The sequence below is a fragment of the Bufo gargarizans genome, chromosome 7 (genome assembly GCF_014858855.1).
Source record: "Bufo gargarizans isolate SCDJY-AF-19 chromosome 7, ASM1485885v1, whole genome shotgun sequence".
In the NCBI taxonomy this organism is placed as follows: Eukaryota; Metazoa; Chordata; class Amphibia; order Anura; family Bufonidae; genus Bufo; species Bufo gargarizans.
This window is the reverse complement of record NC_058086.1, coordinates 113,292,861-113,364,949: the sequence shown is the minus strand read 5'-3', so window position 1 is coordinate 113,364,949 and position 72,089 is coordinate 113,292,861.

Here is a 72,089-nt window from a genome sequence, read left to right as displayed (position 1 = left end):
TGAGCATGTATTTTAGACTATGGTACCAAGGTGCTGAGACATTTCTTATTCACATATTGTGTAATGTAACCACTGGTTATACATTCCTTTGCTTTGTTTGATAGAGGAATGTTGAAATAATACTAATTATTCATCATAGTTTGTATATTATTCATCTTTTCACTATCACAACTATATAGATTGTTTTGCTTATTAAAATAAGTTACAATAATTTTACTTTGACTTCACCTCAACTTCTTTCTCAAGGAAGCATGACTCACTTCTTTGATTTATTGAATTTCTGTTATTCATATTTCTTATCTCATCTGTCTGGCAAGTGTTTTCATCAAGGTAGAAATGATGTCCCAATGCTGTATTACATGTTAGATGAGTTATTCCTTAGCTATGAAGACATTTTATGGTTATTTGAATCTATCCTCTAAAAGATATTCCCATCACATCTGTGGAGACCTCTTTTGCTTTCTACTTCTTGACATTGGCACTCTTGATCACCCACTGTACAAATTAGTGTATTCAGACCCTGCAGACTCTGTGGATTCTCTCTGTGTATACCAAAACATATTAGAAGCAGAACCAGTTAGTTTGTGTGCTTCTTTAGCCTTTGTTTATCACTTTTTAGTTTATTATAGTAAAGTAAACTGCAAACATTTGTTACAATGTAATGAAATTAGTAATCTGTAGAATTAGTTACTGCTGTTCTGCACTGGGAACAATAAATGTAGTGGGAGATGAAAACACATTGGCCCAGATTCAGGTAGATTTGCCCATTACTTACACCTGAGCCGCTCAGCTGAATTCCTCTGCGCTGGAGCAATTTTGCCAAATTGCCACCTGATTCAGGAATCGTTTGTTCATTTAATTTGCTCCTGTTTAAGGCAAAGCTGAGGGCGCAAGGCCGTGCAAGTCAAAGTGGGTGTGCCCCTATGTAAATGAGGAATTTTCGGCTCAGCAGAGGTTTGCTAGCATAATTTCAGGGCAAATCCTGCTCAGCTGCTTGCACTGAGCAAATAAATAGGAGCAGACTTGCGCAGGTTCTTTGCTGAATTTCATCCTGCTTTTTCCTACCCCCCCCCCCCCCTGAGCAAGGAAATTCAGCCCTTTTGCAAGACATGGCACCTCCCAAAGGGACCAAAATAAGGAAGGCCAACTTTGTGGCTGCAGAGATGGACATCCTGATTGCTGCACTCCAGCAGCATAAGGAAGTCCTATATGGTGCCCAGCGGGCAAACACCACCATTGCCCAAAGGAGGGCTATATATGAAGCCATTGCCCTGGACATCAATGCCCTGGGTAATGAAGTGCGTACCTGGGATGACATTTGGCCATCTTTTGCTAACTTGCCCCTGCTTTTAACAGGAGCAAGTTTGCCCAGGGAAAAAAGCTTGCACGCTTCCAGCGCAAGATGCGCATCACACGCGCATGTTTCTGAATCATCGGCAGTACCTAATTTGCATATTCGCTGAGGGAATTCCATGAAGGCGCAACTTACACCCCGCGCAAAATTGCACGAAAATTGCGCAGGAACAGCTAGGCTGCGTGCGCGGGAAAATGGCCGCATTTCTGGCTTAACTGGTTTACAGAATCAGCCGCAAATTTGCATAGGAGCAAATCAGTACTTGCGCGGCGCAAATCACACTTGTTCCCGCGCAAGTGCTTCTTGAATCTGGGCCATTGATTAGAGATTAGCACATTTCTTGAAAAAAAAATTCAGGACCAATTCTAAGAAATTTGTTAAAAGATTGGATTCAGGGAAAAATAAATTCGACCTGAATGAAAGTATTCAGACTGCCCTGAAAAATTTATATTCTGGGGTTTCCTAGGAATGTGACTACTTTCAAGATCTTTAACACCAAAACATCAATAGTGATCTTAAGGTGACAAAGACATATATGGCTGTGGGTAAATGCCTGACTGGTTGTAGCAAACAGTCTGTATAATAACACATCCACTGTTGGATTTGTAAAGCCTTTGAAAATTAGAAAAAAAAAAAGGTCCAAATATTATCCCGCTGGGGGATGATGCCTACTCATGTTTATACACACATGATACTATTGGAAAAAGCAATGGTTTGTTCTGATTAAGCAGTCCAAAATTCCCTATTAAGGGGGCAGATGTCTGCTTGTGTTTATACACACGGTACTATTGGAAAAAGCAATGACTTGTTCTGAACAATTGGTCCAAAAATGATCCCTTTTTTCGACAGCAGTATGGAATCTAATGGGCAAAGCAGGAGGGGTGCAGCTGTTTAGGGGTAGAAGCAATAGTAACCAAGCAGCATTACGTTATAGGGTCGTACGGATAAGGCAGGATATAAGTGGCTGTGTAGACTAAGTAGCAGCTGTGGCAGCAGTAACAGCAATAGAATATGGAACATTATGGAAACTCAGATAGCAGATGTGGCATGTTTTGTCTGGTTATAGCCACTGTCAACATATCAGATCTATTTATTGGCATCAGCCAGCGGTGTGTAAAAATCCTCACTGATCCATGTCTGTGTAATAGTATTCCCACAAATTCTTACCTGATATATGGAGTTTGGAATGAGAGTTAGGAATTGAGTGGTTGGCACCAGGGCCTTGACGAGGTATTTCACTGCACTATGCTGAGCAGGCAAATTGACCCCCTTCCCCGCCCAAATCAATTAAAAGTTATATTACTTACCAATAAAGAGATTAAAACACATTTAACCCTTTCTACCCTGGGCAAGTTTTCACCTTCCTGCCCAGACCATTTTTTGCAAATCCAACATGTGTCACTTTATGTGGTAATAACTTTGGAACGCTTTTACTTTTCCAAGCCATTCTGAGACTGTTTTCTCGTGACACATTGTACGTCATGACAGTGCGAAATTTGAGTCAATATATTTTTCCTGTATTTATAAAAAAAATCCCAAATTTACCAAAGATTTTAAAAAATACACCATTTTCGAGATTAGAATTTCTGTACTTTTAAAACAGACAGTAATGCCTCATAAAATTGTTATCAGTCATCATTCCCCATATGTCTGCTTTATGTTGGCATCATTTTGTAAACTATACCCCTCAAATTATTCAAAACTGATGTTACAAACTTTGTTAACCCTTTAGGTGTTCCACAATAATTAAAGGAAAATGGAGGCGAAATTTCAAAATTTTATTTTTTATGCAGATTTTTTATGTTAATACATTTTTTATTGCAACACAGCAGAGGTCAACAGCAAACTAAACCTCAATATGCATTACTCTGATTCTGTAGTTTGCATAAATACCCCATATGTGGTGGTAAACTGCTCTATGGGCATGTGGCAGTGGTCAGAAGGAAAGGAGTGCCATATGGATTTTGGAGGCAGATTTTGCTAGAATGGTTTTAGGGCACCATTTTGTATTTGAAGAAACCTGACATAGCCTTACAGTAGAAACCCTCAAAATGTGACCCCATTTTGGATACTACACCCTTCAAAGAATATATTAAGGCGGGTACTGAGCACTTTAATTTTTTTCTACGTAATTTGAAAGCATTTGGCAGTGAAAATGAAAAGTTTCATTTCTTCCAATAAAATGTTGCTTTAGCACAGTGATAACAGGAGAAAAAGCACCCAAAATGTCTTACCCAACTGAATACGGCAACACCCCATATGTAGTGGTAAACTGCTGTGGGGGCACATGGGAGGACTCAGAACGCAAGGAGCACCATATTGCTTTTTCAGGGCAGATTTGGATGGATTGGTTTATTGGTTATTATTTTTTGAGTGATTGTCTTTTGTGGGGGCTTTTTGATCGCTTGATATTACACTTTTTGTGAAGCAAGGTGAAAAAAGGCTGTTTTGGTGTAGTTTTTAAAAATTATTTTTTTACTAAATTCACCTCAGGTGGGAATCTCATGTGATATTTTTATATAGCAGGTTGTTACATTTATTTTTGTTAAGCTTTACACAGTAAATGCATTTTTGAACAGAATTAAATCTTGTTTTTGTGTTGCCATTTTCTGAGAGCCATATATTATTATTTTTTAGGACGATTGTCTTAGGATCTTATTTGATGAGATGGCGGATTTTTGTTTTTTGCCTAAATATTCCTTTATGATCGCTTGGTATTACACTTACACTATTTGTGAAGGGTGATAAAAATGGCTGCTTTGTCTTTTTTTTTTTTTTTTACTGCATTCACCTGACTTTTTTTCCCCCACAACTTTTGGGGGTCTGATCCCCTGTGCAATGCATTACATTACTTCTGTATTGTAATACATTGGCTGTAAGTGTATTACACACTGTAATACACTTACAGTCTTCCTGTCTGTTAGATCCAGGGGGCTGGATCTCACAGGCTTACATGGAAGGCAGCTCCCATGCCTGTAGAAGGCATCGGGCTGCCATCGGGTGCCCGTCACAGCAGCGCAGGGACCCGATGGGGAAGGGGAGGGAGCTCCCTCCCTCCACATACCCCGCACATGCCACGATCAGCGTTGACCGCGGCATAGTGAGGGTTAATGCGTCGGCATCTGTGTTTTCAATGATGCCAGAGCATACAGCAGAGGTCCAGCTAACGGAAACAGCCAGTCCCCTGTAGCTGATCTGGCAGGTGCAGTTCTTGCACCAGCCTGATCAGTGCGCTGTAGTACTACAGTGCTGGTCGGGAAGGGGTTAAAGAAGCATTCAAGGGCAGATCCAGTGACTTACAGATAACGCCTCCATAGATTTGCATTGTTCATTTTTCTTTTCTTCTCAATTTGGTCCAGACCATAACAAGCAGATGTCTTTGGTCAGGGGTGTGCAGCCTCCTCTGCCACATAAGAAGACACCATTATTACTATATGGCACATGGAGATGGTGGTTGTTACAGATTTTCAAGTGCCCCCAAGAGTGATAATACTCCCCAAGAGTGCCCCAATTAGTAGCAATCTCCTCCATATTCTGTTCAATATTAATAATGCCCCCACAGTCCTCTCAGTAGTAATAATCCTACCATAGTGCACCAAATATGTATAATGCCCCTCCTGCAGTGCCCCTTGTAGCTCTAATGCCCCCCTCCCCACAGTTACATCTCCCCTGTAGTGCCAATATACATAGATATTATACAGTATATGTCACGGCTGAGGATGGGGAAAACCCTCAGCCGTGCGATGCCCGGAAGATGTTAGGCTGCTCAGCCAGGACGACAGGATTAGGGAGCAGGTCACCTCCTATCGCGTCCCTAAACTGACCCTGACTCCTATCCATATGAGTCAACCCTGAAGGTGGGAGGACTCATACACCGGATGCCTTGGGGTCCCTACTAGCCCTCAGGATTGCCCTGGAACAAGGAGCAGGGTAAGACGACCTGTTCCTTCTGGACACGAAGGAACAGGAGTCTCACTGGCCAAGCTGCAGGGAAAGGAACATAAACAGCCTATGGATATGGCAGGAGGCTGAAAAGCACTTCCACACCTACCTGCCACAGACACTCAGACTGGATCCTGTGCAAGACAGCAAGTGTCCACACCCAAACACAGAGGGACACAGCACACAAATAAACACACAGGAAGCCAGATCCATAGGTGCATAACATAACAAAGGAAAACATCAAATGGACATCAACATAAACTAAAGAGTCACAGATAGTTTGTTTTACATTTATGACCACAAGGGTGGCCCCCACTGGCAGATGGAATGCACATGAGGCTGCTCCAGCTAAGCATTGCTGAAGCAACCCACTGAGACATGCCAAACACAGAGGTTTTATAGGCCTAAGTGGCCACACCCACACAGACACACCCAGTGTCTCACACACACAGAAAGGGAGTTAACCCTTCCACCACCAGGGAAGGGGAAACACCACTAAAAGGGGAAGTGCACACAATAACATAATACCAAGTGCACACATACACACATATCACACGAAACCGCATGCCCAACATAGCAAGCTGCTACGACACAGCTCAGACTGCTATGCTGCCACATACACACTGTTGCCAGCGGCAACCACAGGTGAGGCAAATACCACAGCCCTCACCTGTGATTGACAACCAAACCAAAGACCGCTGACAACCGCATGCGGTTCAGGAGTCACGACCATAACCATGGCCGTGACAGTATATTACTACCCCCCCATAGTCCCAGTATATAATACTCTTCCATATATATCGCCCTGGTCCTGGCTGTGAAAATTCATATAACTGGCACTTCCTGAAGCAAGACGTAGTCAAATAATAATTGTTGCGTGAGGCAGAAGCATGGTCTAGTAACTGACCAAGTTTGGAATACAGATAAGTGCAACAGTTTGTAGGAAGCTCAGTGGAAGCTGCTAGACTTAGAGGCTGGAAGCACAACATCTGGCATGGAGTTAGTGCCAAGTCCTAGTTTAAACAGGAAGTCCAAGGGTGGAGCTAATTAGGCAAATAAGGAGAAAGAAACTATCAGATTCAGGAAAGGAGCTGTCCAGAATCACCAGTATCTGAGTGAGAAGAGCTACTGCCTAATAATATGGGAGTGTTGGGGTTCAAATACTAACAGTGCTCCCCTACTTCCAGGATGATCTCTTGGCATCCTAGAGGCTGGCTTATCAGGATATTACTTGGTAAGTCTAGGCACATGTGTGTGATGGGGAAATTACTTTCCTGGTCTGAACACTGGTTGTGTAGATTAAATTAAATGTTCTGTACTGACATTCTGCTGTTTGGCCACAAGATACCGCTGTTTACTAAACACAGCTACAGACTGCACATATACCTCCATATTCATGAGAGAGGTGGGGTTTACACAGAGTCTGGAGAGAAGAGAAGGAGAGATCAGCCATCATTGAGGGAGGTGAAATGAAGGAACTGTGTGAGCAGAGAATCTGACGGCATCCAGGTGTGAGAGCCTCCAAGACCCTGATTCTGTCCAGAGGAAGGAAGATTTCTGCCAGGACCGCTGATGAGAGCAGAGGAACAAAGCAACATATACTGCGGTATTGCATGCTTGTTGGAGAGACATTTGTTCTGTTCAGTCACCAGCGGATGCAAAGCAGACCCGGGTCAGTAAGATCATGCGTGCACCTCATCACAGTGTTGCGCCTAGACACGGAGACCAAGCCTGTAGTAAGTTAGTTAGGGTTTCTGTTTGTGTCAGGCCATAATTGTTACTACTGTTCATTTCAAGGACTCCATAACTTAAAGTGACATTTCACATTGGAGAGCTGATAAAATTCTCACAAACTCAAGCCAGGTTGGCATTTTTTTTTTGCTCAGGAGGAATACTGAGTCACATGCTACAGGACCAGTTATGGGAGGGGGAATACTGTAGAACTTGGTAAGATTGTAAGCTGTTGTGCTGCACCGCAGGATAGCCTGTAACACCCACCCATAGAGCCGTTCTTGTTTTTAGGGTAATAAGGTAAGGTGTAGCACCCTAAATATTTACTGTTGGTGGATGGGGAAAATTGCAGCCTAGAAAAATATTTGTATTATATTTTTTTCAAATAGAAAACAGGATGGACCTTCATAGACTTAAGAAGTTTCAAACGAAAGGTGACTTCATTAAGTGAAGGAAAATTTTGAAATGGCCCAAATATATATTCTGGACTAGTTTTGAAAAAATTACTTTTTATGTTAAATTCCTTGTAGAAAGCCACACTTTATCTGCTACATGAAAGCACCAAACAGATTCTCACCAATGTTTTCTTGGACCTTCTGTAATGCTGTGAAACATTCAATCACAGCTGGAAGTGTGGTTGAAATTGGTAAACATGGAATGAAGACTGGATGAAGGCCTGCATTAGCATAAAAAGGGTTTTGTAATGTTTAACTATGCTCAGATTTATTATACACAAATTCAGCTGTGGTTAGATGATTATCCAGTCTTCCTGAAGAAAACGTATGAAGCATCAAAGGTACTGTTGAGGAGTTTCATTAGTTAATAATAATAATATTTATTTATATAGCGCCACAATATTCTGCAGCGCTTTACAAATTCATAGGGTTTATGTACAAAACAAAAGTAACTGGCTAATATACAACTGAAACACTAGGAGTTAGGGCCCTGCTCGCAAGAGGTTACAATCTATAAGGTATTGGTGGTGACTAGAGTTGAGCGGACACCAGGATGTTCGGGTTCGAGAAGTTCGGCCGAACCCGATCCGAACTTCGTCCCGGACCCGAACCCCATTTAAGTCAATGGGGACCCAAACTTTTCGGCACTAAAAAGGCTGGAACAGCCCAGGAAAGGGCTAGAGGGCTGCAAAAGGCAGCAACATGTAGGTAAATCCCCTGCAAACAAATGTGGATAGGGAAATGAATTAAAATAATAATTAAATAAATAAAAATTAACCAAAATCAATTGGAGAGAAGTCCCATAGCAGAGAATCTGGCTTCACGTCACCCACCACTGCAACAGTCCATTCTCAGATATTTAGGCCCCGGCACCCAGGCAGAGGAGAGAGGTCCCGTAACAGAGAATCTGGCTTCATGTCAGCAGAGAATCAGTCTTCATGTCATAGCAGAGAATCAGGCTTCACGTCAGCCACCAATGCAACAGTCCATTGTCAGATATTTAGGCCCAGCACCCAGGCAGAGGAGAGAGGTCCCGTAACAGAGAATCTGGCTTCATATCAGCAGAGAATCAGTCTTCATGTCATAGCAGAGAATCAGGCTTCACGTCACCCACCACTGCAACAGTCCATTTTCATAAATTTAGGCCCAGCACCCAGGCAGAGGAGAGAGGTCCCGTAACAGACAATCTGGCTTCATGTCAGCAGAGAATCAGTCTTCATATCATAGCAGAGAATCAGGCTTCACGTCACCCACCACTGCAACAGTCCATTTTCATAAATTTAGGCCCAGCACCCAGGCAGAGGAGAGAGGTACCGTAACAGACAATTTGGCTTCATGTCAGCAGAGAATCAGTCTTCATGTCATAGCAGAGAATCAGGCTTCACGTCACCCACCACTGCAACAGTGCATTTTCATAAATTTAGGCCCAGCACCCAGGCAGAGGAGAGAGGTCCCGTAACAGACAATCTGGCTTCATGTCAGCAGAGAATCAGTCTGCATGTCATAGCAGAGAATCAGGCTTCACGTCAGCCACCAGTGCAACAGTCCATTGGCATATATTTAGGCCCAGCACCCAGGCAGAGGAGAGAGGTCCCGTAACAGAGAATCTGGCTTCATGTCAGCAGAGAATTAGTCTGCATGTCATAGCAGAGAATCAGGCTTCACGTCAGCTACCAGTGCAACAGTCCATTGGCATATATTTAGGCCCAGCACACAGGCAGAGGAGAGAGGTCCCGAACAGAGAATCTGGCTTCATGTCAGCACAGAATTGGTCTGCATGTCATAGCAGAGAATCAGGCTTCACGTCAGCCACCACTGCAACAGTCCATAAGGATATATTTAGGCCCAGCACCCAGGCAGAGGAGATCGGTCCCGTAACAGAGAATCTGTGTTCATGTCAGCAGAGAATTAGTCTGCATGTCATAGCAGAGAATCAGGCTTCACGTCAGCCACCACTGCAACAGTCCATTGGCATATATTTAGGCCCAGCACCCAGGCAGAGGAGAGAGGTCCCGTAACAGAGAATCTGGCTTCATGTCAGCAGAGAATTAGTCTGCATGTCATAGCAGAGAATCAGGCTTCACGTCAGCTACCAGTGCAACAGTCCATTGGCATATATTTAGGCCCAGCACACAGGCAGAGGAGAGAGGTCCCGTAACAGAGAATCTGGCTTCATGTCAGCACAGAATTGGTCTGCATGTCATAGCAGAGAATCAGGCTTCACGTCAGCCACCACTGCAACAGTCCATAAGGATATATTTAGGCCCAGCACCCAGGCAGAGGAGATCGGTCCCGTAACAGAGAATCTGTGTTCATGTCAGCACAGAATTGGTCTGCATGTCATAGCAGAGAATCAGGCTTCACGTCAGCCACCACTGCAACAGTCCATAAGGATATATTTAGGCCCAGCACCCAGGCAGAGGAGATCGGTCCCGTAACAGAGAATCTGTGTTCATGTCAGCAGAGAATTAGTCTGCATGTCATAGCAGAGAATCAGGCTTCACGTCAGCCACGACAGCAACAGTCCATTGGCATATATTTAGGCCCAGCACCCAGGCAGAGGAGAGAGGTCCCGTAACAGACAATCTGGCTTCATGTCAGCAGAGAATCAGTCTGCATGTCATAGCAGAGAATCAGGCTTCACGTCAGCCACCAGTGCAACAGTCCATTGGCATATATTTAGGCCCAGCACCCAGGCAGAGGAGAGAGGTCCCGTAACAGAGAATCTGGCTTCATGTCAGCAGAGAATTAGTCTGCATGTCATAGCAGAGAATCAGGCTTCACGTCAGCTACCAGTGCAACAGTCCATTGGCATATATTTAGGCCCAGCACACAGGCAGAGGAGAGAGGTCTCGTAACAGAGAATATGGCTTCATGTCAGCACAGAATTGGTCTGCATGTCATAGCAGAGAATCAGGCTTCACGTCAGCCACCACTGCAACAGTCCATAAGGATATATTTAGGCCCAGCACCCAGGCAGAGGAGATCGGTCCCGTAACAGAGAATCTGTGTTCATGTCAGCAGAGAATTAGTCTGCATGTCATAGCAGAGAATCAGGCTTCACGTCAGCCACCACTGCAACAGTCCATTGGCATATATTTAGGCCCAGCACCCAGGCAGAGGAGAGAGGTCCCGTAACAGAGAATCTGGCTTCATGTCAGCAGAGAATTAGTCTGCATGTCATAGCAGAGAATCAGGCTTCACGTCAGCCACCAGTGCAACAGTCTATTGGCATATATTTAGGCCCAGCACCCAGGCAGAGGAGAGAGGTCCCGTAACAGAGGATCTGGCTTCATGTCAGCAGAGAATCAGTCTGCATGTCATAGCAGAGAATCAGGCTTCACGTCAGCTACCAATGCAACAGTCCATTGTCAGATATTTAGGCCCAGCACACAGGCAGAGGAGAGAGGTCCCGTAACAGAGAATCTGGCTTCATGTCAGCAGAGAATTAGTCTGCATGTCATAGCAGAGAATCAGGCTTCACGTCAGCCACCAGTGCAACAGTCCATTGGCATATATTTGGGCCCAGCACACAGGCAGAGGAGAGAGGTCCCGTAACAGAGAATCTGGCTTCATGTCAGCAGAGAATTAGTCTGCATGTCATAGCAGAGAATCAGGCTTCACGTCAGCTACCAGTGCAACAGTCCATTGGCATATATTTAGGCCCAGCACACAGGCAGAGGAGAGAGGTCCCGTAACAGAGAATCTGGCTTCATGTCAGCAGAGAATTAGTCTGCATGTCATAGCAGAGAATCAGGCTTCACGTCAGCCACCACTGCAACAGTCCATTGCCATATATTTAGGCCCAGCACCCAGGCAGAGGAGATCGGTCCCGTAACAGAGAATCTGTCTTCATGTCAGCAGAGAATTAGTCTGCATGTCATAGCAGAGAATCAGGCTTCACGTCAGCCACCACTGCAACAGTCCATTGGCATATATTTAGGCCCAGCACACAGGCAGAGGAGAGAGGTCCCGTAACAGAGAATCTGGCTTCATGTCAGCAGAGAATTAGTCTGCATGTCATAGCAGAGAATCAGGCTTCACGTCAGCCACCAGTGCAACAGTCTATTGGCATATATTTAGGCCCAGCACCCAGGCAGAGGAGAGAGGTCCCGTAACAGAGAATCTGGCTTCATGTCAGCAGAGAATCAGACTTCATGTCATAGCAGAGAATCAGGCTTCACGTCAGCTACCAATGCAACAGTCCATTGTCAGATATTTAGGCCCAGCACCCAGGCAGAGGAGAGAGGTCCCGTAACAGAGAATCTGGCTTCATGTCAGCAGAGAATCAGTCTTCATGTCATAGCAGAGAATCAGGCTTCACGTCACCCACCACTGCAACAGTCCATTTTCATAAATTTAGGCCCAGCACCCAGGCAGAGGAGAGAGGTCCCGTAACAGACAATCTGGCTTCATGTCAGCAGAGAATCAGTCTTCATATCATAGCAGAGAATCAGGCTTCACGTCAGCCACCAATGCAACAGTCCATTTTCATAAATTTAGGCCCAGCACCCAGGCAGAGGAGAGAGGTCCCGTAACAGACAATCTGGCTTCATGTCAGCAGAGAATCAGTCTGAATGTCATAGCAGAGAATCAGGGTTCACGTCACCCACCACTGCAACAGTCCATTTTCATAATTTAGGCCCAGCACCCAGGCAGAGGAGAGAGGTCCCGTAACAGACAATCTGGCTTCATGTCAGCAGAGAATCAGTCTGCATGTCATAGCAGAGAATCAGGCTTCACGTCAGCCACCAGTGCAACAGTCCATTTGCATATATTTAGGCCCAGCACCCAGGCAGAGGAGAGAGGCCCCGTAACAGAGAATCTGGCTTCATGTCAGCAGAGAATCAGTCTTCATGTCATAGCAGAGAATCAGGCTTTACGTCACCCACCACTGCAACAGTCCATTTTCATAAATTTAGGCCCAGCACCCAGGCAGAGGAGAGAGGTCCCGTAACAGACAATCTGGCTTCATGTCAGCAGAGAATCAGTCTTCATGTCATAGCAGAGAATCAGGCTTCACGTCACCCACCACTGCAACAGTCCATTTTCATAATTTAGGCCCAGCACCCAGGCAGAGGACAGAGGTCCCTGTAACAGACAATCTGGCTTCATGTCAGCAGAGAATCAGTCTGTATGTCATAGCAGAGAATCAGGCTTCACGTCAGCCACCAGTGCAACAGTCCATTGCATATATTTAGGCCCAGCACCCAGGCAGAGGAGAGAGGCCCCGTAACAGAGAATCTGGCTTCATGTCAGCAGAGAATCAGTCTTCATGTCATAGCAGAGAATCAGGCTTTACGTCACCCACCACTGCAACAGTCCATTTTCATAATTTAGGCCCAGCACCCAGGCAGAGGAGAGAGGTCCCGTAACAGACAATCTGGCTTCATGTCAGCAGAGAATCAGTCTTCATGTCATAGCAGAGAATCAGGCTTCACGTCACCCACCACTGCAACAGTCCATTTTCATAATTTAGGCCCAGCACCCAGGCAGAGGACAGAGGTCCCTGTAACAGACAATCTGGCTTCATGTCAGCAGAGAATCAGTCTGTATGTCATAGCAGAGAATCAGGCTTCACGTCAGCCACCACTGCAACAGTCCATTGTCAGATATTTAGGCCCAGCACCCAGGCAGAGGAGAGAGGTCCCGTAACAGAGAATCTGTCTTCATATCAGCAGAGAATTAGACTGCATGTCATAGCAGAGAATCTGGCTTCACGTCAGCCACCACTGCAACAGTCCATTGGCATATATTTAGGCCCAGCACCCAGGCAGAGGAGAGAGGTCCCGTAACAGAGAATCTGGCTTCATGTCAGCAGAGAATTAGTCTGCATGTCATAGCAGAGAATCAGGCTTCACGTCAGCCTACCAGTGCAACAGTCCATTGGCATATATTTAGGCCCAGCACACAGGCAGAGGAGAGAGGTCCCGTAACAGACAATCTGGCTTCATGTCAGCAGAGAATTAGTCTGCATGTCATAGCAGAGAGTCAAGCTTCATGTCAGCCACCACTTCAACAGTCCATTGGCATATATTTAGGCCCAGCACACAGGCAGAGGAGAGAGGTCCCGTAACAGAGAATCTGTCTTCATGTCAGCAGAGAATTAGTCTGCATGTCATAGCAGACAATCAGGCTTCACGTCAGCCACCACTGCAACAGTCCATTGGCATATATTTAGGCCCAGCACACAGGCAGAGGAGAGAGGTCCCGTAACAGAGAATCTGGCTTCATGTCAGCAGAGAATTAGTCTGCATGTCATAGCAGAGAATCAGGTTTCACGTCAGCCACCAGTGCAACAGTCCATTGGCATATATTTAGGCCCAGCACCCAGGCAGAGGAGAGAGGTCCCGTAACAGAGAATCTGGCTTCATGTCAGCAGAGAATTAGTCTGCATGTCATAGCAGAGAATCAGGCTTCACGTCAGCTACCAGTGCAACAGTCCATTGGCATATATTTAGGCCCAGCACACAGGCAGAGGAGAGAGGTCTCGTAACAGAGAATATGGCTTCATGTCAGCACAGAATTGGTCTGCATGTCATAGCAGAGAATCAGGCTTCACGTCAGCCACCACTGCAACAGTCCATAAGGATATATTTAGGCCCAGCACCCAGGCAGAGGAGATCGGTCCCGTAACAGAGAATCTGTGTTCATGTCAGCAGAGAATTAGTCTGCATGTCATAGCAGAGAATCAGGCTTCACGTCAGCCACCACTGCAACAGTCCATTGGCATATATTTAGGCCCAGCACCCAGGCAGAGGAGAGAGGTCCCGTAACAGAGAATCTGGCTTCATGTCAGCAGAGAATTAGTCTGCATGTCATAGCAGAGAATCAGGCTTCACGTCAGCCACCAGTGCAACAGTCTATTGGCATATATTTAGGCCCAGCACCCAGGCAGAGGAGAGAGGTCCCGTAACAGAGGATCTGGCTTCATGTCAGCAGAGAATCAGTCTGCATGTCATAGCAGAGAATCAGGCTTCACGTCAGCTACCAATGCAACAGTCCATTGTCAGATATTTAGGCCCAGCACACAGGCAGAGGAGAGAGGTCCCGTAACAGAGAATCTGGCTTCATGTCAGCAGAGAATTAGTCTGCATGTCATAGCAGAGAATCAGGCTTCACGTCAGCCACCAGTGCAACAGTCCATTGGCATATATTTGGGCCCAGCACACAGGCAGAGGAGAGAGGTCCCGTAACAGAGAATCTGGCTTCATGTCAGCAGAGAATTAGTCTGCATGTCATAGCAGAGAATCAGGCTTCACGTCAGCTACCAGTGCAACAGTCCATTGGCATATATTTAGGCCCAGCACACAGGCAGAGGAGAGAGGTCCCGTAACAGAGAATCTGGCTTCATGTCAGCAGAGAATTAGTCTGCATGTCATAGCAGAGAATCAGGCTTCACGTCAGCTACCAGTGCAACAGTCCATTGGCATATATTTAGGCCCAGCACCCAGGCAGAGGAGAGAGGTCCCGTAACAGAGAATCTGGCTTCATGTCAGCAGAGAATTAGTCTTCATGTCATAGCAGAGAATCAGGCTTCACGTCACCCACCACTGCAACAGTCCATTTTCATAAATTTAGGCCCAGCACCCAGGCAGAGGAGAGAGGTCCCGTAACAGACAATCTGGCTTCATGTCAGCAGAGAATCAGTCTTCATGTCATAGCAGAGAATCAGGCTTCACGTCACCCACCACTGCAACAGTCCATTTTCATAAATTTAGGCCCAGCACCCAGGCAGAGGACAGAGGTCCTGTAACAGACAATCTGGCTTCATGTCAGCAGAGAATCAGTCTGTATGTCATAGCAGAGAATCAGGCTTCACGTCAGCCACCAGTGCAACAGTCCATTTGCATATATTTAGGCCCAGCACCCAGGCAGAGGAGAGAGGCCCCGTAACAGAGAATCTGGCTTCATGTCAGCAGAGAATCAGTCTTCATGTCATAGCAGAGAATCAGGCTTTACGTCACCCACCACTGCAACAGTCCATTTTCATAAATTTAGGCCCAGCACCCAGGCAGAGGAGAGAGGTCCCGTAACAGACAATCTGGCTTCATGTCAGCAGAGAATCAGTCTTCATGTCATAGCAGAGAATCAGGCTTCACGTCACCCACCACTGCAACAGTCCATTTTCATAAATTTAGGCCCAGCACCCAGGCAGAGGACAGAGGTCCTGTAACAGACAATCTGGCTTCATGTCAGCAGAGAATCAGTCTGTATGTCATAGCAGAGAATCAGGCTTCACGTCAGCCACCACTGCAACAGTCCATTGTCAGATATTTAGGCCCAGCACCCAGGCAGAGGAGAGAGGTCCCGTAACAGAGAATCTGTCTTCATATCAGCAGAGAATTAGACTGCATGTCATAGCAGAGAATCTGGCTTCACGTCAGCCACCACTGCAACAGTCCATTGGCATATATTTAGGCCCAGCACCCAGGCAGAGGAGAGAGGTCCCGTAACAGAGAATCTGGCTTCATGTCAGCAGAGAATTAGTCTGCATGTCATAGCAGAGAATCAGGCTTCACGTCAGCTACCAGTGCAACAGTCCATTGGCATATATTTAGGCCCAGCACACAGGCAGAGGAGAGAGGTCCCGTAACAGACAATCTGGCTTCATGTCAGCAGAGAATTAGTCTGCATGTCATAGCAGAGAATCAGGCTTCACTGTCAGCCACCACTGCAACAGTCCATTGGCATATATTTAGGCCCAGCACACAGGCAGAGGAGAGAGGTCCCGTAACAGAGAATCTGTCTTCATGTCAGCAGAGAATTAGTCTGCATGTCATAGCAGACAATCAGGCTTCACGTCAGCCACCACTGCAACAGTCCATTGGCATATATTTAGGCCCAGCACACAGGCAGAGGAGAGAGGTCCCGTAACAGAGAATCTGGCTTCATGTCAGCAGAGAATTAGTCTGCATGTCATAGCAGAGAATCAGGCTTCACGTCAGCCACCAGTGCAACAGTCCATTGGCATATATTTAGGCCCAGCACCCAGGCAGAGGAGAGAGGTCCCGTAACAGAGAATCTGGCTTCATGTCAGCAGAGAATTAGTCTGCATGTCATAGCAGAGAATCAGGCTTCACGTCAGCTACCAGTGCAACAGTCCATTGGCATATATTTAGGCCCAGCACACAGGCAGAGGAGAGAGGTCTCGTAACAGAGAATATGGCTTCATGTCAGCACAGAATTGGTCTGCATGTCATAGCAGAGAATCAGGCTTCACGTCAGCCACCACTGCAACAGTCCATTGGCATATATTTAGGCCCAGCACCCAGGCAGAGGAGATCGGTCCCGTAACAGAGAATCTGTGCTTCATGTCAGCAGAGAATTAGTCTGCATGTCATAGCAGAGAATCAGGCTTCACGTCAGCCACCACTGCAACAGTCCATTGGCATATATTTAGGCCCAGCACCCAGGCAGAGGAGAGAGGTCCCGTAACAGAGAATCTGGCTTCATGTCAGCAGAGAATTAGTCTGCATGTCATAGCAGAGAATCAGGCTTCACGTCAGCCACCAGTGCAACAGTCCTATTGGCATATATTTAGGCCCAGCACCCAGGCAGAGGAGAGAGGTCCCGTAACAGAGGATCTGGCTTCATGTCAGCAGAGAATCAGTCTGCATGTCATAGCAGAGAATCAGGCTTCACGTCAGCTACCACTGCAACAGTCCATTGTCATATATTTAGGCCCAGCACACAGGCAGAGGAGAGAGGTCCCGTAACAGAGAATCTGGCTTCATGTCAGCAGAGAATTAGTCTGCATGTCATAGCAGAGAATCAGGCTTCACGTCAGCCACCAGTGCAACAGTCCATTGGCATATATTTAGGCCCAGCACACAGGCAGAGGAGAGAGGTCCCGTAACAGAGAATCTGGCTTCATGTCAGCAGAGAATTAGTCTGCATGTCATAGCAGAGAATCAGGCTTCACGTCAGCCTACCAGTGCAACAGTCCATTGGCATATATTTAGGCCCAGCACACAGGCAGAGGAGAGAGGTCCCGTAACAGAGAATCTGGCTTCATGTCAGCAGAGAATTAGTCTGCATGTCATAGCAGAGAATCAGGCTTCACGTCAGCCACCACTGCAACAGTCCATTGGCATATATTTAGGCCCAGCACCCAGGCAGAGGAGAGAGGTCCCGTAACAGAGAATCTGTCTTCATGTCAGCAGAGAATTAGTCTGCATGTCATAGCAGAGAATCAGGCTTCACGTCAGCCACCACTGCAACAGTCCATTGGCATATATTTAGGCCCAGCACCCAGGCAGAGGAGAGAGGTCCCGTAACAGAGAATCTGGCTTCATGTCAGCAGAGAATCAGTCTTCATGTCATAGCAGAGAATCAGGCTTCACGTCAGCCACCACTGCAACAGTCCATTGTCATATATTTAGGCCCAGCACCCAGGCAGAGGAGAGAGGTCCCGTAACAGAGAATCTGGCTTCATGTCAGCAGAGAATCAGTCTTCATGTCATAGCAGAGAATCAGGCTTCACGTCAGCCACCACTGCAACAGTCCATTGTCATATATTTAGGCCCAGCACCCAGGCAGAGGAGAGAGGTCCCGTAACAGACAATCTGGCTTCATGTCAGCAGAGAATCAGTCTTCATATCATAGCAGAGAATCAGGCTTCACGTCAGCCACCACTGCAACAGTCCATTGTCATAAATTTAGGCCCAGCACCCAGGCAGAGGAGAGAGGTCCCGTAACAGACAATCTGGCTTCATGTCAGCAGAGAATCAGTCTGAATGTCATAGCAGAGAATCAGGGTTCACGTCACCCACCACTGCAACAGTCCATTTTCATAAATTTAGGCCCAGCACCCAGGCAGAGGAGAGAGGTCCCGTAACAGACAATCTGGCTTCATGTCAGCAGAGAATCAGTCTGCATGTCATAGCAGAGAATCAGGCTTCACGTCAGCCACCAGTGCAACAGTCCATTTGCATATATTTAGGCCCAGCACCCAGGCAGAGGAGAGAGGCCCCGTAACAGAGAATCTGGCTTCATGTCAGCAGAGAATCAGTCTTCATGTCATAGCAGAGAATCAGGCTTTACGTCACCCACCACTGCAACAGTCCATTTTCATAAATTTAGGCCCAGCACCCAGGCAGAGGAGAGAGGTCCCGTAACAGACAATCTGGCTTCATGTCAGCAGAGAATCAGTCTTCATGTCATAGCAGAGAATCAGGCTTCACGTCACCCACCACTGCAACAGTCCATTTTCATAAATTTAGGCCCAGCACCCAGGCAGAGGACAGAGGTCCTGTAACAGACAATCTGGCTTCATGTCAGCAGAGAATCAGTCTGTATGTCATAGCAGAGAATCAGGCTTCACGTCAGCCACCAGTGCAACAGTCCATTTGCATATATTTAGGCCCAGCACCCAGGCAGAGGAGAGAGGCCCCGTAACAGAGAATCTGGCTTCATGTCAGCAGAGAATCAGTCTTCATGTCATAGCAGAGAATCAGGCTTTACGTCACCCACCACTGCAACAGTCCATTTTCATAAATTTAGGCCCAGCACCCAGGCAGAGGAGAGAGGTCCCGTAACAGACAATCTGGCTTCATGTCAGCAGAGAATCAGTCTTCATGTCATAGCAGAGAATCAGGCTTCACGTCACCCACCACTGCAACAGTCCATTTTCATAAATTTAGGCCCAGCACCCAGGCAGAGGACAGAGGTCCTGTAACAGACAATCTGGCTTCATGTCAGCAGAGAATCAGTCTGTATGTCATAGCAGAGAATCAGGCTTCACGTCAGCCACCACTGCAACAGTCCATTGTCAGATATTTAGGCCCAGCACCCAGGCAGAGGAGAGAGGTCCCGTAACAGAGAATCTGTCTTCATATCAGCAGAGAATTAGACTGCATGTCATAGCAGAGAATCTGGCTTCACGTCAGCCACCACTGCAACAGTCCATTGGCATATATTTAGGCCCAGCACCCAGGCAGAGGAGAGAGGTCCCGTAACAGAGAATCTGGCTTCATGTCAGCAGAGAATTAGTCTGCATGTCATAGCAGAGAATCAGGCTTCACGTCAGCTACCAGTGCAACAGTCCATTGGCATATATTTAGGCCCAGCACACAGGCAGAGGAGAGAGGTCCCGTAACAGACAATCTGGCTTCATGTCAGCAGAGAATTAGTCTGCATGTCATAGCAGAGAGTCAAGCTTCATGTCAGCCACCACTTCAACAGTCCATTGGCATATATTTAGGCCCAGCACACAGGCAGAGGAGAGAGGTCCCGTAACAGAGAATCTGTCTTCATGTCAGCAGAGAATTAGTCTGCATGTCATAGCAGACAATCAGGCTTCACGTCAGCCACCACTGCAACAGTCCATTGGCATATATTTAGGCCCAGCACACAGGCAGAGGAGAGAGGTCCCGTAACAGAGAATCTGGCTTCATGTCAGCAGAGAATTAGTCTGCATGTCATAGCAGAGAATCAGGTTTCACGTCAGCCACCAGTGCAACAGTCCATTGGCATATATTTAGGCCCTGCACCCAGGCAGAGGAGAGAGGTCCCGTAACAGAGAATCTGGCTTCATGTCAGCAGAGAATTAGTCTGCATGTCATAGCAGAGAATCAGGCTTCACGTCAGCCACCACTGCAACAGTCCATTGTCAGATATTTAGGCCCAGCACACAGGCAGAGGAGAGAGGTCCCGTAACAGAGAATCTGTCTTCATGTCAGCAGAGAATTAGTCTGCATGTCATAGCAGAGAATCAGGCTTCACGTCAGCCACCACTGCAACAGTCCATTGTCAGATATTTAGGCCCAGCACCCAGGCAGAGGAGAGAGGTCCCGTAACAGAGGATCTGGCTTCATGTCAGCAGAGAATCAGTCTGCATGTCATAGCAGAAAATCAGGCTTCACGTCAGCCACCACTGCAACAGTCCATTGTCAGATATTTAGGCCCAGCAACCAGGCAGAGGAGAGAGGTCCCGTAACAGAGAATCTGTCTTCATGTCAGCAGAGAATCAGTCTGCATGTCATAGCAGAGAATCGGGCTTCACGTCACCCAACATTGGAACAGTCCATTGGCATATATTTAGGCCCCGGCACCCAGACAGAGGAGAGGTTCATTCAACTTTGGGTAGCCTCGCAATATAATGGTAAAATGAAAATAAAAATAGGATTGAAGGAGGAAGTGCCCTGGAGTACAATAATATATGGTTAAGGGGAGGTAGTTAATGTCTAATCTGGACAAGGGACGGACAGGTCCTGTGGGATCCATGCCTGGTTCATTTTTATGAACGTCAGCTTGTCCACATTGGCTGTAGACAGGCGGCTGCGTTTGTCTGTAATGACGCCCCCTGCCGTGCTGAATACACGTTCAGACAAAACGCTGGCCGCCGGGCAGGCCAGCACCTCCAAGGCATAAAAGGCTAGCTCTGGCCACGTGGACAATTTAGAGACCCAGAAGTTGAATGGGGCCGAACCATCAGTCAGTACGTGGAGGGGTGTGCACACGTACTGTTCCACCATGTTAGTGAAATGTTGCCTCCTGCTAACACGTTGCGTATCAGGTGGTGGTGCAGTTAGCTGTGGCGTGTTGACAAAAGTTTTCCACATCTCTGCCATGCTAACCCTGCCCTCAGAGGAGCTGGCCGTGACACAGCTGCCTTGGCGACCTCTTGCTCCTCCTCTGCCTTGGCCTTGGGCTTCCACTTGTTCCCCTGTGACATTTGGGAATGCTCTCAGTAGCGCGTCTACCAACGTGCGCTTGTACTCGCGCATCTTCCTATCACGCTCCAGTGCAAGGAAGTAAGGTGGGCACATTGTCTTTGTAGCGTGGATCCAGCAGGGTGGCAACCCAGTAGTCCGCACACATTAAAATGTGGGCAACTCTGCTTTCGTTGCGCAGGCACTGCAGCATGTAGTCGCTCATGTGTGCCAGGCTGCCCAGGGGTAAGGACAAGCTGTCCTCTGTGGGAGGCGTATCGTCATCGTCCTGCCTTTCCCCCCAGCCACGCACCAGTGATGGGCCCGAGCTGCGTTGGGTGCCACCCCGCTGTGACCATGCTTTATCCTCATCCTCCTCCACCTCCTCCTCATCCTCGTCCTCCTCGTCCTCCAGTAGGGGGCCATGGCTGGCCACATTTGTACCTGGCCTCTGCTGTTGCAAAAAACCTCCCTCTGAGTCACTTCGAAGAGACTGGCCTGAAAGTGCTAAAAATGACCTCTCTTCCTCCTCCTCCTCCTCCTCCTCTTCCTCCTGGGCCACCTCCAATTCCATCATCGCCCTAAGTGTTTTCTCAAGGAGACATAGAAGTGGTATTGTAACGCTGATAACGGCATCATCGCCACTGGCCATGTTGGTGGAGTACTCGAAACAGCGCAACAGGGCACACAGGTCTCGCATGGAGGCCCAGTCATTGGTGGTGAAGTGGTGCTGTTCCGCAGTGCGACTGACCCGTGCGTGCTGCAGCTGAAACTCCACTATGGCCTGCTGCTGCTCGCACAGTCTGTCCAGCATGTGCAAGGTGGAGTTCCACCTGGTGGGCACGTCGCATATGAGGCGGTGAGCGGGAAGGCCGAAGTTACGCTGTAGCGCAGACAGGCGAGCAGCGGCAGGATGTGAACGCCGGAGGCGCGAACAGACGGCCCGCACTTTATGCAGCAGCTCTGACATGTCGGGGTAGTTGTGAATGAACATCTGCACCACCAAATTCAGCACATGCGCCAGGCATGGGATGTGCGTCAAACTGGCTAGTCCCAGAGCTGCAACGAGATTTCGCCCATTATCGCACACCACCAGGCCGGGCTTGAGGCTCACCGGCAGCAACCACTCGTCGGTCTGTTGTTCTATACCCCGCCACAACTCCTGTGCGGTGTTGGGCCTGTCCCCCAAACATATGAGTTTCAGAATGGCCTGCTGACGTTTACCCCGGGCTGTGCTGAAGTTGGTGGTGAAGGTGTGTGGCTGACTGGATGAGCAGGTGGAAGAAGAGGAGGAGGAAGCCGAGAAGGACGAGGTGGCAACAGGAGGCAAAGAATGTTGCCCTGCGATCCTTGGCGGCGGAAGGGCATGCGCCAAACAGCTCTCCGCCTGGTGCCCAGCTGCCACTACATTTACCCAGTGTGCAGTTAGGGAGATATAGCGTCCCTGGCCGTGCTTACTGGTCCACGAATCTGTGGTTAGGTGGACCTTGCTACAGATGGCGTTGCGCAGTGCACACTTGATTTTATCGGATACTTGGTTGTGCAGGGAAGGCACGGCTCTCTTGGAGAAGTAGTGGCGGCTGGGAACAACATACTGTGGGACAGCAAGCGACATGAGCTGTTTGAAGCTGTCTGTGTCCACCAGCCTAAATGACAGCATTTCATAGGCCAGTAGTTTAGAAATGCTGGCATTCAGGGCCAGGGATCGAGGGTGGCTAGGTGGGAATTTACGCTTTCTCTCAAATGTTTGTGAGATGGAGAGCTGAACGCTGCCGTGTGACATGGTTGAGACACTTGGTGACGGAGGTGGTGGTGGTGTTGGTGGTACATCCCCTGTTTGCTGGGCGGCAGGTGCCAACGTTCCTCCAGAGGCGGAGGAAGAGACCGAGGCGGCAGCAGCAGAAGAGGCCGAGGTGGCAGCAGCAGAAGAGGTAGCAGGGGGAGCCTGAGCGACTTCCTTGTTTTTAAGGTGTTTACTCCACTGCAGTTCATGCTTTGCATGCAGGTGCCTGGTCATGCAGGTTGTGCTAAGGTTCAGAACGTTAATGCCTCGCTTCAGGCTCTGATGGCACAGTGTGCAAACCACTCGGGTCTTGTCGTCAGCACATTGTTTGAAGAAGTGCCATGCCAGGGAACTCCTTGAAGCTGCCTTTGGGGTGCTCGGTCCAAGATGGCGGCGGTCAGTAGCAGGCGGAGTCTCTTGGCGGCGGGTGTTCTGCTTTTGCCCACTGCTCCCTCTTTTGCTACGCTGCTGGCTCGGTCTCACCACTGCCTCTTCCTCCGAACTGTGAAAGTCAGTGGCACGACCTTCATTCCATGTGGGGTCTAGGACCTCATCGTCCCCTGCATCGTCTTCCACCCAGTCTTGATCCCTGACCTCCTGTTCAGTCTGCACACTGCAGAAAGACGCAGCAGTTGGCACCTGTGTTTCGTCATCATCACAGACATGCTGAGGTGGTATTCCCATGTCCTCATCATCAGGAAACATAAGTGGTTGTGCGTCAGTGCATTCTATGTCTTTCACCGCTGGGGAAGGGCTAGGTGGATGCCCTTGGGAAACCCTGCCAGCGGAGTCTTCAAACAGCATAAGAGACTGCTGCATAACTTGAGGCTGAGACAGTTTCCCTGGTATGCATGGGGGTGATGTGACAGACTGATGGGGTTGGTTTTCAGGCGCCATCTGTGCGCTTTCTGCAGAAGACTGGGTGGGAGATAATGTGAACGTGCTGGATCCACTGTCGGCCACCCAATTGACTAATGCCTGTACCTGCTCAGGCCTTACCATCCTTAGAACGGCATTGGGCCCCACCATATATCGCTGTAAATTCTGGCGGCTACTAGGACCTGAGGTAGTTGGTACACTAGGACGTGTGGATGTGGCAGAACGGCCACGTCCTCTCCCAGCACCAGAGGGTCCACTAACACCACCACGACCATGTCCACGTCCGCTTCCCTTACTAGATGTTTTCCTCATTGTTATCGTTCACCACAACAACAAAAATATTATTTGGCCCAATGTATTGTATTCAAATTCAGCTGAATATAATTTTGAGGCCTAGTATTTAGGCGCTGGGTGACAGGTATGGGTTTACTGACAGAATTAGACTTGGAAATGCACAGTAGTGGGTGTGTGAAGTTATTCTGAATGACCCTATGTGCACCTTCAATATGATATACCCTTTTAGGGATAGATTTCAAATAGCTCTGATACAGCAGAAACCACTAAATTATGAAATTGCTGAATTGGGAATTGTATTTCAACCCAGAACAAAAAATGTGCTTTGACGGACACTAAATAACTTGCCCAGCTAGAACAGTACAGCGGTAACGACAGATTTAGCGGGATATAAATTTGAGGCCTAGTATTTAGGCGCTGGGTGACCGGTATGGATTTACTGACAGAATTAGACTTGGAAATGCACAGTAGCGTGTGTGTGAAGTTATTATGAATGACCCTATGTGCACCTTGAAGATTATATACCCTTTTAGGGATAGATTTAAAATAGCTCTGCTACAGCAGAAACCACTAAATTAGGAAATTGCTAAATTGGGAATTGTATTTCAACCCAGAACAAAAAATGTGCTTTGACGGACACTAAATAACTTGCCCAGCCAGAACAGTACAGCGGTAACGACAGATTTAGCGGGATATAAATTTGAGGCCTAGTATTTAGGCGCTGGGTGACAGGTATGGATTTACTGACAGAATTAGACTTGGAAATGCACAGTAGCGTGTGTGTGAAGTTATTCTGAATGACCCTATGTGCACCTTGAATATTATATACCCTTTTAGGGATAGATTTCAAATAGCTCTGATACAGCAGAAACCACTAAATTATGAAATTGCTAAATTGGGAATTGTATTTCAACCCAGAACAAAAAATGTGCTTTGACGGACACTAAATAACTTGCCCAGCCAGAACAGTACAGCGGTAACGACAGATTTAGCGGGATATAAATTTGAGGCCTAGTATTTAGGCGCTGGGTGACCGGTATGGATTTACTGACAGAATTAGCCTGGGATATGGCCAAAAAATAACCACACTATTGCTGGTTAAATGCACTTGGTGTGACAGCTTGACCAACCACACTACTGAGGGTTAAATGCACTTGGTGACAGGCGCAGCTTGCCTCTGATGTAGTATATGGCCAAAAAATGAACAGACTATTGCTGGTTAAATGCACTTGGTGTGACAGCTTGACCAACCACACTACTGAGGGTTAAATGCACTTGGTGACGGGCGCAGCTTGCCCCTGATGTAGTATATGGCCAAAAAATGAACAGACTATTGCTGGTTAAATGCACTTGGCGTGACAGCATGACCAACCACACTACTGAGGGTTAAATGCACTTGGTGACAGGCGCAGCTTGCCCCTGATGTAGTATATGGCCAAAAAATGAACAGACTATTGCTGGTTAAATGCACTTGGTGTGACAGCTTGACCAACCACACTACTGAGGGTTAAATGCACTTGGTGACGGGCGCAGCTTGCCCCTGATGTAGTATATGGTAAAAAAATGAACAGACTATTGTTGGTTAAATGCACTTGGTGTGACAGCTTCACCCTGATGTAGGCTTTAGCCAAAAAACAACCACACCATTGAGGGTTAAATGCACTTGGTGACAGGCGCAGCTTGCCCCTGATGTAGTATATGGCCAAAAAATAAACAGACTATTGCTGGTTAAATGCACTTGGTGTGACAGCTTTACCCTGATGTAGGCTTTAGCCAAAAACAACCACACCATTGAGGGTTAAATGCACTTGGTGACAGGCGCAGCTTGCCCCTGATGTAGTATATGGCCACAAAATAAACAGACTATTGCTGGTTAAATGCACTTGGTGTGACAGCTTCACCCTGATGTAGGCTTTAGTCAAAAAACAACCACACCATTGAGGGTTAAATGCACTTGGTCGCAGCTTGTGCTGGCGCACCACAAGACACAAAATGGCCGCCGATCACCCCAGAAAAAAGTGACTGACAAACGGTCTGGGCAGCCTAAAAACAGTGAGCAATTGAATTTCAGCAGCTCAATGATGCACAGCTGCAGAACGATCGATTAATCAAGTCCTTTGGAGGAGTTAATCTGCCTAATCTCGCCCTACTGTCGCAGCCGCAACCTCTCCCTACACTAATCAGAGCAGAGTGACGGGCGGCGCTATGTGACTCCAGCTTAAATAGAGGCTGGGTCACATGGTGCTCTGGCCAATCACAGCCATGCCAATAGTAGGCATGGCTGTGACGGCCTCTTGGGGCAAGTAGTATGACGCTTGTTGATTGGCTGCTTTGCAGCCTTTCAAAAAGCGCCAAGAAAGCGTCACAAAAGCGTCACAAAAGCGACGAACACCGAACCCGAACCCGGACTTTTACGAAAATGTCCGGGTTCGGGTCCGTGTCACGGACACCCCAAAATTCGGTACGAACCCGAACTATACAGTTCGAGTTCGCTCATCCCTAGTGGTGACACATAGGGTAGTTGATTATGATAATTAGGATTCAAGCCATTATTGAACTGAAAGCCGTGGTGAAGTCCTGCTTCGGGTTTGGGACTGTTTGAGGGTCGGGTTCAGGCCAGAGGAGTTGGTGGGGAAGAGGTGCACTTGGGGAATAGTCATTTTATGTAGCTTGATAAGCCTGCCTGAAAATATGTGTTTTTAAGGCACGTTTGAAGGTGGAAAAGTTGTGAATTGACCTGATATTTCAGGGCAGAGTATTTCAGAGAGTAGGTGCAGCTCGAGAGAAGTCGGGAGTGAGAGGTACGAATTATGGAGGATGTTAATCTTAGGTCTCTAACAGAATGGAAAGCACGAGTAGGGTGGTAGATGGAAATGAGAGAGGAGATGTATGGAGGTGGAGCACTGTGGAGAACTTTGTGGGTGTGGGTGATCTGTATTCTGTGGTGGATGGGCAATCAGTGAAGTGACTAGCACAGACTAGTAGCATCAGTGTAGCGGTTGGATAGATGAGCCTGGCCGCAGCATTTAGGACAGACTGAAGGGGAGAGTTTAATGAGAGGGAGACTGATTAGTAATGCATTGCAGTAGTCAAGACGAGAATGAATCAAGGCAACAACAAGAGTTTTTGCCATTTCCACAGTAAGAGCGTGTGATTGAATATGTGGAACAAATGAACAAACTGAGTCAAATGTGGCCCAAAGACAGTGGGTATGTTGCACAGGAGTTATGATAGTGCTGCAGACTGAATTTGAAATATCAAATTTAGGTGGGTTAGTAGATGGGGAAAAGACAAGAAGTTCAGTTTTTTAGTAGGGATAAACATACCCATGGAGGTTCGGGTTTGCCGGGTTCGGCTGAACTTTGGGTCAAAGGTCGTATTCAAACTCTAACCCGAACCCTATTGAAGTCAATGGGGACCTGAACTTTGGTGCACTAAAATGGCTGTAAAATAGTCGTAGTAAGGGCTAGTGATGAGCGGCAGGTGCCATATTCGATTTCGACGAAATTCGCGAATATTCGATAGAATATTCGTTTTATATTCGTCGAAATCGAATATTCGGCATTATTCTTGTTATCGCGATTAATATGCGATTTAAATAATCGAATTTCGATTTTAACTTAAAGGCTACTCTCCTATTGAAATTGCAATTCGATTTTTTCAAGTTATAAAATTCGAATTTCGATTTTAACTTAGCACTGCTATATGCCATATTAGTTAGCCTAATATGGCATATAGCAGTGCTAAGTTAAAATCGAAATTCGATTATTATAACTTGAAAAAATCGAATTGCGATTTCAACGTAATTCTCAAATCCGACAGTACATTCTAGTATATGGAGTCGTTCCCATGGTGATGGGGACGCTCCATAAGCATGGAATATGGCTTCAAAGGCTTGGTAGAATTAGCGAATTGACGAATATATTCGTTATATTCCACAAAACGAATATAACGAATGTATTCGTCATATTCCACAAAACGAATATAACGAATGTATTCGTCATATATCACAAAACGAAGATAACGAAGTATTCTGCATCTTCATTTTAGCTACCTATTCATCAATTTCGCTAATTCTAGCAATGATATAGGAAAGTTAACTATAGAGACAGCTAAGTATAATTCGCTATGCGATTATATGACTGCTTTTTTTTATAAATAGTATAATTATAATAATTATCAGGTATTATAATTATTCTATTTATTTAAAAAAAAGCAGTAATATAATCGCATAGCGAATTAAACTTAGCTGTCCAGTCAGTGCCCGTTGCCGCTTCTGCCGACTTCCATGCTCATGGAGCGTCCCCATCACCATGGGAACATCTCCATATACTAGAATGTACTGTCGGATTTGAGAATTACGTTGAAATCGCAATTCGATTTTTTCAAGTTATAATAATCGAATTTCGATTTTAACTTAGCACTGCTATATGCCATATTAGTTAGCCTAATATGGCATATAACAGTGCTAAGCTAAAATCGAAATTCGATTATTATAACTTGACATAATCGAATTGCGATTCCAACTTGGACCTGGTTTACTATATGGTTGGCTTCAATGGCTTGGTAGAATTAGCGAATTGACGAATATATTCGTTATATTCCACAAAACGAATATATTCGTCATATTCCACAAAACGAAGATAACGAAGTATTCGTCATATTCCACAAAACGAAGATAACGAAGTATTCTGCATCTTCATTTTAGCTACCTATTCATCAATTTCGCTAATTCTAGCAATGATATAGGAAAGTTGACTATAGAGACAGCTAAGTATAATTCGCTATGCGATTATATTACTGCTTTTTTTTTTAATAAATAGAATAATTATAATACCTGATAATTATTATAATTATACTATTTATAAAAAAAAGCAGTCATATAATCGCATAGCGAATTATACTTAGCTGTCTCTATAGTTAACTTTCCTATATCATTGCTAGAATTAGCGAAATTGATGAATATGTAGCTAAAATGAAGATGCAGAATACTTCGTTATCTTCGTTTTGTGATATATGACGAATACATTCGTTATATTCGTTTTGTGGAATATGACGAATACATTCGTTATATTCGTTTTGTGGAATATAACGAATATATTCGTCAATTCGCTAATTCTACCAAGCCATTGAAGCCATATTCCATGCTTATGGAGCGTCCCCATCACCATGGGAACGACTCCATATACTAGAATGTACTGTCGGATTTGAGAATTACGTTGAAATCGCAATTCGATTTTTTCAAGTTATAATAATCGAATTTCGATTTTAACTTAGCACTGCTATATGCCATATTAGGCTAACTAATATGGCATATAGCAGTGCTAAGTTAAAATCGAAATTCGAATTTTATAACTTGAAAAAATCGAATTGCGATTTCAACGTAATTCTCAAATCCGACAGTACATTCTAGTATATGGAGATGTTCCCATGGTGATGGGGACGCTCCATGAGCATGGAAGTCGGCAGAAGCGGCAACGGGCACTGACTGGAGCAGCCAGGAAGCCAGGAATCCAAAGGACAGGTAAGAACAACTTTAGGGAAGTGGGAAAGAAAAAAATATAACAATAAAAAAAAAAAAAAAAAAAAAAAAAAAAAGAATATTCGAAATATCGAATTTATATCACTATATTCGAAATATTCGCGAATTAGCGAAGTGCCGATATTCGCGAAAAAATTCGATATTCGAATATTCGCGCTCAACACTAGTAAGGGCCAGAGGGCTGCAAAAAGAAGCAAATGGGGGTAAGAGCAATACAGTTGCATAGCAAACAAATGTGGATAGGGAAATGACTTAAGATAATATAGAAGTGGTCATTGTGCAGGCACTGCAGCATGTTGTCGCTCATGTGTGCCAGGCTGCCCAGAGGTAAGGACAAGCTGTCCTCTGTGGCAAGTGTATCATCTGTGTCCTCTGTATCCCCCCCAGCCACGAACCAGTGATGGCCATGAGCTGGTCTGGGTGCCACCATGCTGTGAACATGGTTCCTCATCCTCAAAAACCTCCTCCTCGTCATCCTCCTGAACTGTGCAGTGGCTGGACAGTTGTGTAACTTGCCTCTGTTGGTGACGGAATCCACCCTCCAAGCCACTTGTGAATAACTGGCCTGATAACCGTGGAAATGATCCCTCTTCCTCCTGTGCCACATCCTCTTCCATCATCGCCCGAAGAATTTTTTCAAGGAGACATAGAAGTGGGAAAGTAACACTGAGGACTGCATCATCAGCACTGGCCATATTGGTGGGATACTTGAAACAGCGCAACATGGCACACACCTCCCGCATGAAGGCCCACTTGTTGGTGGTGAAGAGGTGCTCCAGCTTAAACTCCACTATCGCTTGTTGTTGCTCAGACAGTCTCTCCAGCATGTGCAAGGTGGTGTTCCACCTTGTGGGTACGTCGCATATAAGGCGGTGAGCAGGAAGGCTGAAGTTACGCTGCAGTGCAGACAGGTGAGCAGCAGCAGGGTGAGAACTCTGAAAGCGTGCACAGACAGACCGCACTTTTTGCAGCAGTTCTGACATATCGGGGTAATTTTTCAGGAATCTCTGCACCACCAAATTCAGCACATGTGCCAGGCAAGGGATGTACATTTTACCAGCTAGCCCCAGAGCTGCTACGAGATTTCACCCGTTATTGCACATCACCAGGCCAGGCTTGAGACTCAGCGGCACCAACCACTCATCACTCTGTTGTTCCATGCCCGTCCACAGCTCCTGTGCGGTGTGAGGTTTTTCCCCCAAACAGATGAGTTTCAAAACAGCCTGCTTTTGTTTCCTCCTGGCTGTGCTGAAGTTTATGGTGAAGGTGTTTCTCTCCAGTGTTTGCGGGATGGACAGCTGAACGCTTCCATGGGACAGTGTTGACATGCTGGGTGACGGTGGTGGAGGTGGTGGTGTTGCTGCCACATCCTCTGTCTGGGGGTTGGCAGGTGCCATTGTCACTCCAGAGGGGGAGGAAAAGGCTGAGACCGCAGCAGAAGAGGGAGCAAGAGGAGCCTGAGATCTTTTGTGGTTTTTCAGGTGTGTACTCCACTGGAGCTTGTACTTTGCATTTAGATGCCTGGTCATGCAGGTGGTGCTCAGCTTTAGGACATTTATGCCTCGCTTCAGGCTCTGATTGCACAGCGTGCAAACCACTCACGTCTTGTCAGCACATTGTCTGAAGAACTGCCACGCCAGGGAACTCCTTGGAGCTGTCTTTGGTGTGCTCATTCCCTGGGTACTATGGGCAATAGCAGGCATGCTGTCTAGAGGACGGCCACTCTGCTTTTGCACCCTGTTCCCTCTTTTTCTGTGCATCTGGCGCTGTGTGACCACCACTTCTTCCTCCGAACTGCACACGTTGCTCACATGAGCTTGATTCTATGTGGGGTCTAGGACCTCATCATCCTCCACATCATCTTCCACCCACTCTTTACCCCTGCCCTTCTTGGCGGTCTTCACATGGCAGAAAGCCGCAGCAGTTGGCACCTGTGTTTCATCATCATCATCATCAGAGACGTGCTGTGGTGGACCTTCCATGTCCACATCCTGAAACATAAGTGTTTGGGCATCAGTGCACTCAATCTCTTCCACTTCTGGGGCAGGGTTAGGTGGATGGCCCGCAGAAACCCCACCAGCAGAGTCATCAAAAAGCATAAGCTGCATGACTTGGGGCTCAGACTGCTTGGCTAATTTGCAAGGGCGTGAGGTGAAAGACAGATGCCAATGGACTGCAGGTGTCAACTCTGTGGTTTCAGCAGGGGACTGAGTGGGAGACAATGTGAAAGAACTGGAGGCATTGTTAGTCATCCAATCTACTACTGCTTCTACTTGTTCAGGCCTTACCATTCGTACACCGGTATTCGGCCTACAAAATGACGCTGTGCATCCTGTTGTCTACATGCACCCGAGGAAGGTGTTTCATTTGGGCGTGTAGCTGGCACAGATCGACCACGTCCTGTCCCTGCAACAGGAGCTCCACCAGCAGCACCACGACCAGGGTCAAGTCCCTTATTTGATGATCTCCTCATTCTTTAAGGTCACCCACCGAACTAACAGACAGATTAACTATATTAATTTCCCTGTCACGTATGCAGCGCAGGTGTATCTCACACCAAAAATGGGTATATGTTACCAGCCAAACTAACAGTCAGATTAACTATATTAATTTCCCTGTCACTTATAAAGTGCACGTGTATCTCACACCAAAAATGGGTATATGTCACCGTCCGAACTAACAGTCAGCTTAACTTTATTAATTTCCCAGTCACATATGCAGTGCACGTGTGACTCACACCATAAATGGGTATATGTCATCCACCAAACTAACAGATGGATTAACTATATTAATTTCCATGTCACATATGCAGTGCAGGTGTACCTTGCACCAAAAATGGGAATATGTTACCCACCGAACTAACATACGGATTAACTATATTAATTTCCCTGTCATATATGCAGTGCAGGAGTACCTCACACCAAAAATGGGTATATGTCACCCACTGAACTAACAGACATATTGATTATTATATTTCTGTGTCAGGGGTGCAAAGCTAGTGTATTGCACCCACAAAATCGCTATAGGTCACCAACAGAATTAACAGCCAGATTTATTATTATTTTTCTGTGTCAGGGTGCAAAGCTGGTATATTGCACCCACAAAAAATCATTATAGGTCACCCACAAAACAAATAGCCAGATTCCTAACACTCTCCCTTCCTTCAGCTGCCTGCTTCCTGTCCCTACACTACTCAGAGCTGATGGGCAGTGCTACACGTGATCCAGCTTGTATAGAGGCTGGGTCACACGATGCACCGGCCAATCACAGGCATGCCATTATTAGGCATGGCTGTGATGGCTTCTAAGTGCCCACAGCTTAAAAGCTCATTGATTGGCTGCCCTGCAGCCTTTCAAAAGCTTTGGTAAATGCCCAAACACCAAACTCGAACCCAAACTTTTCCGGAAAAGTTCAGGTTCGGGTCCAGGTACCCGAACTCGCAAAGTTCTGTACGGACCCAAACTTTACAGTTTGGGTTTGCTCAACACTATTTTTGAGAGGTTCAGTTTTAGATACAGAGAGTACATGATGTTAGAGACAGCTGCCAGACAATTATTGGTATTTTGGAGTAAAGCAGGGGTGAAGTCAGTGAAAGAAGTGTATAGTTGGGTGTCGTCAGCATAGAGATGGTACCGAAAACCAAATTTACTGATGAGGGCTGTGTAGAGGGAGAAGAGTAGAGGACCTAGTACTGAGCCCTGAGGAATGCCAATATCAAGAGGAAGAGGAAAAGAAGAAGAGCCAGCGAATGATACACTAAAGATGTGGCCAGAGAGATAGGAAGAGAACAAAGAGAGAGCAGTGTCCTTAAGGACAATTGAGTGGAGCATGGTGAGGAGGAGTTTATTGTCTACAGTATCAAATGCTGCAGAGATATCCAGAAGAATCAGTAGAGAATAATCACCATTTCTTTTTGCTGTCAGGAGATCATTAGACACTTTCTGCAGAGTGAAAAAGGAGAATTTAAGGGATTTTAAGGGGTCAAAAAAAAAAAGCAGATTTTAAGGGGTCAAAAATAGAGTTTGCAGAGAGATAGCTTATTAAGCGGGAGTAGACAAGACATTCAAGTTTAGAGATGAAGGGGAGGTTATAAACAGGTCGGTAGTTAGCAGCATGGGTCAGGTTAAGAGATGTTTTTTTTAGTAGTGGGGTTATAACAGACTGTTTGAAAGAGAAGGGAAAGATACCAGAACAGTGAGAGAGGTTAAAAATTGTAGTTAGGTGAGTAATGACAGCCAGGGAGAGGGACTGGAGGAGGTGTGATGGAATAGGATAAGTGCTACAGGTCGTGGGTCGAGAAGAAGAGAGAAGCCTGGGGACTTCTTCATCTGTTATAGGATTAAAAGAGGAGAGAGTACATTTGGATTTTGGGACTTGGAGAATATTTCCTGCAGGATACTGCTAATCTTGTCTCTGAAGTAAGTGGCCATGCAATCAGCGCAGGGGTCAGGGACAGGTTTTGGAACTTTAGGGATTAGATAGGAATGAAAAGTATTAAAGAGTCGTTTTGGGTTCTTTGAGAGTAAGGAGATAAGAGAGGTGAAGTACTTTTGTTTGGCAATATTGAGGGCCGAATTGTATGTTTTAAGCATACATTTATAATGGAGGAAGTCTGCTGAAAGATATGGTTGTAATTATTGGCAACCAGGTCTGAACAGGAGAGGGAAGAGATTCGGGTAAGAGCTAATTGTAGGGTGTCAATAAGTTGCTGGCAGTTAATGGTGTGTAGGTTTTTATAAGTGTAAAAAGTAGGATTGTCATGATAAAAGTGAGAGGTCTTAATAGTAAATGAAAGAAAATTGTGGTCAGAAATGGGAAGGATGAGTTAATAAAGTTTGAGACTGAGCAGTGGCGGAAGAAGACTAGATCAAGTGTATTGCCCTGTTCATGAGGAAGTAAGATGTTATAGGCCAAGAGAGGAGGTTATAGAAAGAAATGTAGTACATTTTAACACAGATAGATGGTGCTATAACCTAACTAACAACTGCATAAATACAGCAGATGTGATCTGTGATGATACTGACATGAATCTCCCTGTGCTGGGACAGAACACTCCCCGTCTGGCGTCAACAGACGCCACCACTGGGTCTTTCTCTCTTAGCGATCCATTTAGGTCAATAGTGGGATCAAGCTTTTCCAAAGAGCTATCTTTAGAGACTGTTTGACTTTTGCTTAGGTAGTCTATTTCCTTAGTATAACATTCACATTGTATTGTACAAATTATTATGTTCTTAGACCTTTCCAGATTGGCAGTGTTTCCAACCTTTGCAGGGCTCCTGGCTCACAGGTAATGTCTGAGCTGTATGAAATACACAGGCAATAGCACAAAAGAGCAACATCCAGGTGGAGAACCTGTTGAAATGAATGGATTTGGTTTGTTGGTTCGAAGTCAATGTGCGTAGAGCAGATACTTCAGGTTGGATTTCTTCATCGGCATCTGGGTCTACCAATTTGAATGTTTCGGATCAGATGTTGCAATACGTTGAACAGTACAGGAATGCAGGACCCGTAAACCATGTTGTGTCCTTAAGGTGGCTTGGTGCGACGGATCTAGTTGTGTGGTCCACAAGATTATGCTGTGTGGGCACGTAGTGCCACTGTTTAGGATAAGTGGATCTCCTGATTCTTAGCACCCGATTGCAGACATAGACGTAAAAGGGTCTGGTTTCGTTATATCCTAGGACAACCTTTCCATGTAAAACTCAATTTTCCTTGATTTCCAGGTTCATTCTATAATTTCAGCCAACTCCACTGCAAGCACAGCAGTGCAGAGCTCTGGTCTGGGATCGTGTGTTTGCGAAGTGGCACCACTGGTCCGGCTCGTGACAAATTCTATATGGCATTGTTCAATGACGTCAATGGTCTGTAGGTATGCTACAGGAGCAATTGCTTTTACTGAAGCATCACAGAAGATGTATAGTTTTGGCATCTTGACTTCAGTAGATGGCACGGAAGCATAGTGTCGTGCCACGTGAATGCTGGTCAAAGCTTCGAGAGACTTCTTCCAACCTGTCCACAGGTCCATTTTCTCTGTGGAAAGCGGATCATCCCAATCAGACGTCTCTGTGGTGAAGTCTTATAACATCATTTTACCTTGGATGGTAACAGGCGCTACAAATCCCAGAGGATCATATAAGCTGTTTATGGTGGACAGAACTCATCTACGTGTGAAGGGCTTATCTTCCTTGCTGATTTGGAAGGTGAATGTGTATGCTTCTAAATCCCAGGGCAAACCAAGACTCCGCTGCATGGAAAGGGAGTCAGTGCTAATGGTCTTAGGGTTAGAAGTCTTCCTCACGGCTGTTGGAGGCGATTTTGTGCAACCTCAGATTTCATAGAGCAAACATTTATTGAGCCCTTTGTAGCAGACTGATTGCGGTCTCGAGCGTGGGTTTGGATTTCAAGCAGTCGTCCACGTAGAAATCTTTTTCCACAAAGGATCTGACATCTGACCCATATTTTGCTTAACCCTCTCGGGCTGAATGTCTGAGACCATAGATAGCGACTGCAGGGGAAGGACTGTTTTAGAAGATGTGCACTCTCATTCGGAACTCTTCAATGACCAGACAGCAAGACATAATTTAGCGAGACGCCTTCACACCTGGTGCTAGAGTCGTATACTACTCGTATCTGCCCTGTTTTTTTAGGATGCTACACACCAAATATGGGTAAGTACCAACACTCCTCGGAGTCTTGGAGTGCAGGTGCCATTTCTGCATGGCTGTTCTGGAATATTCTTTCCATGAAAGCAAAGAAATGTTCTTTCATCTCTGGTATCCTCTAAAGTTTGTTTTTGAGGGAGATAAATAGACTGTAGACTCTGTTCTCTGTTATTAGGTAAGTGTGGTCTCCGGGGTTTAAACGGTAAAGCCACTTTGTGTTCTGTGTTACCGCATTCTGTTCATGTCACACTGACTTTATAGTTCCTGGCGAAGCGCTATATTGTATTTAAGGAAATCTTTGCGGTCTTCTAAAGACTTCTCCCTTAAGGCACTGCCGTACAAGCCATAGAGGCAGACTACGCAGTTGCCATGGAGCCCTGTGAGTTGAAGGGGTCCAGCCAGGCTGAATGGCCCCTCCCCCTTTCTGACCTGAGTACACTGCTCCCTTCCTCCTTGCCCCTGCAGCTGCCTGCCAAATCGTTTAGTCTGATTTACTCTGCTACTTCTCCTGCACGATGTAACATAGTATATAAGGCCAAAAAAGTACATTTGTCCATCCAGTTCGGCCTGTTATCCTGCAAGTTGATCCAGAGGAAGGCAAAAAAAAAATTGTGAGGTGCAAGCCAATTCTCCTCACTTAAGGGGGAAAAAATTCCTTCCCGACTCCAATCAGGTAATTAGAACAACTCCCTGGATCAACAACCCCTCGCTAGTAGCTATAGCCTGTAATTAGGGTTGAGCGCTGCCACCGCCACCCACCTAACTAACATAATTATAAAAGTTATTACTTTTTTGGTCAATGGCCTCAGGGCAGGGTAAAACAATTGTGACCTGCACCCACACAACTATTTCTACTCAGCGGCGTTTTGGCAATTTACAACATCTGGATTAGTCAGATGTTGAGCGAACTTTAGTTTTTTTTTTACCCCAGACCCGAACCCTAACATTTCCATAAAAGTGCATAGCAGTCAATCAACAAGCGTCATACTTCTTGCTCCAAGAGGCCATCACAGCCATGCCTACTAATGGCATGGCTGTGATTGGCCAAAGCAGCATGCGACCCAGGCCCTATATAAGCTTGAGTCACGTAGCGCTGCACGTCACTCTGCTGTTACAAGTGTAGGGAGAGGATGCTGCTGGACTTCTGATTTCAGGGAGAGAATAGGAGAGAATCTAACTCCGCGATCTACCTAGAAATAGTTGTGTGGGTGCAGATCACAATTGTTTTACCCTGCCCTGAGGCCATTGACCAAAAAAGTAATAACTTTTATAATTATGTTAGTTAGGTGGGTGGCGGTGGCAGCAGCCATTTTATATAAGCTCAGTGCACCAGCACTGCATCTGATCTTTTGGGACATTGCAAATCACAATTTTTTGGGGCAAACTACAACATCTGGATTAGTCAGTGTGCAATTTAAGGTAGAAATACACCCATCATTTTCTGGGGTTTAAAAAAAAAACACTTTTTGTTTAAAAAAACTGTATTTTCCAGATCTGCAAGTGTTAAATTCAAGTTTAATATATACAGCTTTCATATTCTGTTACCAAAAATACTTTTTGGGCAATTTGCAACATCTGGATTAGCCAGTGTGCAATTTAAGCTAGAAATACACCCATCATTTTCTGTGGTTTGAAAAACACACTTTTTTCTTTAAAAAACCTGTATTTTCCAGATCTGCAAGTGTTAAATTCAAGTTTAATATATACAGCTTTCATATTCTGTTACCAAAAAATCCTTTTTTGGCAATTTACAACATCTGGATTAGTCAGTGTGCAATTTAGGCTAGAAATACACCCATCATTTTCTGTGGTTTGAAAAACACATATTTTTTTTTCAAAAATTTTCCCCAAAAAGTATTTTACAGATCTGCAAGTGTTAAATTCAAGTTTAACCGCCTCCGGACCGCCTAACGCAGATGTGCGGTCCGGAGGCGGCAGCCCTGCGCACGACGACGCATATACGCGTCATCTCGCGAGGGCCGGGATTTCCTGTGAACGCGCTCACACAGGCGCGCGCGCTCACAGGAACGGAAGGTAAGCGAGTGGATCTCCAGCCTGCCAGCGGCGATCGCTCGCTGGCAGGCTGGAGATCCAAATTTTTTAACCCCTAACAGGTATATTAGACGCTGTTTTGATAACAGCGTCTAATATACCTGCTACCTGGTCCTCTGGTGGTCCCTTTTGTTAGGATCGACCACCAGAGGACACAGGTAGGTCAGTATAGTCGCACCCAAACACTACACTACACTACACCCCCCGTCACTTATTAACCCTTTATGAACCCCTGATCACCCATGATCACCCCATATAAACTCCCTGATCCCCCCCCCTGTCATTGATCACCCCCCTGTCAGGCTCCATTCAGACGTCCGTATGATTTTTACGGATCCACGGATACATGGATCGGATCCGCAAAACACATGCGGACGTCTGAATGGAGCCTTACAGGGGGGTGATCAATGACAGGCGGGTGATCACCCATATACACTCCCTGATCACCCCCTGTCATTGATCACCCGCCTGTCATTGATCACCCCCCTGTAAGGCTCCATTCAGACGTCCGCATGTGTTTTGCGGATCCGATCCATGTATCCATGGATCCGTAAAAATCATGCGGACGTCTGAATGGAGCCTTACAGGAGGGGTGATCAGTGACAGGGGGGTGATCATCCTGATCACCCCCTGTCATTGATAACCCCCCTGTAAGGCTCCATTCAGACGTCCGCATGTGTTTTGCGGATCCGATCCATGTATCCATGGATCCGTAAAAATCATACGGACGTCTGAATGGAGCCTTACAGGGGGGGTGATCAGTGACAGGGGGGTGATCACCCTGATCACCCCCTGTCATTGATAACCCCCCTGTAAGGCTCCATTCAGACGTCCGCATGTGTTTTGCGGATCCGATCCATGTATCCATGTATCCGTAAAAATCATACGTGTAGTGTCCCACTAGATATGGGTGGGCACTACACAAGGGTCAATTGGTGTGCGCGTTACTCCTACTCACAAGGAACAGAAATGTCATATTTAATTCTGCATTTAATGTATGTTTTAATGTGTTGTTATATGCATTGTACCCCTGTCTAATGCAGCAGCAGGCCTAGTTGGGTGTAGTTAGACATCCCAGACACTAGAGGGAGATAGGGAGCCCCTAGTATAAATGTCCAGGCCCAGATAGGGAGAGTTAGTGCAGAGTCAGGAGTCTGAGAAGACAGAGGCCAGTAAGCCTGCTCCTGACATGCAGCTGGATAGCCCTGGCTGCTAGTGATGTCCAGGAGGCTGTTGAGAAACTCCAGCCTGCTTGAGAACAAGAGAGCCTAAGTTAGCTCTGAAGAGATACCCCAGTTGCAGGATTCAACCTCCTGGGAGAAAGCCAACAGTTACCCACCTGATAGGAGGAGGCGATCCAGGGTAAGCAAAGTGACCCTGATGGGCAGAGGAACTTAGGAATCATAGCAAGCAGCTCAGCCTCTGTTTAGGGGAGGGGAATCTTGGGCAGCTCAGCCTCTCTTTAGGGGAGGGGAATCTGTGGATGGCACTGTTTAGGGGAGGGAGATCTGTGGATGGCACTGTTTAGGGGAGGGGGATCTGTGGATGGGGTGGATGATGATTAATAACAAACAGACATATCTAAATGGCGGGGGGGCGCACTTGGGCAGCTTAGCCTCTGTTGGCAGTGGACCCTGTCCCAGCCCTGGCAGTGGTGAAGACTGGGTGGAAGATGATGTGGTGGACGATGAGGTCCTCGACCCCACATGGAATCAAGGTCATGCGAGTGACCTATGTAGTTCGGAGGAAGAGGCGGTGGTCGCACAGAGCCACCAGCGCAGCAGAAGAGGGAGCAGGGTGCAAAAGCGGAGCAGCCGTCCTCTAGATAGTCCGCCTCATACTGGCCCAGCTCCAAGGAGTTCGCTGGCATGGCAGTTCTTCAGACAATGTGCTGACGACAAGACACGGGTGGTTTGCACGCTGTGAAATCAGAGCCTGAAGTGAGGCATAAAGTTCTCAACCTGAGCACAACCTGCATGACCAGGCATTTAAGTGCAAAGCATGAGCTGCAGTGGAGTAGACACCTCTGGCTCCTCCTGCTTCCTCTTCTGCTGCAGTCGCGGTCTCTTCATTTACCTCTGGAGTGACAGTGCCACCTGGCACCCCGCAAACAGAGGATCTGGCAGCAACACCAACACCTGGGTCACCAAGCATCTCCACAATGTCCCACGGAAGCGTTCAGCTCTCCATATCCCAAACGTTGGAGAGGAAGAGGAAGTACCCCCCTACCCACATGCGATCCCTAGCCCTGAATGCCAGCATTTCTAAATTACTGGCCTTTGAAATGCTGTCATTCCGTCTGGTGGAGACGGATAGTTTTAAAGGCCTTATGGTGGTGGCTGTTCCACAGTACGTCGTGCCCAGCTTCCACTACAATTTAAGGTGAGCCATCCCTTCCCTGCACAACCAAGTAGGGGACAAAATCAAGGTGTGCACTGTGCAACGCCATCTGTGGCAAGGTGCACCTCACTACGGATACGTGGACCAGTAACCATGGTCAGGGAAGTTATATCTCCATAACAGCACACTGGGTAAATGCAGTGGCGGCTGGGCCTGAGACGGATAGCAGTTTGGCGCATGTCCTTCCACCACCGAGGATTGCAGGGCGCATTAGTTTGCCTACTGTTGCTTCCTCCTCCTACTCTGTTTCCTCATCCTCTACCAGCTCCTCATCCAGTCAGCGTAACACCTTCACCACCAACTTCAGCACAGCCAGAGGTTAACGACAGCAGGCAGTTTTAAAACGTATCTGTTTGGGGGACAAAACCCACACCGCGCAGGAGCTGTGGACGGCCCTTGAACAACAGACCGATGAGTGGTTTGTGCCAGTCAGCCTCAAGCCCGGCCTGGTGATGTGTTATAATGGGCGAAATCTCGTAGCAGCTCTGGGACTAGCTGGTTTGACGCACAACCCTTGCCTGGCGCATGTGCTGAATTTGGTGGTGCAGAGATCCCTTAAAAATTACCCCGACATATCAGAGCTGCTGCATAAAGTGCGGGCCGTCTGTGCGCGCTTTCAGCGTTCTCACCCTGCTGCTGTTTGCCTGTCAGCGGTGCAGCGTAACTTCGGCCTTCCCGGTCACCGCCTCATATGCAACATTTCCACAAGGTGGAACTCCACCTTGGACATACTGGCCAGACTATGTGAGCAGCAGCAGGCGATAGTGGAGTTTCAGCTGCAGCACACACGGGTGAGTCGCTCGGCGGAACAGTACCACTTCACCACCAATGACTGGGCCTCCATGCGAGATCTGAGTTCCTTGTTGCGCTGTTTCGAGTACTCCACCAACATAACCAGTGCCGATAACACAGTTCTCAGCGTTACTATCCCACTTTAATGCCTTCTGGAAAAAACGCTCCTGGCGATGATGGAAGAGGATGTGGCACAGGAGGAGGAGGAGGAGGAAGAGGGATCATTTCATAGGGTTTCCAGCCAGTCATTCCCAAATGGCTCTGAGGGTGGCTTCCTGCATCCACAAACCCAAGGTACACAATTGTCCAGCCAGGGCACAGTTCAGGAGGATGACGAGGTGGAGGATGAGGAAAAGGAGATGGAGGAGGAGGAACCATGTTCACAGCAGGGTGGCACCCAGACCAGCTCATGGCCATCACTGGTGCGTGGATGGGGGGATACAGAGGACACAGACAATACACCTCCCACAGAGGACAGCTTTTCGTTGCCTCTGTGGCATTCCCACCTGACAGCGGGGGCACAGTGGAAGCACAAGGCAAAGGCAGAGGATGAGGAAGAGGTCGCCAACGCAGCTGGGGCACCGTCAGCACCTCAGAAGGCAGGGTTAACATGGCTGAAATGTGGAAAAGCTTTGTCAGCACACCACAACAACCAGCACCACCAGCTGATATGGAACGTCTTAGCGGGAAGTAGCATTTTACCAACATGGTGGAGCAGTATGTGTGCACACGCCTACACGTACTGAATGACGGGTCTGCCCCCTTCAACTTCTGGGTCTCCAAATTTGGCACATGGCCTGAGCTTGCCCTTTACGCCTTGGAGGTGCTGGCCTGCCCTGCAGCCAGTGTACTATCTGAACGTGTGTTTAGCACGGTAGGGGGGCGTCATCCCAGAGAAGCGCAGCCGCCTGTCCACAGCCAATGTGGACTAGCTTACGTTCATTAAAATGAACCAGGCATGGATCCCTCCATACCTTGTGCAGAATAGACATGTATACCACCGGCACTAAGCAGCCATTGTTATACTGCAGCGCAATTGCTCATGTTTGTATTTTGGATATTTCACACTCTTTTGGATTGTACCCTAATTTTACAAAATTAAACTAAAACTAAAAACCTGTGTTGGCTACCTGGTCCTCCTCCACAGCCGCTTCCACCTACACCGCTATGCCCACTGCCTCCTCAAACTCCTACTCGATATGGAACTCCACCTTTGTTTTATTGTATATCATTTCACTACTTTGTCATTTACTTTTTCGTGCTAAATTAACCAATTTTTGGGTGTATAGTACCACTGCTATACCTAGTAAGCCGGTAAAAATAAAAATAAGAATTGTCAGTTGACATTTTTTGGTGGAATTCACCAATTTTTGTGTGTAATATATTCCTCCTCTAACTATTTGACAGCTTATTAAATTTCTATCATTTTTCTGTAACATTCTTGGGTTGACAATTTTAGACATGAATAAACACCTGCTATGGATAGGTGACAGGGAATAAAATTTAATAATTTATTCAGTAATTAATGCGCACCACATCCTTTCATTCAATGCTTAAACTTTGAAAAGTTGTCACACTTTTATGCTTTAATAACTTCCATATTTCAACTGTAATTTTAAATTTGAAAAAAATAATCCTCCCTTGAATGTGGTCTTTCTTTTTCACGCTCCCTCTCTGGCCTGGAACCCTGATTCCACGCCACCCGTGATCACCATAGTAGGCGCATAAAAGAACATCGAAAGTTGATAGAGCAGATATCAAATTGGATCGTGAACATAACAGGGACGTGCGACATGGTGGGGCAGTAAGTGTGCACATGCCTACACGAACTGACTGACAGGGGTCAGCCCCTGCAACTTCTGGGTCTCCAAATTGGGCACATGGCCTGAGCTTGCCCTTTACCCCTTGGAGGTGCTGGCCTGCCCTGCAGCCAGTGTATTGTCTGAACGTATTGTTTAGCATGATTGGAGGGGGTTATATTTTGGGGTGTACCCTAATTTTAAAAATAAAATTTAAAACCAAAAACCAGTGTAGGCTACCTCCTCCTCCTCCACCGCTGCTTCCACCTACACCACCACATCCACCGCCTCCTCAACCTCCTATCCATATGGACCTGGTCCTCCTAGATCAAGATTATTATTATTTTTTAAATGTATTTTATGTTATTTAAAGTCATTTCCCTATCCACATTTGTTTGCAGAGCACTTGCCATGTTCCTAACCACATTATGACGCCATTTGCAGCCCTCTAGCCCTTTCCATGACATTTTTACAGCCATTTTAGTGCTCAAAAGTTCGGGTCCCCATTGACTTCAATGGGGTAGAGGGTCAAACTTTTTCCGAAGTTCGGCCGAACCCGTCGAATGCGAACATCCCGGTGTCCGCTCAACTCTACCTGTAATATTATTACACTCCAGAAATTCATCTAAGCCCCTCTTGAATTCTTTTATTGTACTCACCATCACCACCTCCTTAGGCAAAGAGTTCCATAGTCTCACTGCTTCTATCCTAAAGAATCCTTTTCTATGTTTGTGTACAAACCTTCTTTCCGACAACCATGCTGTGTTTTCAGCCCCTCTAAAAGGACCCTGTCATCATTATCGTTTTAGCAGCAGAAGAGCCTCGTAATAGACCGGCCCCAGCAGGGTTAGCAGCGCTTCACTGCTCTAACCTCCTGACCACTGTGACCTGCAGAGCCCGACCGGAAAGGTATCTCACATAGCACAGCATCCCACATAGCACAGACACAGCAGACGGTCCTCACATGTGCTGCAGGGTGGAAGGGAGGGGGACACAGTGAGTTTACACTGGTTCATTGGTATGTTTGTATATATATATATATATATATATATATTTTTTTTTTTATATATATATATATATATATCCACACACACAGAACACTATTCACTGCTTACCACAAAGCACATAATATGTACCCGTATCATTCTTACAAGGGCTCATGCACATGGCCATAGCCATTTTTGTGCTCCACAAAACATGGACACTGTCCGTCTGCATTCCACATCCGACTCACAAAAAATGTGGATTGGATGCGGACAAAAAGACGTTTGTGTGCATGAGCCCGTAGGTTAGTCCAATAATTGTACTTTTTTTAGGGGGGGCCCAATTCTGAGTTTTGCTATGGGGCCCCATGATTTCTATGTACGCCCCTGCCTGAAGGCTCTGCATTTTAGTAGAGAATGTGTTTTTTTGTGCAGGGGGCATTCTTTGGTAAGATCTTTGTGTTTGTTCTCTTCTTGAGAAGACTTAAACGGCCTGTAAGGAGAACATGTGGAGGCAACATTAGTTTTGCCACTGGTGTTTTATGAGGTTTGAAACCAGGGGTAGTGGGGCATGGTGTGGCTTGCCAGAACCACATGGGGCGACACGTGAGGTGCACAGTGGGCCGATGAGGGCCAGTAAGACTCTGACTCAGGCTGTGGTTCTGTAGTACTCTTTTTGGGTATTCTTAGTCCTATAATTTCTGTATCTTCCAAGCCCTTGAACAGGAAGCTAATCTGTCTTCTATACTTTATGGTGAGGCTGCCTGTAGCTAGATTGTCCTCCACCATGTGCAAATGTGTCCATTAAGCCTTAGGTAGTGGCTGTTATCTCAGATGTCTCTCTGCTTGGTTTTCTTCCAGGTATGCAACTCTATCCTCTGGTTGTAGGATGAAAGGAACTAAGAGGACCACAGGAGGAAAACGCTCTCTTGCTCCTCATACCTTGGCACTACCACATAGCTGCTTCTGACTTCACTCACTACTCTGTGATGTGGAGTCTCACCTGAACTGAATCACTTCACTAGCCACAACAGCTCTCCACTAACAACCAACAACCCACACTGGCTATCCCCTGAAGGGTTAAATATAATTAGCTGTATGATCTGTATGAAGGACAGGAGGTTGGGTGACATCATATTTAAGGGTGACTATATTTACATGTACCTCCTGTCTCTATAAGGAAAAGTTTCTAGTCAGCAGTATTATAACAAGAGCTGCCTGTCTGTAGAAGGAACTGCTATTATTGTAATGAGAGCTGCAGCTATTCTTGTATGTATGCATGGATGTATATAAGACCCTGTACGACAAGCAATAAATAGAACTGTTACTGACATCATTCTGCATTTGTCACTGACACGTTCTCCTGGCCTGTCTTCGGGGACAAAGGAAGGAATCAAGGTGCATAGAGAAGGATAATATTCTTTCAGTTGGGGGCTCTGTCCGCGGAATAGAATACACAGGAATTCGGTAAGTAACGGAACATTCCTGTCTAACGACTGGGGATATTCCGATGCTTTCCGCAAAATTTTCTGTTGCTTCTATTTTGAATCCGCTTTAGACACTTTAAAAGACATTGGTAAACTATCTTTAGGCAAGGTAGAATGATTGGCAGCTATCTTTAGGCAAGATAGAATGAAAAAAATGGTGTCTGTCTTTAAGGAAGATAGACTGTAAATAGACTCCTGGCCAGGTCACACAGATAAAATCTTTTGGGAAGTATTTTATAACTATATTTTTTGGGGAAGGATATACCAGAGGTAGTCTTTTGGGAAGACTTCATATAGTGTCTGCACCTTGATTTCTCTTGTCACCTCCTGTCTATTACTTCTTTTTTGTCACTTTCTTATGCTTTCTGTTATGTTATTTATAATGTTATGCAGCATTAAGTATTTTTTTATGCTGACGGTAAGCAGCAATTGATACTGTGACAAATGTACTAACTTTATTGTCTGTGTCCTGGATGACCTTTTAACCTAGCAACTGGTGAACGCAAGTAACTGTTTTAAGGGATCATATTAACAACAGAGTTGAGCAGGTGGTTGTGCATAAACATAAGTCCTTCACGATTCTGTACGGCCAGTCCTGGGGACAATTTTGCTCTGCCTTCATCTCAATTCAGTTATATGACATGTGTGCAAAGCAAGGAAAGGTCTCTCCACCCCCTCCAAATGTACAGTGGGATGCAAAAGTTTCGGCAACCTTGTTAATCGTCATGATTTTCCTGTATGAATCGTTGGTTGTTACGATAAAAAATGTCAGTTAAATATATCATATAGGAGACACACACAGTGATATTTGAGAAGTGAAATGAGGCTTATTGGATTTACAGAAAGTGTGCTATAATTGTTTAAACAAAATTAGGCAGGTGCATAAATTTGGGCACTGTTGTCATTTTATTGATTCCAAATCCTTTAGAACTAATTATTGGAACTCAAATTGTCTTGGTAAGCTCAGTGACCCCTGACCTACATACACAGGTGAATCCAATTATGAGAAAGAGTATTTAAGGGGGTCAATTGTAAGTTTCCCTCCTCTTTTAATTTTCTCTGAAGAGTAGCAACATGGGGGTCTCAAAACAACTCTCAAATGACCTGAAGACAAAGATTGTTCACCATCATGGTTTAGGGGAAGGATACAGAAAGCTGTCTCAGAGATTTCAGCTGTCTGTTTCCACAGTTAGGAACATATTGAGGAAATGGAAGACCACAGGCTCAGTTCAAGTTAAGGCTCGAAGTGGCAGACCTAGAAAAATCTCGGATAGACAGAAGCGACGAATGTTGAGAACAGTCAGAGTCAACTCACAGACCAGCACCAAAGACCTACAACATCATCTTGCTGCAGATGGAGTCACTGTGCATCGTTCAACCATTCGGCGCACTTTACACAAGGAGATGCTGTATGCGAGAGTGATGCAGAGGAAGCCTTTTCTCCGACAACAGCACAAAAAGTGCCACTTGAGGTGGGCTAAAGCACACTTGGACAAGCCAGCTTCATTTTGGAATAAGGTGCTGTGGGCTGATGAAACTAAAATTTTGTTATTTGGCCATAACAAGGGGCGTTATGTATGGAGGAAAAAGAAGACAGCATTCCAATAAAAACACCTGCTACCTACAGTAAAATATGGTGGTGGTCCATCATGCTGTGGGGCTGTGTGGCCAGTGCAGGGACTGGGAATCTTGTCAAAGTTGAGGGACGCATGGATTCCATTCAGTATCAGCAGATTCTGGAGACCAGGAATCAGTGACAAAGCTGAAGCTGCTCCGGGGCTGGATCTTTCAACAAGACAACGACCCTAAACACTGCTCAAAATCCACTAAGGCATTTATGCAGAGGAACAAGTACAATGTTCTGGAATGGTCACCTCAGTCCCCAGACCTGAATATAATTGAAAATCTGTGGTGTGACTTAAAGAGTACTGTCCATGCTCGGAAGCCATCAAACCTGAATGAACTAAAGATGTTTTGTAAAGAGGAATGGTACAAAATACCTTCAACCAGAATCCAGACTCTCACTGGAACCTACAGGAAGCGTTTAGAGGCTGTAATTTCTGCAAAAGGAGGATCTAAAAATATTGATTTCATTTATTTTTTGTGGTGCCCAAATGTATGCACCTGCCTAATTTTGTTTAAACAATTATAGCACACTTTCTGTAAATCCAATAAACTTCATTTCACTTCTCAAATATCACTGTGTGTGTCTCCTATATGATATATTTAACTGACATTTTTTATCGTAACAACCAACGATTTATACAGGAAAATCATGACAATTAACCAGGTTGTCCAAACTTTCGCATCCCACTGTAGGTGAAACATGTAGGGATTATGTAGCCTGGGTCTGTGGGACTGATTATTATTTAGTTACTCCCTGGGTGGATAATATGGCAGGATGGACAGAGGCAATAAAGAGTATAAATTTGTTTCCTCGGGAAGGGGCTGATGACACCTTCCATATGGATATGGTGAGACAGGTTATGTTTGGGTGACACTGAAGCTTTTCCATATTATGGTCCAGACCCCAGTGGGATATGCAGTATATGCAGTCAAGTAGGGAAAATTGCCTTACTTATGCACCATACTGGTATGATTGACCAAATAAAGAGGTTCACATGCAGAAGGCAGAGAACCAGGAGGGATATATAAAATGAAACATGAGTTAGATAAAATAATTGACAAGGAGTTCAGAAGCCCCCTCCTCCCTATTTAGGAAATATCCCACAGATATATCCATCCCTTCCAAAAGTCGACTTAGATTAAAAAGGCAGTACTTTGAGGCCCAGGTATTATTTCATTGGCTCAAAAGGAGGTAGATATATGAGAAGAAGTGTTAACTCTCTAGAGTCCTTTCACAGTGCACACTTCTTCTTCACAGCATCTGTTGGGTGATAGTTCAGACGCTGCCTACAGCACAGCTACTTGCCCCCCTCCTTCTCCTCATGTCGTTACATACACAGGGCTTCGTGACAGCAGAAAAGGGAGGGGTGCCTCCTGAGCTAAGAAGAACTTTGTGGCAGATTGGTATTGACCAGTTGTTGTCCTGGAGATACGAGAACATGTAGACTACAATTCACACATTTCTAACACTACAGATGTCATATCTCCCATGCGCCTTAGATCACAAAAAATGTTTTCCCAAACCTGAACATATACCTCATCATGATGTGGACAGTGACCTTAAGGAACGGTTCACTTTTATGACTGTAGGGGTCACCTTGTTAAAGGAACCTATTGAAGTAGTTGATATTAATATGATTGTTATTATACCTATAGCCCCTGTGGTTCCAGACGTACCATCTCTGCTATCAGCTATTTCTGCCCATATAGAGTTTTTCTCTGTTATTGATTTGATGAATGCATTTTTTTCTGTCCTAGTTGACAAGGAGACACGGCCACTTTTTGCTTTCACATTTAGATTTCGCCAGCATACTTGGTGTAGAATGCCTCAGGGTTATGTAGACTCCCCAGTAGTCTACTCCATTGTCCTCCAAGTTACACTGCGCCCTTGGACTGCCCCTCATGGTTCTGTCCTTCTACAATATGTGGACGATCTCCTCATATGTAGTTCTACTCGGGAGGCCTGCCAGGCAGACTGTGTTAGTTTACTACTGTGGTTATGTGAAAGCGGTCACAAAGTTTCTAGGAAGAAATTACAATGGCGTATGGACAGTGTTGAGTATTTGGGCTTAGTTCTCAGTAAAGGTGAGAGGAGAATCAGCCATGCCAGAATTACAGCTGTACTGGGTCTGCCCCGCCCACAAACCAAGAAAGACATGTTGACCTTTCTTGGCATGATTGGTTACTGCCGCCAATGGATTGCTGATTCTTCCTTCTATGATAATATTCTGAGACAAGCCACTAATACTGAGATGCCTGACTTCATTAAATGGTCTGATGACATGTTGCAAGCTTTTAGTCATTTTAAATGTGCAATGGTTTCTAGTCCTGGTTTGGGCCTACCCGACTATGGCATGATGTTTCACTTATTTGCCAGGGACGATTGTAAAACCATGGCAGGAGTCCTGGCGCAAGATCATGGAGGCAAATTCCGCCCTGTTGCTTTTTTCTCAAAAGTGGTTCCCGTACAGGTTCAGGGCATGCCTGCGTGTCTCAGGAGTTTGGCAGCCTGTGCTATGGTTGCTGAGATGGCCACGCCTATCACCTTAGGTCATCCCACTACTCTACATGCCTCACACAATGTTCAGGTCCTGTTGAAGAACATACATACGCAACGTATGTCAGCACAAAGACTGAGTGGATATGAAGTTTTGTTGCTATCTGATCCTCAACTTCATATCCAATACTCAGCACCCACGTTCGATCCAATGGCTATACTGAATGCCCTCCTTGGCTACAAGGGAGAGCAGGATGATTTGCCTCCTCCCCATGCATATACTGAACTTATACATGGACATACCTCACCTAGGCCTGACTTACAGTCCACACCCATTGAAGGAGCACCTGATATATTTGTGGATGGATCCTGTTCCCGCCCTAATGACAACACTTATCATGCAGGATACGCTGTGGTTCAGCTCCCTGATGTTATACTGGAATCGAATCCTATCCCTTTTCAATCGACCCCAGCTGCTGAACTGATTGCCCTCACTAGAGCTTGTTGTCTTTTTGAGGGGAACGATGTGGATGTATACACTGATTCCAAGTATGTCTTTGGGGTTGTCCATGATCATGGGGTAATCTGGCAGAGGCTTCATAGCTGCAGATGGGAGACGAATCTCACATTCCACCCTGGAACATGATCTCCTGGCCGCGATCCACTTACCGAGCAAAGTTGCTCTTATCCATTGTAAGGCACATATTGGACTACAAACACATGTAGCTAAAGGGAATGCCCTGGCTGATCAGGCAGCAAAGGAGGCTGCTATTAGGACGGCAGCGACAGTTCGAACGCCTTCCCTGGTTCCGGACATTACCCTTACTGGCGATCTATTGCTCAACCTCCAGGATTTGGCTATCAGTAGCGACAAACTGGCATGACAGTCGGTTGGTGCAATACAAGACCCTAATAGGGTCTTCTCTGCAAAGAGGGGAAGCCATGTATCCCAGTTGCAAGCTCCCCAATTTTAATTGCACAGTATCATGGTCTTGGCCATAGGGGAGCACAGGCAACCACTGGCCTCATTCAGAGAGATTTTTTTATACCAGGTCTTAGATCAAAGGTAAAATCTTATGTTTAGCGGAGTATTATATGTCTCAGAAATTAGGATGCAGCCTAACAAGAATACTGGTTACTCACCATTTGAGGTCCAAATGGGAAGAACCTTTCCCACCCCTTGGGGTCCAAAGTCCCCTGTGATAGAAAAAGGGGATCTAGAAGTGGTACAGGCAGATTATGTGAGGAAACTTATAGAAACTTTAGATCAAATTGAACAAGATATTGCTCATGCCTCTCCTTTCTCTCCACAGGAACCTACGCATCCTTTCCAACCAGGAGACGTGGTGATAGTCCAGTGCCTGGCAAAGGGACGAAAACAGACTGAGTTCCCGTTTGGACCACCCACCCGAGTGGTAGCAGTCACCAGAACAGCGATTCTCACAGAAGAGGCTCCAATCTGGATTCACGTTAGCAGAGTGAAAAGGTTCCCTAAGGCGTCTTCTCCGGTGACAAACAAAGATAAAGAGGGTGAAGCAGGTGTGAATTCCCTGAACAAAGAGGAGAACTCAGAAGAAGTTTCCCTGAAAAGTGCCTTGCCACAGGCTGAAGATGATGACCCCACAATGTTCTGGGAGATTATTCCCTTGTATGACTTCTGTGGGGAGTGTCAGAAATTAGGAAATAGCAGGGATAATATTAGAATAACTACTATTAACGTGACTGCAGCAGAAACTAGTCTTACTTTTTCCCAGGATATGACTTTATATTGTGATAATAGTTACATAAAAAGTGGACTACCTAGGAATAGTGCATATGATTATATTGACGACACTTATAAAAAGAATAGTAGGCTTGCTGGCTCCCTGGATAATTCCATGTGTTGTAATAAGACCATTGTGACTCCTAGTTTTGTCTATAATATAATGCTCCCTAAAGCATGGTTTTTGTCTTGTGGTAACAGCACTTACAATTACATTCCTGCTAATGTTATTGGAGGTCCCTGTGCGTTATCCAGGCTGACTTTGACTCTTCCCAGTCAACCCCCTATCAGGAGAGCTTACAGACCAGGACTTTACCAGGACTTTATCAGAAGACTGTGACTCTACTTTACCCCTTCTCAGCCGTACAGAATATACAAGTTTGGGCGCCTCTATATTAGGAGTGCCTGGACTGGCTATATATAATACTCGTACTATAAATTCTATTGCATGTGACTTAGCTAAATCTCTGAATCATACCTCTATCACCTTATCAGACATGCTTTTAGATATACAAGGCGTAAGAGGAGCAGTGCTAGAAACTAGATTTGCTGTAGATTATCTGTTACTGAAACATAATATAGGATGTCAAGATTTTAAAGGACTGTGTTGTTTTAATTTACCTTATCATTCCAGATCAATCCAGTCCCATATTCAAGCGTTACATGAAATTGCTAATAATATCAAGAAAGATGTTGATTCATCCTCTTGGTGGGACTGGTTATTGAGCTGGCTGCTGGATTTGAGCTGGTTTACAACATTATTGATCAGTATTATAATTGTAATTGCTTCCTTGATTGTCATATGTTGTATCCATTGTATCCCTTCCCTCATACAGATGTTTTGTGTATTGTGTCCAAAACCCACAGATCCTGGACAATCATATGCTACTTACCTCTCTATGACAAAAAGAAGATAAGTCATATTCATGACTTAGGCCCCATGCACACGGCCGTTGTTCACGGCCGTGTGCGGGCCGTGGAACCGCGGCCTGGATCCCTCCTGAGAGCAGGAGAGCACGGCGTCACTGGTTGCTATGACGCCGTGCGCTCCCTGCTGCCGCCGCAATACAGTAGTACACTGGTATGATCTATACCAGTGTATTACTGTACTGTGCCGGCAGCAGGGAGCGCACGGCGTCATAGCAACCAGTGACGCCGTGCGCTCCTGCTCTCAGGAGGGATCCAGGCCGCGGTTCCACGGCCCGCACACGGCCGTGAACAACGGCCGTGTGCATGGGGCCTTAAGAGGGGATTGAAGGGCTAAATATAATTAGCTGTATGATCTGTATGAAGGAGAGGAGGTTGGGTGACATCATACTAGAGGGTGACTATATTTACATGTACCTCCTGTCTCTATAAGGAAAAGTTTCTAGTCAGCAGTATTATAACAAGAGCTGCCTGTCTGTAGAAGGAACTGCTATTATTGTAATGAGAGCAGCAGCTATTCTTGTATGTATGCATGGATGTATATAAGACCCTGTACGACAAGCAATAAATAGAACTGTTACTGACATCATTCTGCATTTGTCACTGACACGTTCTCCGGGCCTGTCTTCGGGGACAAAGGAAGGAATCAAGGTGCATAGAGAAGGATAATATTCTTTCACCCCCCTCTAGTGGTGGGATGTATAAAACACACCTAACCAGCCTATGAACAAGGATACAACAGGTGATGTAATGCAGAATGACATGCAATTCAGTAATGCAGTTTTACAGTAATTTTGCAGTTCCCATGTGTCCTGAGTGGGACGCTGCGATGACAATGTAAAATCAAAACTGGGATCATTTCTGATCATTACCTGTTCAGTAACAAAGTCTACAAACACCACAAAGGGGGAAATGGTACATTATGAACCTGCTTATAATGAAAACCATGTGCGATCCACTTCTCCTGCAGGTTATAAGGGAGTTTTTGGACAATCGGGTTGACACCTATGGCGGTGTCCAAGAATGCTACCCCCGTCACATTTCCTTCTGCCTGAGCAATCTGTACCTCTATCAACAAGCCACTGAGTTCCCTGAGCTTCTGGTAACCCCTACCCACTATTCTGGGAAAATTATCTATTCTCTTAAATAAAGCATTTTCTATAGCTTCTATTGACCCATAACACTCATAAAGTCTTTCCCACACCATCTTTAGGCCTTTGCCAGGATAGTTTATGTTAATGTCTCTGATTCTTTTGGCGTGTTCAGCAGACTCCATTATAGCACTCCACACTATAGGAAAGATCTAAGTTTCTCATGGCATTCTGGAATGAAGCACACCATGCCCTGTAGTTCTCGGGGCGATCGGTGAAGTCCCTTGGTAACCAGCTCCCGTTTAGCAAATAACTTAGCGAAGTCCATAGCGGCTTGGTTAGCGCCAATACTACCCGGTGTGTTGTTATGCTGCATGTGTGGTATATCACCATACCTTTTAGGAGTTTCTGACTTAGGGAAGTCTGTATAATACCATTCTGATGCGAAGGGTGTCCCTTTAAGTCTAAGCGAAGGTTGTAGCTTTTGTTCTGTAGGGCGGTAGTTGTGATCAGCATCGCTTCGTTGCATACTGTCCTGCTTGCAGTACTGTGGTTTAATGTAGGATCTTTGATACTCTGTATAAGCTGGCTGATATACTGGATCATAGTTGTCATCTGTCTTGTGATGCTGATGGACATATTCTGAGATGCGTTGTGCTGGATCGTGTTCATCTAGGTCTGGCCCAAGTACTCGGCTGTGTTTCTCAGATTCAGGGAATTCCAAGGCTTCTAGGAACTCTGCTTTGGCCACTGCGGCTGTCGCTTATTTTTCTGTGGCGAGTTTCTCCAGTGAAACTTGCAGAAGTACTCTCTCTTTTTCGATTAATGCTTGACGGAGTACTCTCTCTTCTTCCTGTGACGCTCTCTCTTTTTCAATTGACGCTTGCACGCATGTTCTTTCTGTTTCTTGATCTGCTTGCCTTAGCTTTAGTTGCATCTCTACTGCAGCAAAGGAAGACCTTACCTTTTGCAGCCTCAGGTTCTTCACAGGCGAGAGCAGCCTTTTCTCTTATTGAAGACTTGCAAGAGCAGCTTGCTCGTGACCTGGTCCTGTGTGATGATGCCTGGCTAGTGGACATTGTGTGCCTTTTACTGGCTGCTTAATGTCTCTGTACATACTCAGTCTAGGTAGGAACGGACTTCAGCGTGGTCTGGGTCGTGTTGCACTTGCTGAGGGCTGCATTTTCACTTCTTGTGATTGTATGGCAGCCGCTGAAATCCGCATGTGTGATGGTGGCTCCTTGTAGTCAGATCCACTATCGCTGGTGACTAGCATCTGTTTTACTGTTCTGTCTTCATACACATTCACACAGTGTGCAGTCTGACATTCAGTATAAACCATTCCTGTCTTCCAAATAAGATGACTGCTTTCAAGGAGAGGACAGGATGCTCATTCCCAGTTGCATCCACCTGACAAAGTACTGCTCCCAGACCGTGGTCTGAGGCGTCAGTTTGTACAATGAACTGATGGTAGAAGTCGGGAGCTCGAAGGGCAGGAGCTCTAGCCAGTGCTTGCTTCAAGGCCAAAATGCCTCTTCTAGTTCTGGGTTCCACGTGACCTTGTTGGCTTGTTTTTTACCCGTTGCATCGGTCAGCGGTTTAGCTAGAGTACTCTAGGACGGAACAAACTTCCTATAGTATCCTGCTGTCCCCAGAAAAGCCTGTATTTGTTTTTTGGTCGTAGGCTGCGGCCATGCCACAAGGGCATCAACCTTCCCTATCTGAGGTTTCAGGGTCTCGCTGCCTACTCTGTGTCCCAGGTACTGAACCTCTGTCATGGCAATCTGACCTTTGTTGGGCTTAATGGTCAGATTGGCAGCGGATGGGGTTGAGCGAACCCGAACTGTAAAGTTTGGGTTCGTACCGAACTTTAGGGTTTTTTGTACCTGGAACCGAACCCGAACATTTTCGCAAAAGTTCGGATTCGATTTCAGTATTCGGCAACTTAATGGCACTTTTTGAAAGGCTGCAGGGCAGCCAATCAACAAGCGTTTAACTAGGGTGCCCTTAGAAGCCATCACAGCCATGCCTACTAATGGCATGGCTGTGATTAGCCAAGTGCAGCATGTGACCCAGCCTCTATATAAGCTGGAGTCATGTAGCGCCACACGTCACTCTGCTCTTACTAGTTGTAGAGATAGATGCTGCTACTGTGAGGGAGAGATTAGGAAAGACTCTGATATCTGCACTTCGTGTGAAGTCAGCGATCTACAGCGGTTTTTGTTTTGGGGGTGCAATGCAAAATTTTTGTATCTACTGTCGGAAGATGGCATTTGGTTATAAAGAATGAAGAGAAAGTAAATAGGGATGAGTCAGTTTAGGGAATATGATAAGCCTGCCTTAAAATATATTTTTTAGGCACATGCTAATCAAGTTAGTAAGTATCCTGAATGTCCATGGCAGTGCATTCCAGAGAGCTGGTGGAGCTCGAGAAAAGTTTTGAAGACAGGAGTGAGAGGTTTGAATCATGAAGGATGTTAAACTTAGATTGTTGGCAGAATGGAGAACACAAGTAGGGTGGTAGACAGAAATGAGGGAGGAACTGTATGTAAGTGCAGCACTGTGGAGAGCTTTGTGGCAAAGAAGTTTGAATTATATTCTGTGGTGGACTGGCAATTAGTGAAGTGACTGGCACAGGCTAAAGGCATTGGAGTAGCGGGTGGACAGAAATGATCCTTGCGGCTGCATTTAGGATAGACTAGATGGGGGAGAGTTTAGGCTACTTTCACACTTGCGCTAGGTGCGGATCCGTCTGGTATCTGCACAGACGGATCCGCACCTATAAATGCAAACAATGGTATCTGTTCAGTGCAGATCCATCTGCATAACAGCTTTTTCAGATCTGAGTTTTTACGATCGTGAAAACTCAGATTCAACAGTATATTCTAACACAGAGGCGTTCCCATGGTGATGGGGACGCCTCAAGTTAGAATATACTAAGAACTGTGTACATAACTGCCCCCTGCTGCCTGGCACCACCCAATCTCTTACAGGGGACCGTGATCCGCACAATTAACCCCTCAGGTGCCGCACCTGAGGGGTTAATTGTGCGGATCTCAGCCTCCTGATCGGGTGCTGCCAGGCAGCAGGGGCGACCCCCCCTCCTTCCCCAGTGTTATAAGCTTTAGTGGCCAGTGCGGCCCCACTCTCCCTCCCCAGTATTAAAAGCATTGGTGGCCAGTGCAGTCCCCCCCCCCTCCCTCCCTCCCTCCCGAGTATTAAAAGTATTGGTGATCCTTATCCATTCACAGTGCATTGGGGATGAACGGATCAGTTTGGGGCTGCTTGTGAGAGCCCTCAAACGGATTTCACAAGCGGAACCCCAAACGCAAGTGTGAAAGTAGCCTTAGTGAGGGGAAATTGTCTCCCTGGCCCACTGTTTCCTCTAATAGGCTTTAGTCCTAGTTCTTGTAGCCTATCAGAGGCCGGTGTCATCATTATCGTGCTGCCTGAGTTGGGCTGCATAAAGCTCAGGGCACAGACTAGAAAATGTCTTTGTCTTGCACTGCATCACTGACATCAGAATGGAGGTAAGTATTTGAGTTTATTATTTTTAATTGGCAGCATGCTGTTGGGCCATAATGAGGTGGAGGTAATTATTTTATAACTAGAAAAAGCACTATGGGACATTGTGGCTGTAAAAAGGAGCAGTTTTATACTGGCACACATTATAAGGGGGCCACTATGGGGACATCCGTTCTACGAGGTGGACTAAAATGGGTAGTTTTTTTACTGACACATTATAAGGGAGCATTTTTTGTACTGTTACATAAGGTGGCATGTTTTGTACTTAGCAGACATTATAAGGGAACATTTTACTGGCACACATTCTAAGGTGGCCACTATAGGGACATTTGTTATATAGGGGGCACTAAAAGGGTTATTTTTGTACTGGCACATGTTATAAGGGAGCATTGTTTGTACCGACACACATAAGGGGGTATTTTTGTACTGCCACACATTGCAAGGGGGAATTATTTTACTGGCAAACATTATAAGGAGTACTGGAACACATTATAAGGGGGTATTTTTTGTACAGACACACATTATAGGGGAGATTATTACTACTGGGTACTATGGGGACATTATTAGTTCTGGGGGCAAAATAAGGGATTTTACTACTATTGGGTGCACTGTTATCACATAGTGAACTCTTGCAGAGAATTATTACTATTGGTGGGACTTTTGGGAGCACTGTTATATTGGGAGGCACCCTGGCACTGTATCAGCTTAGCACAATTATTTTTGGAGAACACTATGTTTACGGCACTACAAGTTTCAAGGCACTGTGTGCCAATTATTTTTGATAGGGAACTATCTGTGTGGTAATAGTATTTTCAGGGGGATTATCTGTTTCTGCAGTATAGTGTTGGGAAGCAGAGTGGACATAGTATTAGAGGTGGCAGGATGGGGTGTTCAGAAGGTGGGGAGGATGGAAAAGTAGGAAACTAAGATGTCTGTCAAACTTTGCAGAGACAAGAGATGGCTGAAAGAAATCATCATGGCGGTCTGGTCTGAATGGTGAAGATAAAGATAGAGAACGTCTACATCAGAAGAGACGTCGCTGGATGTAAGAAGTATGTGGCGCTGTATTATGCCTCATTCACATAACAGTGTTTTGGGCAGTGAGTTCCATCAGTGATTTTGAGCAAAAAACAGGTGTGGCTCTAAACACAGAACAGGGGAAGATCTTTCCTTTTATACCTTATGTGTGTGAAGGCTCAATCCTGGTTTTGGCTCACAGTCACTGATGGAAATCACTGACCAAAAACTGATGTGTGAATGAGGTTTTATCCTGTATGTTTTGTAGCTCTGTAGGTAATGTTTTCCAAGTATGTCTTTAATGGTAGGGCTGGAGAGAAGGAGTTAGGTTAAGAAATTGGCAAGAAATTGGCATGGGGGGGGGGGGGGCATTTCAGATTCTGCCTCAAGCAGCAGAAAGGGTAGGTGCATCCCTGGAAATAAAGAAAAAAATCTGAGTCAAACATAACCCCAAGACAGCCACAGTGTTATGATATTACCATAGACTGAAATCGAAATATCAGGTTTAGGTAGGTTAGTAGATGGTGGAAGACAAGAAGTTCCGTTTTTGAGTTCAGGTTCAGATACTGCTTTTAGGGACAACTGCCAGACAATCTATAGTGTTTTGTAGTACTGCTGGAGTGATGTCACGGGATGAAATAGTTGAATAGTTGGGTGTCATCAACATAGAGAAGGTACTAAAAACCAAATTACTGATAGACTGTCTGATCGAGGCTATGTAGAAGGTTTATCTTATAAAATGCTCCAGAGAGATCCATAAGAATCAACAGAGAGTAGTTGCATTCTTTTTTGCTGTCAGAAGATTAGTAACATAGTAACAGTTTGTATGGCAGAAAAAAGACATGCGTCCATCCAGTTCAGCTTATTATCCTGCAAGTTGATCTAGAGAAAGGAACAAAAAAACACCAATCAGATAATCAAAATAACTTCTTGGATAAATGACCCTTTTCCAGAAATCTATTAACAATTTGTCAAAATTTGATTCTACCCAAATTTATTTGTGGCGATTTGCATTAAAAACAGCTATTTCCTGGCTCCAGAGAGCCTGTATAGTGGTGTAGAACACGGTGCCTTGCAGTAACAAACATAGGGAGTCCGCTGTGGTAGTGAAACAATACTGTGAGTCACTATGACATGCAGATGACAGGCATCACTCTTAGAATCACTGCACACTTATTTTTGCAGTTCTGGGGCCAAAACTGACCAAATAACTCAAGTAGGAACTCAGCCTTACAGGTCAATGTTAGCGCCAGCATTTGGTCAGTAATCCATCAGTATTGCTAAAGCCCAAAAAAAAAAAAAAAACAGGAGTGGATCCAAAACAAAGATGACACGTGAATGGAATATTTGCATGTCTTCTGTGTTTTGTACCCACTCCTACTTTTGGCTACCGAATCATAAGCAAATTATGATGGGACCATACAGGCCTTACAGCTGCTACATTGGCAGGATCCATTTTGCTTCTCATTTTTCCGTACTTCTGACAGTTCAAAAGAAGGGTCAAATGAACGATGATGTCAAAAGGCCAAACAGGGACACTAGTGGCCCAGTCATAGAGTCGGCAGGGTAGGAACATCATGAGAAGTCCACAGAGTGTCCCACTGACATAGTGGTGAGGTGGCAGCATCAGGAGACCACAGAGTGGTCCAGTGACATATTGTTGCTATGACAGCAGCATGAGGAGACTACAGAGTGGTGATTTGGCAGCATCATGAGGAGACCACAGAGTGGTGAAGTGACAGCAGCACGAGAAGACCACAGAGTAGCACAAAGACATAGTGTGGAGGTGAAAGCAGCAGCATGAGGAGGACACAGACTGACAAGGTAAGATAGTGTGAAGATGGCAGCATCAGAATGAGGAAACCACAGAGTGGCCCAGAGACAGAGTTGTGAGTTGGCAGCAGCACAAGGAGACTACTGAGTGGCAAGGTAACATAGTGTGGAGGTGACAGCAGCTTGAGGAGACAACAGAGTGGAATAATGACATAATGTGGGGGTGGCAGCAGTATAAGGAGGCCACCGAGTGGCCTAAAGATACAGTTCTGAGTTTGCAGCAGCATGAGGAGAACACAGAGTGTCCCAGAGACATAGTGGTGAGGGAGCAGCAGCATGAGGAGATCACAGAGTGGCCCACTTACAAAGTGTTGAGGTAGCAGCAGCATGAGGAGACCACAGAGTAGTGATGTTGCAGCAGCATGATGAGACAACAGAGTGGTGATGTGGCAGCAGCATGAGGAGACCACAGAGTGGTGATGTGGCAGCAGCATGTGGGGACCACAGAGTGGTGATGTGGTAACAGCATGAGGAATCCACAAAGTGCCCAGGTGTCATAGTGTGGAGGTGGCAGCAGAAGCATGAGAAGACCACAGAGTGGTGATGTGGCAGCAGCATGAGGAGACCATAGAGTGGAACAATGACATAGTGTGGAGGTGGCATCAGCCGCATGAGGAGGCCACAGAGTGGCACAATGACAGAATGTGGAGGTGGCAGCAGCAGCATGAGGAGACCATAGAGTGGCCCAGAGACAAAGTTGTGAGTTGGCACCAGCATGCGGAGGCCACAGAGTGGCAAGGTGACATAGTATGGAAGTGAAAGCAGCAGCATGAGTAGACCACAGAGTGGTGATGTGGCAGCAGCATGAGGAGACCAGAGAGAGGTGATGTGGCAGCAGTAGGAGGAGACCACAGAGTGGCATAATGACAGAGTGTGGAGGTGGCAGCAGCAGCATGAGGAGGTGTGATGATAAGTGTGGGAGAAAAACTCCACACTAAACACAGGAGGTAAGGGGAACAGTAACTGGGCCTGGAAACTAGGGAAGGAACAGGTCACCTCCTAAACAAACCTAATCCGGGCCTAACTACCTGTCAATATGAATAGACCTTGAAGGTAGGAATATTCATATGCTGGATACCTAGGCTCTATAAGGCCCTGGAATGAGGTTAGGACCAGAGACAACCCCTTTCTCCCCAGATGGATGAATGGAAGTCTCTGTCTCAGGCCCAGATACAAACAACAGGGAATATAACAAACACAAAACAATAAGAACAGACAAGACTTATCTGAAAGTAGAAAACTGGCAACTCCAGAAGCACCACAGAGCACAAACGACCAGCTAGTTAGAAGGCAGGAAGAAAATTTATAAACCGCACCTCCAAGAGTGAGAAGCTGCTACCAACAAGCAACACCTGAGGCAAGGGGTGTGGCATTCACCAAAACACAGACACAATAAGATCCACAGTGAACTTGTCAATTTAACCCACTCGTTGCCAGTCTTTCCAATCTCTTGGTACCTGCCACGGGAAAGTCCGTGACAGGAGGCCACAGACTGGCCAGGTGATATAATGTAAATGTAGCAGCATGAGGAGTCCACAGAGTGGCACAATGACAGAGTTTGGAAGTGGCAGCAGCAGCATGAGAAGACCACAGAGTGGCCTAGAGACAGAGTTGTGAGTTGGCAGCAGCACCAGTTACTGTTCCCCTTCCCTCCTCTGTTTAAGTGTGGAGTTTTCCCCCCACACTGATCGTGACATTATAAACCTCTGAATAACCATCATTTTGTTGTCTGTATCAGTTCAGCCATGGATGTTATTGCTGCACTGATTGGAAAACTACAGGGGCTGTCTCTGAAGGTGGATGGCCTCCGCACGACTGTCTCATAGATGCAGAGACCACTGTTGGCTGATCCTAGTAGTGGTTACCTGACCTGTCCTGAACCTAAAGTTACTTCCCCGGATAGATTCGGGAGGGGGGGAGTGATAATTTTATTTGGTTCAGGGAAGCGTGCAAATGGTACTTTAAGTTCCATCCACACTCATCTGGGGATGAGAGACAGAGAGTGGGTGTGATCATTTTGTTGCTTAAAGGGGACACCCAGCCTTGGGCTTTTTCTCTGCCGACCGGATCACAGTATCTCTGATCAGTAGATGTATTTTTCGGAGCTTTAGGTCTCATCTATGATGACCCGGACCGGATCTTCCTTGCCTGAGACTAAACTACACGGCCTGGGTCAGGGAGAGCGTTTGGCGGAGATCTATTGTTCCGAATTTAGGAGGTGGGCTATGGATACTAAGTGGAACGATCCAGCTCTCCGTAGCCAGTTTTTTCAGGGATTATCCGAGAGGCTGAAGGACGCTTTGGAATCTTTGGAAGACTCTATGTATTTGGCTGTACGTATTGATAGACGCCTGAGAGAGAGATCTAAGGACCCACACTCTTAGGCCCCTTTCACACGGGCGAGTTTTCCGTGCGGGTGCGATGCGTGCGGTGAACGCATTGCACCCGCACTGAATCCTGACCCATTCATTTCTATGGGGCTGTGCACACGAGCGGTGATTTTCACGCATCACTTGTGCGTTGCGTGAAAATCGCAGCATGCTCCTCTTTGTGCGTTTTTCACGTAACGCAGGCCCTATAGAAATGAATGGGGTTGCGTGAAAATCGCATGCATCCGCAAGCAAGTGCGGATGCGGTGTGATTTTCACGCATGGGTTCTAGGTGACAGTCTATTCACTGTATTATTTTCCCTTATAACATGGTTATAAGGGAAAATAATAGCATTCTGAATACAGAATGCTTTGTATAATAGTGCTGGGAGGGTTAAAAATAATAAAAAAGTTAACTCACCTTCTCCTCTTGTTAGCGCAGATGCCGGTCTGTTCTTTATCTGTGGGCTAAAGGACCTTTGATGACGTCAGATCACATGCTCCATCACCATGGTGATGGACCATGTGATTGGAGCATGTGATCTGACGTCACCTCAGGTCATTCAGTCCACAGCTAAAGAACAGAGTGGAATCTGCGCGAACAAGAGGAGAAGGTGAGTTAACTTTTTTATTATTTTTAACCCTTCCAGCACTATTATACAAAGCATTCTGTAGTCAGAATGCTATTATTTTCCCTTATAACCATGTTATAAGGGAAAATAATACAATCTTCAGAACATCAATCCCAAGCCCGAACTTCTGTGAAGAAGTTCGGGTCTGGGTACCAAACATGCGCGATTTTTCTCACGCAAGTGCAAAACGCATGACAATGTTTTGCACTCGCGCGGAAAAATCGCGCATTTTCCCGCAACGCACCCGCCTCTTATCCGGGCAAAAAACATGACGCCCGTGTGAAAGAGGCCTTAGGATGTTCTATTACATAAGGTACCGTATTTCTTTGACTCTATGGGTGAAGAGACTCCTGAGCTTATACCTGGGGATGAACCCATGCAATTAGGGGGAGCGACTCCGGGATCTGCCTGCAAAAGTTGGAGTCGCAAGCAGGGAGTATGTTTTTTCTGCGGTCAAAGGGGACATATTGTCAATATATGTTCAATCATTCAGTGGCAAAAAGAGAAACAAAAAGGGGCGTCTAAATCCCATCGGAGATGTGAGTGAGGAGTCAGAGAATCTGCATTTGTCCTTTGCTGGTAGTACCCAATTTCTGCTGACTGCCGAGGTGGCACTAGAGTAAAAAACTGTGGAAATTGAAGTATTTATCGACAGCGGGGCCGGGGTGAACCTGATTGATACTCAGTTTGTCCGCATGCACGGGTTATCACAAAGTACATTAAAAACAGACATTCCTGTATTTGCAATTGATTCTGCCCCCCTTGCTCAGAGGTGCTTGTCGCAAGTTTTACATGATATCAGATTATGAGTGGGTGACTTTCATCAAGAAGTTATCTTGTGTTTTGTCTTGGAAGGTCTCCCTGCACCTATGGTTCTGGGTTTACCGTGGCTTACCAAGCATAATCCAACTATCGAATGGCAAGCAAGGCAGATTCTGGATTGGGGGACTATTGCATTGATAATTATCTCAATTCATCCTTTTCTGTGGTTGTTACTAAGGCTGTACCCTCTTTTATATCCAACTTTGCCAATGTGTTTTCTGAGAGTGGATGTCAGGATTTACCTAAATCTTTCTGAACCTGAAAGGCAGGCCATAAGAGAATATATTGCCTAGATTTTAAAGACAGGACACATAAGACCTTCCAAGTCTCCAGTGGCTGCAGGGTTCTTTTTTGCCCAAAAAAAAAGATGGAGGTCTTCGGCCACGTCTGGATTTTCGTGAACTCAATCAGATTACTATCCGTGATCCTTAACCTCTTCCTTTGATTCCCAATTTGTTTAATCAGATTATTGGTGCCAAGATGTTCTTTAAGTTGGACTTAAGGGGGCATACAATCTGGTTAGGATCAAGAAAGGGGATGAATGAAAGACAGCTTTTAATACTCCTTAGGGGCACTTTGAGAACCTGGTCATGTCTTTCGGGTTGACCAATCCCCCGGCGGTTTTCCAACATTTTGTGAATGACATCTTTCATCACCTGGTGGGGAGGTTTGTGATCATGTATTTGGATGACATTCCTTTTTATTCTCCTGACATGGAAACACATCAGAATCATGTGAGACAGGTGTTACAGATTCTAAGGGATAACAAATTGTTCATCTTCGGGGTTTTGAATGGATCCTGAGAAAGTCCGTGCTGAATTGGACTGGGATCGACCCGAAAATCTGAAGGCTCTTATGCAGTTTTTAGGATTCTCCAACTATTTCTGAAAATTTATAAAAAATTATTCGACAATATTAAAACCTTAACGGACATGACTAAGAAAGGGACAGATGAATGCTTCTCTTCTGCTCCCATATTGGTGCAGCCAGATTTGTCACAACCGTTTATTGTGGAAGTGGACTCATCCAAGGTGGGGGTAGGAGCAGTTTTGTCACAGGGCCCATCACCTGGTAAATGGCGACCATGTGCATTTTTATCGAAAAAAACTGTCACTCAATGAGAAAAATTATGAGTGGCTGGCCATTAAATTGGCTTTTGAGGAATGGTGTCATTGGTTGGAAGGAGCGATTCATCCTATCGCAGTATTCACTGATGACAAAAATCTGGCTTATCTGGAGTCCGCGAAATGACTGAACCCAAGACAAGCCAGATGGGCACTGTTTTTCGCCAGATTCAATTTCACTTTCACCTGTCATCCTGGGATTAAGAATGTCAAGGCAGACGCCTTGTCACGTAGTTTCCCTGGAGGTGGTAATATTGAAAACCTCAGTCCTAGAAACATAGAAACATAGAAACATAGAATGTGTCGGCAGATAAGAACCATTTGGCCCATCTAGTCTGCCCAATATATCTGAATCCTATGAATAGTCCCTGGCCCTATCTTATATGAAGGATAGCCTATACTGTCTAAAGGGGTAGTGATATCCACCCTCTACCCTGACCTTGAGGTGAAGGTGTTAGAGGCTCAGGGAGACGTACCGGACTTGTTTCCCTCTGGGAAACTATTTGTGCCACCGTTATTGCGTCACATGGTGTTGGAGGAACATCATTGTAAGGTTCTAACAGGACATCCTGGGAGTAGGTCCACTGCCAACCTCATCTCTCGTAGATTCTGGTGGCCGGGGTGGTGTAAGTGTGTGAAGGACTATGTGTCAGCCTGTACTACATGTGCATGGGCCAAGGTGACACATACTCAACCTTCTGGATCTTTACTTCCGTTACTTATTCCGTCCAGACCATGGACTCATGTATCCATGGACTTTATCTATCTAATTCTTCAGGAAAGACAGTTATTCTGGTGGTAGTTGATCACTTTAGTAAAATGGTACATTTTATTGCATTACCAGGCCTACCTAATGCTAAAACCCTTGCACAGGTATTTGTTGACAAAATTGTGAAACTTCATGGCATTTGACGTGGTCTCAGATCGTGGGACTCAGTTTGTTTCCAGATTCTGGAAGGCGTTCTTTACTCGTCTGATGTTGTCTCAGATCGTGGGACTCAGTTTGTTTCCAGATTCTGGAAGGCGTTCTGTACTCTGATTCTGGAAGACGTTTTCATCCTCAGTCGAACGGACAGACAGAGCGCACTAATCTTACTTGAGATGTTTTGTATGAGAACCAGGAGGAGTGGTCTTCCTTTTTGTCTTTGGCAGAGTTTGCCATAAACAATGGTAGTCAGAAGTCCACTGGTGAGTCGCTATTTTTTGGGACCTATGGATTTCACCCCCAGTTTGGCACATTTTATAGTTCTAATACTTCTGGTATCCCAGAGGAAGAACGTTTTTTGTCATTATTGTCATCAATATGGCAAAAAATTCAAAATAACCTGGGAGTTGGGTCCAAGGTTTATCGGCCCATATGTCAGTTCTCTGAAAGGTGCAGAGTCCACCACTTGGAAAGGGAGGGACTGTAGTAACAGCAACTAGGCCAGGAGCACGTTTAACTTCTGCACCATAGGATGACCACATGCATATTGCTGTCTCTTGGCAATCGCTTTGGTGATCGATTGCTTACGAAATTAGCGACGAGGATGAGGAGCAGGAGCAACAGGACCAGCAGATGATGAGAAGGACAGACAGCTCTCTTCGGCTGAGGTAGTGGAGCCTTGACTGCCTGAAATCCGGTGCGTGCCTCTGGGTGATGCATCGGTTGCTGCGGCAGGCCAGACCACCACACTGGAGCCATGGTTCTCCCAGGCTACTTTATGGTGACGCTGGATATGTTGATACAGGGCCATGGTGCCAACATTGGCACCATGGCCATGCTTCACCTTCTGGCCACAGATTCAGAAAATTGCCATGTTTACCTCCACCGACGGCTAAACAAAAAACTTCCACACCGCCGAGTAGGTGATTTTACCCCCAACATTCCGTACTGAGTGACTGCTACGGCCGCTGTCTCTGTGAACCCCTACACCACAACTTTCCGTGCAGGTAGGCTCCTGCGAAGTGGGTGGTCTACTTCGGGCACATTTGGCTACTGACCTCCCACTGCTGCCACCCTGCTGACTCCTGGCCATGCTACCGACTTGCTGGCTCTGCCGCTGCCTCACGCGCAAGCTTCCACCCTTTTCTCCCGATGAAGATGAAGATCCTTCGTCACCCAGCTCCCAATTACGATCAGCTACATCTTCATCAAGTACTGTCTGCATGTCACTTATGTCCTCCTCAATGGTCTCTGAGCCAGGAGCCTGACCACTCGCAACACCAGCTCCCACACCACTTTCCTCATCATTACTTGCCAGCCTACCGGAGGAAGCAGTGGATTTCTCCTCCAGATCTTGGCTGGCCAGTAGCTGATGACTGTCCTCTAGTATTCCGTTCTCACTGTATAGTGGAGCTGAGCCCACAGCATATAATACTTGTCTGGCTGAGGGAACAGAAAAGGACGGAGGCAGGTTGACGACAGGTGAGGGCACAAGGCCTGCTCCTGGGCCATGCCAACTAAGCGTAGTGTTAGAGGAACCCACCGAATCTTGGCTGGGGGTGTCTGATGTCACTTCGGACGAATCGAAGACAAATTCAACCATTCAAGCACCGCTGGGTGGCTGGTCAAGACACAACTGCTAGATGACACCAGGAGCTCAGGCCTCTGGAAGTGACCCCTGCTGCCACACCCCCTTACTCTGCTGCCACCTGTGCCTGGACCAGAAACATTTACGACTCTGCCCCTCCCCTGTGCAGGGCCTGTAACTTCTCTGTCTCACATACTTTTAGATCAAATGAATAAATAAAAAGGAAATTAATATACCGGTACCGCAAAAAAGGCTGTAATTTTGTCACTTCACTGTACAATGGCTAACAAGCATTTTCCCCACTAATACGCCACAAAAAAGGCATTAGAACATATAACTTCACCGCTGAACGGCAAGTAAGCCCTTTTTTCACTAATACACCCCAGAAAAGGCTGTAATTTTGTCACTTTGCCACACAATGACAAATAAGCCCTTTTTTCCCACTAATACACCACAAAAAAGGCTTTAAAGCATATAACTGCACCCTTGAACGGTTAACCAGCCCTTTTTTTCCACTAATACACCCCCAAAAAATGCTTTAGAACATATAACTGCATCTCACAACGGTTAATAAGACGTACAAATATTTCCTAGTAATACACCCTGTTAATGGCTGTATCACACAGCACTTGAACCCCAATAACAAGCAAGGTTTGCTGGAATTACAGAGTTATTATCTATTGCAAACCTAAAAGCAGCAGTATAATGGCAATTTGGATCCCCAGGCAAAGCAGCAAGGTGTAATAGTACCCAGGCTGTACACTCCCCTATTGGACTATGTTCTCCATTTATAGTGTGGAATAATTCCTCCCTATCCTTTCCCTACACTTCTAATGATCTTTCCCTGAACTTCTATTCAGCCAGAAAAAAAGATTTAAAGTCTTTCCTAGCACTGTCCCTAGCGCCTGCAGATGTCTCTCCTTGCACTAAGTACACTGGAAAATGGCTGAATCCAAGATGGCTGAGGCTATTTATAGGGCCGTGACATCACAGTGGCTGACTGGCTGCTGATTGGCTGAATGCATGGCATTGTGGGTGATCCCTCGTTCCCAGAGTTCTTTGCTCCATGTCCTAACACGTGCAGCAGCGATTTTAGGAAAAAATGCCATTCATTACCACGAAGCGTAAGGAAATTCGGATTCGTTGTGAATCAAATTTTTCCTGAAATTTGGATCGAATTCCACTTCGTCAACTTCGATTCGCTCCTCTCTATCCATAACTGTCTATGGAGCTGTGTGAAGGCTCATTTACTGTGATCTTTTTTATTTATAGAATTTAGGTATGTGTATGACTTTTGAATGACTTTTAATTCAATTTTTGGGGGTGATGAAACTACCAAAAAAAAAAAAAAAGATGAATAAGCCATTTAGATTTTTTTTTTCACTACGCCATTTAGTGTATTTTAATAGTTTAGCTATTTTGTGATGCAGCAATGCCTATGCTGTTTATTTCTTAAATTATGAATTATTTTTTATTTATTGGGAAAGGAGTGATTAGAATTTTTTTCATATTTTAAAAACTTTTTAAACTTTTTTTTATGTCACCCTAGCTGACTATAAGAAGTGATTATTAGATTGCCTCTCCCTTACATTGAAATGAATTGCCATTGTAATTCATTGCAAATTTGCTATGTTCTTATGGAGACCTGCTACCTAAAGGGCTTAATAGGAGCTACAACTGTAATAGCATGGGTTTCTTCAGGGAGACACAGGCTATCTCAGACAATGAACAGCTCCCCCTATCTCCATGTGGAGGAGCCATTCAGGCCCCATTAGCACAGTGCTCCCAGGGAAAGCCACATCAGATGCCATGATCACAATTAACCATAACATCTGAGGGATTAGATGTCTGCAATCAGCATAATTGTCGATCACACACATTAGCCCCAGGTGTCTGCTGTTTAAAACAAAAGAAACCCAGCAGCTATGGCACCCGCTGCGATTGCGAGTGAGCACGACCTTTAAAGACTCCACTTCTGCTATACATGTATGGCGGCAGTTGGGAAGGGGTTAAAGAGGTTATATACTCCTTTTATATTGATGACCTATCCAGAGAATAAGCTATAAATGCTTGATTGGCAGAGGTCCAACAACTTGCATCCTCAGCAGTCAGCTGTTCAAAAGTACCTTCAGTGCCAGAAGTAGGTGCTGTAGTGGATAGAGCTAGTTTCTGCTGCGCTGCCCCCATTCACTTCTTGGGGAAAGACCAACATTATAAAAAGAATGGACAATTCCTTTAAGGGTGTTAAACATGCTCTCTTGGTTATATAAATTCATTTATGCTTCTGGAAAATGCAGTGGATTTAGTTTGTCATTTTTTACATTCGTAGAAAGACAATGTCACTGAGAAGTATGTATTGAGATATATGAAAGGAAAGTCAATTAAGTTATACTACACAACCTCTAAAACTTGAAACTGCATAAGACATTTTTGAAGGAAGTTCTCATTTGAAACAGATTCATCAAAGAGTGCAAATAGGGATACTTTCGTTAAGTCAAAAGAAAACATGTAAATATCAAATGTTCAGACAGAGTCACCATGAGCAAGAGCAAATTAACCACAACAATATGTGCGCTCATTGAAGCATAAGGTATGCCCTATGATCTAAAGTGGCAGGATTAGAAAGAGGGAACCCAACCCTTTGCAACCCTTGCAGGTATTTCTGCAGCCCGAATATGTTTTTGTTTGTTTGACGTAGTTGCATAGTAGCAAAAGAAAATAAATCTCCCCCATTGCATTGTGCTTCCCGAGGCAAGCATAAACAGTTTATGAAGTCCACGTCATCAGCATGGCTTTCCCTGCTCATTCTTCTTTTCACCATCAGTTACTAGCTCTGACTCAGCTTTTCTAGTTTAAGTCAGTTTGAGATTCTTACTGAATAAATGATTAACTAAGCCAGAAGGTACCATTTACTATGTGTTTCAATACATACATCTCAGATTTCTGGGGGGAAAAAATATATGACTACTATGGCTGTCTGCTGCCATTCACAGCATTCAAAGGAAATGACTCTATAACCTGCTACACACCCTTAAAATGTACCAACCTTTACAGGATATTTCCAGTCTGTGTGGGCTTTAGAATTCCAGGGCATCACTGTCATGCAATACTTGATGTCACAGACAGAAGGATTTTAAAATAAATATTTCTGCTTATTATAATGATCAAAGCAGTTATGCTTCTTAACAGCCATCCACTTGAAGACCTTTGCGTCCCCTGAGTTTTAGTCTGTGACTAAGCGATATACCAACATTTCTGATGCATGGGACTTGTACTGTATTCCCATATGTGCAAACTGTCATAAAGAAAAAGACGTAACCTGTTTTTTTGTTGGATTCTTTTCCAGTATGACAGAAAAAAAATGATTGCCTGCTCCATCAAAATGCTGCATATATGGAGGTAGTCTCAAAAAAATGTAGTGTCCCACTACCTACGTGGGTACTGCAAAATCATAGTGTTATGCTTTGCATGCTTTATATAACCTGTTTTATGCTGCAGTGCATCTTTATGCATAATCCCTGCCTACAGGCGTATTAGATTCTATTACATTGAGCCTACCACTAGGGGGAGACAACACATCCCATATATATATATGGCCCAGCTCAGGCCTAATAAGAAAGAGTGAGTGTGTCTTAAGTCTTCAGCCCTGAGCTGAAGTGATCCACACTATGCTCAGAACTCTGCTAAGAGTTAGTGGACATCAGCTAGAAGTTTAGCTTCAGAAAAGGATATTAATTCAGAAAGCACTAAAGAAACAGAGACCCAAAGGGTTACGGCCATCGCTATACGCGCCTTAGGACCTTTGGAGTTAAAAGTGAAGGATTTACCGGCATCCGGCAGACACACTATCCTGCCCTGGGATAACAGGGACCAGTGTAGAAGTCCTCTACCATTGAGCATAAAACTTATATCATTCATAGCCTGAGAGACAGACATCACACCTGTATGAAGTGAACCTCTTGCAGCTTTACCTCTGTCCCTCTTAAAGAGACTGTATTTCATATCTGGATGTACTAGAGACTCATTTATACTTGGCTGTAACCATTACCAGGAGCAAATTTCTGCAAAAGTTATAAGCTGGATTGCACCATCCTTGTCTCAGTCTCCAATTCCTCAGTTAACACTACAGTAAATGGTTGTACCACCATAAAATCTACTGGGGCCACGACTACAAGGGACCTTGCCATAGGCACATTGTAGTGTCCCACTAGGTAGGAGTGGGCACTGCACAAGGGTCAATTGGGTAACGTGTTACTTCTGCTCACAAGGGTCAGTGATATTATATTTAGCCATGCATTGTAATGTATTTCCTGTGTGTTTTTGCATTGGTATGTTTCCCCTGTTAATGTTCAAGCAGGCCTAGTTGGCTGTAATTAGACATTCCAGACACTAGAGGGAGATAGGGAGCCCCTAGTATAAATGTCCAGGCCCAGACAGGGAGGGGGGAGGTCATAGTCAGGAGACAGAAGTGAGAAGGCACCAGCCCAAGATATGCTGAGGGCCTCCTCCTGACATGCAGCTAGATAGTCCTGGTTCCTAGC